Genomic DNA, 72,089 nt, shown 5'->3' on the forward strand with positions numbered 1-72,089 from the left:
CGTGCTATGGGTGTGCCTCTTAAGTTCATGACTGGCCCTAATGTGGTGAGGATAACTAATAGAATCGGGGAATGCCTCAAAACCATTCCGGTTTGAAGGAACGATATTCTCCTTCATCTTTTCTTACGTTTTTAAGATTAAACTTAACTTGGAAGCTCCTGTTGGTACTGGCTTAGCTCTGCCTAACGAGGATGGTAAAAATGTTTGGTGCTATCTCAAATATGAAAGTCTGATGTTTGTCTGTTACAAGTGTGGATTTATAGGCCATGAGGAAATGCAATGCTCTGGGAAGAAGAGGATGGTTACTTTGGATGATGGAAGGAGTATTCCTTTGTATGGGCCACGGCTTCGGATTAGGTCAAGGATAGAGAACGGATTCTCTGTTTTGGAAGCAGAGGATATTTATGATAGGATTCAGATGGAATAGAACAAGATACCTCGACTCATCCGTAGAGCTTATATTGGAAAGAAACTTCATGCCGAAATGATTGCTGAGGAGGAGGCCCGACAAAAGATGGCGGCCGGTTCGGAAAACTCGACTAATGAGGCCAATCAGATGGATAACGGTCGTTCTTTCGTACCTGGTGCGGCTACCACTAATTCGATAGGTACGGATAGAGGTGAGCATCTAAACCGGTAAACCGCGGTGACCGACCACACCGCACCACATTACACCACAAACCGCGGCGTCAAAAGTGGAATGGTTCGGTATGGTTTGTATCTTAGCTAAACCGCGCGGTGCAGTGCACCGCGGTTTGGCAATGTGAAATTTTTGTTTGTACCACACTGCACCGTATACTTACAAATATGTTAAAAAAAATTAAACTTTACATATATACCATTTTTTGGTAACCCAATTTGAAACTAGGAGCCCACTTAAATTAGGGTATACCTTATTCTCTAACACATCATACATGACAACAACTCCTCCCTCTCCCATCTCATTTGCGCCTCCTCCCTATCACCATCTCTATCTCACACATTTTTTAACACACTCACACCGTGGAAAACCACCCAAATCACACCGCAAAAAATGGTTTGGTTTGGTCGGTTTGGTGCAACGAAATCACACCGCATGGTGTGTTCTAGCTACAACACCACACTTGTGGCGTGGTGTATTAAAAAGTGTTCAAACCGCCCAAACCACACCGTGCACACCCCTAGGTACGGACGTGAGAATCATGCATGGAGGGAACAATATATTCTCTATTGACAGAAATTCAAATTTGAAGGTGACACCTGTCTCAGAGGAGAGAGTCAAACACGTGGCTGCCATTTTTAAGACTAATTTGGGCCAGGAGAAGGGTGTGGGCCGGGGTACCAAAAAGAGCTTTAAAAAGGGTCCTAATTTCGGCCATCACAGTTATAGGACCATTTGTCCTAATGGCATGCCTACCAAAGCTATCTTTGGATTTGGAACAAACGTTCAAGAGCCTAGAATTTGCAATAAAAGAAAGAAATGAGAGAGCATTGAGCCCAACTTAGGTAATCAAGGAGAAAGTTCTATCGATATCTAACAAAAAGCAGGTGTCGTGGGTATTTTTTGAGGAGGCTAGTGATGTCGGGGGGTCATCCAATTTGCATGAGGATCCTTCGCACAATCCATCAAGCCATGGAAATAGACTCTGTAAGGATTCAAAGAGCACCCAGGTGTGTGCCAATTCGCAAGGTAACCCTGCTGTTGTTTATGTGTCTTCTGATTCTGATATTCCTTGTGGAAAAGACAATGGAGTCCCACAAGTTGAAGAATCCAAATAGGATTTTGGAGTGGCCGAGGAGGTGGGTATATCATGCCCCCCGAATCCTCATGAAAATCTTATCATAGGAATCATCGGGGATTGGGTCATCCTCGTGCAATCAAGGCCCTACGGGCATTGTTTCTCTCTAAGAATCTGGATGTGTTATTCTTGATGGAAACAAAAGTCAATGGCTCTTGTATGAATCATCTTTGAAGAAGATTTGGTTTTCTTGATGCCTTTGTGGTCGATGTAGTTGGTACAGCTGGAGGTTTGTGCCTTTGTTAGAAAGATGGTACACACATAGACTTTATTTATTCATCCCTTGACTCTATTGTAGTGAAATTTCATGAGGTGCTTCATGGCCCAAGTTGGGTTCCTTTCTTTGTCTATGCCCCTCCTGTTAAAAGTGACAGGGCTTGTTTTTGGGACACTCTCACTTTGAATGTCGGGGTTAGTTCGGACCCTCGGATCCTCTTTGGGGACCTTAATTTAATTCTCAACCAAAATGAGAAGTTTGGTTGTAATTTAGTGACCCCAAGAGATGGTAAGATGCTAGAAGATTTCCTCATGGCTACAGATTGATATGGGCAGTGTTGGCACTTTATTCACCTGGTCTAACGATAGGGCGTTTAAGGCTTTGGTTAGGGCAAGGTTGGATATAGAGTTATTGGCTCGCCTGGTTGGATATTGTCCTTCCTGAAAGTAGGGGTTAAATCCATTCCTATCAAGGACTCAGACCATGCTCCTATTCTTTTGGATCTTGTTTTATATAGAGATCACTTTGCTACCCCTTTCAGATTCCTTGGTACTTGTACTAGAGATCCAGATTGTCGCAGGGTGGTGCAGGAAGCTTAGAGAATAATATTTAGAGGATTCAAGAGCTTTCGGGTTGGTTCCAAAATGTCACATACTACTAGGTAGCTTAAGAGGTGGAATAGAGAGGTGTTTGGCTTTTTGCAGAGATAAACTTGTCATTCTCAATAAGTTTTTGACTAAAGTCCAGAATAGACCCCTGTCTATGGCTAATCTCCAATTGGAGGTTGATATTGTGTTTGAAATCGAAGAAGTTAATGCTCGCTAGTCAAATATATGGAGGAAAAAATCTAGATAGTTGTGGTTGAAGAATGGAGATAGAAATACAAGGTTTTTCCAAGCCTCAACAATTATCTGTCGACGTCAAAATTTCATTGGCTCGGTTACTGATGATGGAGAACATTGGATTTATGGGAAAGGGAACATTGGCAATTAATTTCTCCATAAATTCAACGATCTTTATAGATCTTCCAATCCCCCATTGGACTCGGATCTATCCTAACTCATTACTCCCACTATTACCGTTGCGATGAACGCAGAGCTTATTGGGATTCCATATTACAGTGAAATCTGACAGGTGGTTTGGTCTTTAGCGCCACTCAAAGCCCTGGGTCGGACGACATGCCAGGGCGCTTCTTTAGAGTTCATTGGGATATAGTTGGAGATGATTTAATCCAATCTATTCAACAATTCTTCCAAATTGGGAAGTTTGTTCGAGATTTGAATAGAACTTTTATTGCTCTTATACCAAAGAAATCGTCTGCCTACAGCATTGATGACCATAGGCCCATAAGTCTCTATAATTTTGCCTATAAAGTTATCTCCAAACTTGTGGCTAATAGATTGAAGAAGGCCATTCCCCCTCTTATATCGCCTTATCAATTGGCCTTTGTTCATAGTCGTTGGATTGCTAAAAATGGTATAATCGCTCATGAAATCATGTATTCCTTTAAGAAAAAGAGAGGCCATCAAGGTTTCTTAGGGTTGAAGATGGATATGTCTAAGGCTTATGACAGATTGGAGTGGATCTTCATATATTGCACTCTCAAAGTGTTGGGTTTGATACAAAATTTAGAGGTTTGATCCAACATTGTATCACCACAGTGTCGTATTCGGTCCACTTAAATGGGGGTCCTCTAAAGAGTATTTATCCATCAAGGGTTTGAGGCAGGGAGACCTGTTGTCATCATATATGTTAATCCTGTGCAGGGAGGTCCTATCTAGACTGGTTTTAAGGGAACAACTCAAATGGATTTATTTTTGGTTTTAAGGTTAGTCACAGTGGTCCTTCAATTTCGCACTTAATGTATGCTGATGATACTCTTTTCTTTTTTTGGGCTAGCAAGGAGGAAGTGGATGTTATCCTTTGCTGCCTTCATTCTTACTGCTGGTGGTCTGGGTATGTTCTTAACTCTCTCAAGTCCTCAATTATTTTCTCACCTAACAGCGACTCAACCATTCGTCATGAAGTGATAAATCTTCTCCAATTCAAAGTTATGAATAGATCTTAGTAGAACAAGGTTAGTTTTTGTGGAAGCGGTTGTTAGCGGCTTACTCGCTCTCAATGGCTTTGTCTGCTGCAGGGAAGATGGCTCCTAATTGCTTCAAGTTTCTGCTAAGTTCCAGGTGTCTTCCCCCCTTGAAGCTGAAACTAGAGCTCACTTCTTTGCTATTTGTTTCTGTGTTGATCATGGGTGGCGAAATGTCTCCTTTTTCTCAGACTGCAAGACCCTAGTTGATGTTGTGCATTCCAGAAATATTGTTGATTGGACTTTGTACCCTGTTTTCCTTGATTTTTTTTTTGCTATCATAGACTCTTTTGATGGTTTTGCTTTGTTTTGGATTCCTAGAAAAAAGACAATGAATCTGCTCAAAGGTGTGCTGTGTGTAATGTCCCAAATTTGCTATTAAGGTCGAGTGTCTTGATTAGTGTGCCAGGAGAGCATAAGTCAATTTATATATGTGGAATTAATCGAATAAATGTGTGACTACGTGACATACATGATTTATATGATAATATGGATATAAATGCATGTGTTGTGTGTATTAAATATGCATGTGGGCCCGTTCTTGTTAATTAGGGAATATTTGTAATTTTGACCCGTTGAGGTCATAAATGTGATTATATGTGTTAAATGATTGGGACCACATTACTATGTGGATATATTTGTAGTATTCGGTCTGACGCGATCCTAGCGAGCGGATTAGTGGAATAGTCACAACGGGGTTAAATACCAGGCTCGAGGTGAGCCTAGGGGTATTTTGGGGAAACATAATGAGTACTCAGGATTAATCAGCTAACGGATAATTATTTGGTGAGTACTTTGGTATGTCGGGATTACTTGGGAATGTATAGTATTATTTGAGGATTAGCGGGAAAGGTGGTAAATGGCGGGTATGCCCTCGGGGGCATTAAGGACCAAGGTTTTGTCTAGGGGCAGTCAAATCTTTTATGGTCAAAGGATAGACTTACCCATGGGATAAGTTAGTCACTATAGGTCTATAGAAGGAAAATTAGAGGGAAACAAGACAACTCTTTCTCTATCACGTCCCCCTCTTCCTTAGTGTGCCTTGAAGACCTTTGAAGTTTAAAGCAAAAACTTGGATTTGGTGAGCTTGGAAGCAGTATAGAGCTGGGGTTTGAATCAAAGGCCAGCCTAGAGTCGCAATTTTCAGTGTGGGGTAAGTAAATTCCTCTGTTCTTATTGAATTTTAAGCTTTGTTTTTGGATATTGAGTTGTTCAAACTCAAGGTTTGAATTTTGGGCTATCATGGAGTTTTGGCTTAGTTATTGGTGTGGTTGTGTTGTCTTAGGTATAGTATTGAGGCACAAAGGTTCAATTCTGGCTATAATGTATGTTTAAACTAAACTTTAGTGATTTTTGCTCAGGGAAAATGCAGGAAAAGTTCTAGAATTTCTGAGTTCGCGAGGTCGCCCCGCGGCGCTGCTCTTGGAGCGCTGCGGCCCGGATGAACTCAGAGGCATAGGGTGTAATGACCCAAATTTCCTAATAAGGTTTAGGACCTTGATTAGGAGGCGGGGAGGGTCATAATTGATTTATTATGCCATTAAATGATTATATGCATGTTTATGTGAATTATATTATTATATGATGATAAATGCATGCATATGGGTCCATTTTTTTCATTATAAGGGCATTTTGGTCATTTGGCCCGTTGAGGGCACATTTGCATATTTTCATGCATGTTGGTGAATTATGAGTAAGACCACATTATATGTGGATTTGTTCGAGCTTTGCGACATGAGACGATCTCATAATGCAATTTATCGGTTTATTCATAACAGGGTTAATTTCGAGGCTCGGGGTGAGTCTCGGGGTAATTTGAGGATTAGAACATTACTGGGAATAAAAGGGTAATGGGATATGATTTATTAGCATTTGAGAATATTGGGAATAACGGGAATTGGATGGTGTTAATTATGATTAATGAGATAGGTGGGAAATGCCAATTTTACCCTTGGTGGCCTTATGAGGATTTTAAATGACCTAGGGGCATTTTGGTCTTTTGACCTAAATGATATATATTACTTGTGAAGGCTGTAGAAAATAGAAACCAAAACAGAGCATTATTTTCTTCTCCTCCCGTTCATCTTCTTCTCTCCTTCTTTCTTTGAATTTTGAAGCTCTATTTGAGGAACCAAGCTAGGGAACCAAGCCTTGAGGGTTTTGGGTTATGTGCCACCATTGAAGAGGGTGTGATTCTAAGATTGAGGTGAGGCTTTAGCCATTAAAACTCTTGTTCTTGCTCTGTTTTTCCTTTTGATGTTCAGTTGGGATTTTGATTGGGATAATGAGAATTGATGGGGATTTTGGCAAAGTTTGATTAGGTTATGATGCCTAGGACATGTAGAGTAGATATTTGGGTTCATTTGGAAGTTTGGATGAGGTTTGGAGGCATGTTTGGAAGATTGGAAATGGAAAACTCGAAGGAGGAAGAACCGGGGCTGGTTCAGCCTAGTTCTAGCGCCCAAGGGAGGGCGTTACAGCGCTAGCCAGGGCAAACCAGTTCTGGTTGTAGCGTTGGGGCGCTAGGGGGGCAGCGCTGTTGCGCTGCCCTATTTTTCCTGATGCATATTTTGGGAACTTTTGAGGGTTTTTGGCTTAGGGTTTCAATTCCTAAGGTTCAGGATCGAATCTACTAACCCTTTGAGTACGATTCAAGGTCCTGGGAGTGAGGTTTAGGTTAAGAACCTTTTATTGTTAATTTCATTAATTGGAATCCATATTTGGTTATGACTAGGTGACCGCTAAGGGATTAAATGATCGATCGTTCTCAAGGGTCGTTCATTTGTTATTTCTCGATCGAACTAGAGGTAAGAAAACTGCACCCAATATGTGATGCATGAGAAACATGTGATTAGGGCATGACATGAATATTGAATGTGAGATTGATCAGAGCTTGATTCTCTGTGTTTTTGCATGATCATAATTATACTAGTGATTGTTAAGTAAGCATGCTGAATGCACTACATTTGGATATTTGACATATGATATATGCATGGTTGCATTGCTTACTTGTGTATGGCATTGAACCATGAGTCAGAAATCGGCATGAGTCGTATGGTATTGGCTTAAGAGTCAAGAACGACATTGATGTGTTCAACACAAACATAAAATATTAGATCTAATCGACATAAGCATTGAATGACTCATCAGGAGCATTACTTCTTGACTGACCTCAAGTTTGATGAAAACTAAAAGCTCTTGTATAGCCTAATGGCTAATCACTTAGAGTCAGGGCCAGAAGGCCCAGGTGACTGCATCGTCACATGACTATGGGTGCTGAGCTCACGTTAGTGAGTCACTCATCTTATTAGGGCTATACGCCTCAACATGGTTATCAGAACCTCAAAGTGTTCATTCACTCATCTGATTAGGGTTATACGCCCCAGCATGGTTATCAGAACCTCAAAGTGTTAAATCACTCATTTGATTAGGGCTATACGCCCCAACATGATTATCAGAATCTCAAAGTGATATTCACTCATCTGATTAGGATTGACTTAATGGTCATCCATTCAGGAGGGCGGGATCCCCCATCATTATCTGAACTTACTTGCATGCATGAATAGGGCTATTATTGCTAGGCATGCCTGTTATGATTTTGTAACATGTTATTACGGTTCATGAGCATATTGAGTTTTCTTGCTGAGCTTCAGCTCACGGGTGCTATGTGGTGCAGGTAAAGGCAAAAGAAAGTTGGATCATCCTTGAGTTGGAGAGCTTAGGTGACGATGTGTACATGTGCGGCTGTTCGACCGCCACGGCTGAGGGTTGAAGAGGAACTAGGGTTAAACCCTATTTTGCTGTTTAGGTCGACTGGTTGTGAATCTTTTGTTGTAATTAACCTTTAAATTTATATTTTTGGGATCCCAATGTATACAGTAAACGTTTTAGTGAAACGTAACCGCTAATCACACTTAGTTACACGATTATGGCCAAATGACTCGATTAGCGAGTTTAGCACTGTTTAAAATGCACACCGTAACGGTCCTTGGAGTTTAGGGCGTTACATAAGGGGTTCGCTGAACCGCCTTAGCACCGTGGTGCTAGGTAGTTTGCATCACGGCGCGTGTCCAGGGTTGAGAGGGCTCGAGCCCTCTGACTTGTAGAGGGTCGTGGTGCTTGCTAGGGGCGTCGCGGCTTAAATAGAGGACATTGGCCAATTAAGGGTTTTAAGCTCGGGAACTCAAACCTAATGGCTCGGGAAGGATTCTACTACCCGGTTTAGTAGAATTCGAGGTACCAGAGGTTAAAATTACATCTTGAAACTTTTGAATAGTCTATGTGATTGATGAATACCATTATTGCTTGTGGCTAGGTTATATCGCTAAGGCTCAAGGATAGGGATCGTTCTCGGGATTTCCATACGCTAGGTGCTCGGGACCCGAGGTAAGAATACTACACCCGATTTGGGAATGGGGCTTAGACCCCTGTTAACGAATATACTATGATTGTGAATATATTTGTATCTGAGAATATCTGGATAGCATTCTTGTCTACGCTACCTCTGATTTCTTGTAATGCAATGTATATTTGTGATTATATATGTTTTATGGCCGACCTAAGGGCTCCGGGGGTCGATAGCAAGCGTACGGAATGCAGCCCGACCTAAGCGTGCCAAGGTCAGCTGTAATACCAGAGGACTTGACCTAAGAGCGCCGGACATGAACATTATTCAATAAACAGAAGTATTGTTTTCCCTTGACTAATTATATTGGTTGATGAGATTGGATTATGTGTGTGATTGAGCTAAATATTACTGTTAAACTTATTGCTTATATCTTGTTGTTGATTAAATTTATTGATCTAAGTTTACTGTTTATATATTGTTGCTTATTTTTTTCCTGTCGATTTAAGTTTTCTTGTTGAGCCTTGGCTCACGGGTGCTATGTGGTGCAGGTAAGGGAAAAGGATAGTTGGACCAACCATGAGTTGGGGAGCTTTAGGGGCGGTGTGTACATATACAACCTACTTGATCGCCACGACTGGAGTAGCCTAGGAGGAACTAGGGTTGAACCCTGTTTTGCCGCTTAGGACGGCTAATTTGTATTCCATTTGTCTTTTATCAATCTGTAACCAAATTTCGAGATCCCGTGTATAAACTTAATATTTTTAATGAAAAATAATCACTTTGTTGACCAAACATTGTAACACCTAACCTTGACTTAGTCTTTAATTACACATTTAAGTCCAAATGACTTGGTTAGCGAGTTGAGCACTATTTTAAACACACAGTGTAACGGTCTTGGCTAACCAGGGCGTTACAACTTGGTATCAGAGCGATCTAGGTTTAAGGGTTCCTGGAGACTGGCTGGGTGTGTATACTCGCCGCTAAAGATATGCTCGATTCACGGTTCGATATCTAATAACATGACTATGTGTGTTAATTGTTTAAATTGAACCTATGTGCCTTATCTGCATAATAGAATAGAGAGCATGAGGTATATATATGTATTTTGTGGGAACGAGACTTGATAAATGATGCATTAACCGTATAGATTTGTGTTTTGATATGCATATTGTGTGTCTAGCTACTATGTTGTTTGGTTTGCTCGTGGAATAGTTCTAGATAGGAATATCAGGACTGATAGGTTTAAGTTGTTGACTGGGGACAGATTTAGAAATTTTGTATTCAAGGCAGTCAACTGGACCTGGAATTGTTAGTATGGGGGTTGTAGATGATAGTTTGAGGACGAAACCCTTCATCTGCCCCTTGAATTGGCAGCAAATGTTTGCTGGCATGCAAGCGAGACTTTAAAATCAAGAGGAAGATATTAGGTGGTTGAGACAGCGGGTTTCGTCCATGAACGCTACTCCGTATGTTGTGACGGCAATGGCACTAGTTACGGTTCAACTTGAGGGTGGAAATAGATGGGAATTATTGTATGAAAGATTCCAGAAGCATTATCCTCCAGTTTTTTAGGGAGGATAGGCAATAATAGAGTGGCCTGTCTCACATGCACGTTGCGAGAGAATGCCCAAACATGGTGGGAAGTGGTGTCCTGGACCCAGAATGTTGTCATGATGGGTTGGGGGAAATTCAAACAGTTGTTCGATGAAAGAGACTACTGTGACGCAGTTTGAACTGTGAAGACCAATGAGTTTATGAACTTGGTTCAGGATAATAAGACAGTGACAGAGTATGTCAATGAATTTGATGGGTTAGCCAAATCCGCTTTTGATTTAGTACCAACGGATGTGGCCCGGAAGGAACGATTCATTCGAGGATTGAACTCTGGGATGGCCCAGAGCGTTAAGATTGCTCCAGTACTTGAGATTGTTACCAACGCTCGGGAGTAGGGAGGGTCGTTGTTATAAAGGACGTAAGAGTGAGAGAGTGTCGTAGGGCAGGAAGCTCAGACAATGGTATCCCCATTTGCAGTAATCAAAATAGAAAGACCCCTGACAGTTATACTACCCCTAGTCATGATATGAGGGGTTATACTTTATAGGATGGCTGCCAGGGCGGCAATGAGGCTTGCAGAAGTTATCCAGTATGCGTTAGGTGCAGGAGACACCATCTGGCAGAATGCCGAGTGAAGGCATGCTTTCTATATGGAACAGTTAGGTACCTTAAGAATGATTTCCCAAGATTAAAGGAGGGAGAACCAAAGAGTATGGAAGGCTTGACTCCGGTTCGAGTATCCACCTTGATACAGTCAGAGCCCGAGGCTAGTCCCTCGGAAGCGAACAGTTGGCTTTCTAGTTCTTGTTCCTTTATATAAATTGATCTGGTTAAGTTTGGTGCTACGTACCTCTTAGAAGAGACATAGATATGTGGCACATGCTATGTGGTTTTCATGCCATGGGACTTGAGATTTTAGTGTCTGCCTGGTGAAATTGGTAATTTCCAGGAGATGGGTTAGAGTATTTCTGGTAGAAAATTAGCAACAATAGTTGATTGAGTTGGTTATAAGAGGATTTTGATGTGATCTTGAGTGTGGATTTGTCTGTCAAACAAGGGACAACCATGGATTGTAAGAAATGATGGTGACTTCTGAGTTTAATGGGAAAGGACCCGGTTGCTGTTACAGGATGCCTAGCTATTAAGGAAGGTACATTAGGGGTATATCAATTAGACCATATGAAAACTGGATCCTCCGGTAAGGTTTCAAATGGGTTCATGAGGATTCGTTGGGATTGTCTTCGTGCCTAGGAAATTGAGTGTGTTGCGGGTTTAAGGAAGGGATAGAACCGGTATCAGGGACATCATGATGAACGACACTATCTGAGCAAGAAAATTAAAGGTTCGGTCGAAGAAGTTGTTTGACTTGAGGGTTGATCAGACGGAGCATCTCATCATGGGACACATCATTACTATTGCCAAGAAAGAAGGATTCATTGCCCGGTTGTGAGGGTAGGACAATGCTCTCAAGAATTGACCCTCGATCTGGTTATTACCATCTAAGGATCAAGGAAGAGACATTTCATGAATTACATCTTGCACCAAGTAGGATGTGATGGGTTATTAGTGAAGGCTCTTAAACTGACCAATGCTTCAACGGCCCAGGTAAGTTTGACAAGCAGAGAGTACAAGAATGGTATGGACAAGTCGTATTCAGATTGATTAACGATGTCTCGGACTACTCCCAGTTAGAAGCAGAATGTGAATAATAACTTCATTGATAGTACCAAGGCTAAGGAAGTAGGGTTACAGGTAAGGTTCTGAAGGGATAAGTTCTTATTTCTCTAGAGGATATTCAAGGTCACGTTATGGGAAGTGATGTGATCATGTATGAGGTAATTAATATAGAAACCGTAAGGAAATTTATAAAGGAATGCCTTAGGGATGAGAAGCATAGTGAGACCAGTAGGACACATCGATTACTATTTGAAGCATCTTCGAAGACAGCCATACCTTGACTGAAGTAACGTAAGAACCTAAAGTTTGTCTGAATGGATAGTTGCATACCAGATCTTCAGAAGTTAGAATAAAGGTTGATTAGCACGCCACGATATTAGAATATGTATGTGATGGACAGGTACAGGAGGACGATATGATGGATATTGTCCTTGCTTAAAACACAAAATTATGGTGCAGTGTGTCAAAGTCTAGGGTGCGTCATGTGTAGACTGAAAAGGCGATTACGCGTGCTTCACGGTGGATGAAGGGATAAAGACATAGATGTGCTACACGGTGTTGAGTTGACGGTAATGCTAGATAGATATGGTTAGGGTGAGGTGACAACACTTATGGAAAAGAAGTGCATACACTAGCATGGGAGTTAAAGCGTTTTGTCACCCATAAGGGGTTGCCCATGAGACAAGGGTGCTAGTGGGAACTAGTGAGGACCCACATTGAAATCCTTATTACTCAGAGAAGACTAATGTGGGGGCTGACACCTTGAGTGGGAAAAGTCTGTGCCAATTGTATGATTATCCATGGACTATAGTAAGTCATATGAGGTGACGACTGGGATTGGAATAGAATTTGTGATTGATTGGCAGTTATACTTCTACGAACAATGAAATGCAGAGAGAAGATCTTGTAGAAATGGTTAAGAATCCTACTATTTTCGTAGGGAAAGGTTAAGATATGAGAATCGGATGAGTGATCCGATGAATGTTGGCGTTAAGGTAGAAATTATGGAAGAGTCTTATACTACCCCCTTATGATTGTTATAGAAAAGATGATGGTAACCAAAAATTAAGCACCCTAAAATGGTCTTTAAATTACATATTTATAGCCAAAATGAATTATTAAAATAATCAATTTAAAATAATTAAGTTAATAATAATATGGCAAGTAGGAGTAGATTATAGGGTGTCATGATGAATTTTGTAGTGAAATGTGTAGAAAAATTGGGTAAAAATTGGCATTTGAGAGACAAGGGGACAAGGAGAAAATATGGGCTCAAGAGGAAAATGGCAGGTGGCTTGGTGGGATGGCAGGCGGCTGGGCCATGGGGCTGCTGGCAGGCCCGTGTGAGGAGAAGGGAGCTGGGGGCTGGGTCGAATGGGAATTGAGGTAGAGTTGGGCTAGGCAGATTCGGGCTAGAGGCTGGGCAGGCGAGGCTGGAGGTGGCTGGGAGGCACGGGCCTGAGCTCGTGGGCTTCAGCTCCTTGAGCTGAAGCTTTTTCAAAAATATCATTTTTTCTCTTTTCCTTGAAAATGTCACTTTTTTTTTCTCTTATTTTTCAATAGCCAAAAAATACAACATATTCCCTATAAAATAAACATAAATTAAATTAAAACTAAATATTTTCAATAATAAAATTTACAACATAAATTCCATGAAAATATTAATTAAAACTTAATTTATTTAAATATTTAAGCTCAAAAGTGCATCTTTTTACTTCTAACTTAACAATATTAATTTCAAATAATTAAACTACAACATATTATAATAATATATCTATAAAAACATATAAAAATCTAAAAAATTACAATAAGACTAGTAAATTCAAAATTACTTAAAAACTCAAAGACTAAGCAACAATTAGCATAAAAAATATGGTAAAATAACTATATTTTGTAGAGTTATCACACTCCCAAACTTAAAGTTTTGCTAGTCCTCAAGAAAAAGAAAATTTAAACACAATTTTTTTTTATTGGTGATATCTTAAGTATTTCCTCAAAATTGCACAATGATAATAGCTCTAAAATACTTATAAAGATAAATTAAGCGTATGTATTTAATCAAATAGCCAATCTTGCTTTTTAAATTATATTTTTAAGAACAATTATTTTTCATATAAACTTATAAAAAATTAGAAATGTCCTATTATGAAATATATATATATATAATTTAAGTGAAATTGACCCAATAATGAGAAACAAAACTTAAGAAATATTCAATTTTTTAAGAGAAATACTATCACACTCAATCAAGGTTCTCATCATTGGAATTAAAAGATATCACCAAAGCTTTTTTTTAAAAAAACAAAACAATACGAATTACAATAAAAATGTATATATATATTTCAAACAAACTTAACACAATTTTACCCTCACATTCAACATAATGAATAGTAAACAACCATTAAACTCACTACCCTCAAACTTAATTCAAGCATTGTCCTCAATGTGTCAAAATATAAATATAAATTAAAATTGACAAGAGGTTAGAGTTTAGAATGGTCGTACCTCGTCGTGGTGCAACGTCAAGAGAGCAAGAAACAATTAACAAAAAATATAACACACAAAAGTAAGCATGAAAACAAGCACACAAAACAAAAAAAAACACAAGTTACCAACAGTAATTACAAGCAATCAAATAACTTGGTAAATAGGATCCTCAATGAGGATTTCATTCACTTCATCGATTTTTAATTCTAAAAATGATTTTAATTTTTGTCCATTAACTTTAAAAATATGACCATTGTTAGGATTTTCAATTTCGATAGCCCCATGTGGAAAAACAACTCGAACAATATAGGGACCGATCCACCTAGAACGTAATTTTCCTGGAAATAAATAAAACCGAGAGTTGTATAAAAGGACTTTTTGACCTGGAGAAAAATCTTTTCTCAAAAGATTTTTATAATGGTAAAATTTCTTACATTCCTTATACTTTTTTGAATAGTTATATGCATCATTCCTAATTTCGTCTAGTTCATTTAGTTGAAGTTTTCTTTTCTCACCTGCCTTGTCTAAAGAAAAATTTAACTGCTTAATAGCCCAAAGGCTTTATGTTCTAACTCAATAGGTAAGTAGCATGCCTTCCCATACACAAGTCTGTAGGGTGACATGCCAATGGGCGTTTTGTACACAGTACGATACGCCCATAATGCATCAGTGAGTCTTAAGGACCAATCTTTCCTAGTTGGATTCACAGTTTTTTCTAAAATGTGCTTAATTTCCCTATTAGACATTTTGACTTGACCACTAGTTTGTAGGTGATATGGTGTTGAGACTTTATGTGTAATGTCATATTGTTTCATCAAATGTTCAAATGGCTTGTTACAAAAGTGTGTACCGTTATCACTAATGATAGCAAGTGGCGAACCAAAATGGGAAAATATATTTTCTTTCAAAAACCGAAGCACAACTTTGTGGTCATTAGTGTGCCATGCAATAACTTCAATCCATTTAGACACATAATCAACTCCAACAAGAATATAAATATTACCAAAAGAGTTAGGAAATGGTCTCATAAAATCAATGCCCCAAAGATCAAATATGTCAATTATAAGAATAGGATTCAAAGGCATCGTGTTTTGTCTAGTTAAACTTCCTAACTTTTGGAAACATTCACAAGCTTTACAATACACATATGTATCACGAAAGATAGTAGGCCAATAAAAACCACATTGTAAAACTTTAGCAGCTGTTTTCTTACCACTAAAATGTCCCCACATGTGTGATTGTGACAAAAAGATATAATTTTAGATTGGTCACAATTTGGAATGCATCTTCTAATTATTTGATCAGGGCAGTATTTAAACAAGTAAGGATCATCCCAAATAAAAAATTTCACCTTAGAATAAAATTTAGATTTATCATGCTTAGACCAATGAGATGTTATTTCTTTAGTGACCAAATAATTCACATTATCAACATACTAAGGCAAAGAAGAAACCTGCATCAATTGTTCATCAGGAAAAGTTTCAATGATAAGAGTGGAATCATGTATAGTTTCAACAACTAGTCTAGATAAATGATCAGCAACAATATTTTCAGATCCCTTTTTATCACGTATTTCTAAGTCGAATTCTTGTAAAAGAAGGATCCAATAGATCAAATGAGACTTAGCATCTTTTTTCGACAAGAGATATTTTAATGCAGCATGATCAGAATAGACAATAATTTTAGACCCTAACAAATAAGATCTAAATTTCTCCAATGCAAAAACAACAACAAGCAATTCTTTCTCTGTTGTGGAATAATTTAATTGAGCATTATTTAAAGTTTTGCTAGCATAGAAAATTGCATGCGGTATTTTTTCAAGTCTTTGTCCTAAGATAACACCTATAGCATAATCAGAAGAATCACACATTATTTTGAAAGGTATTTTCCAATCAGGGGGTCGAATAATGGATGTAGTAGTCAACAAAATTTTCAATTTCTCAAAGGCAATATGGAAATCATTATTAAAGACAAAAACATTTTCTTTTCCAAGTAAATGGCATAAAGGCTGAGAAATTTTGCTAAAGTCTTTTACAAATCTTCTATAAAAACTGGCATAGCCTACGAATGATCTAATTTCTTTTGCAGTTTTAGGTGGGGGAAGTTTTCAAATAAGATCAACTTTTGCTTTATCAACTTCTATTCCCTCATATGAGATCACATGAGCTAAAACAATTCCTTTTTTAACCATAAAATGACATTTTTCTCAGTTAATCAAAGGAGGAACCAAACACAGAAAAATCATCCATAAACACTTCAAGGAATCTTTCAACCAAGTCAGAAAAAATTGAAATTATACACCTTTGAAAAGTCACAGGTGCATTGCATAATCCAAAAGGCATGCGACGATAGGAAAAAGTCCCAAAAGGGCATGTAATTGTAGTATTTTCTTGATCTTCTAGAGCAATAGGGATTTGGTTATATCCCGAATACCCATCAAGAAAGCAATAATATGCATGGCCAGCTAAACTTTTAAGCATTTGATCAATAAAGGGTAATGGAAAGTGGTCTTTTCTGGTAACATTATTTAACTTTATATAGTCTATGCACACTCTCCACCATGTTTGTACTCGAGTAGGGATTAATTAATTTTTCGCATTTTCAACAACTGTGATCCCAGACTTCTTAGGCACAACTTGAACTGGACTAACCCATTGACTATCAGAAATGAGATAAATGATACCTACGTCTAATAGTTTAATGACATCTTCTCTAACTACTTTTTTCATATTTGGATTTAGCCTTCTTTGACATTCCCAAGAGGTTTTAGCATTCTCTTCTAAATGGATTCTATGCATACATATGGATGGGCTAATTCCTTTAATCTCTCCAATGGTCCAGCCTATGGCTTCTTTATGTTTTCTAAGGACATCTAAAACTTTATCTTCTTGTTCTTTATCTAAGGCGGATGCTATGATAACAGGTAGGGTTTCAAACTCTCCTAGAAAAGCATATTTTAAAATTTCTGGCAAAGGTTTTAGGTCTAACTTTGGAGACTCGAAAATTGATTAAATATTCTCTAGGGGTGAAAAAGGTTTAAGTTATGGTATCATTTAAGGGCGTAGACTCTAACAAAGAATTCACATCTTTCATGGAATCATCAACATGTAAGCTCGTACCAAAATATTTTTCACAATTCCATCATCTTCAAAAATATTCTCAATCATGTTAACTTCATGCACTTCCTCACACTTAACAGATTTAGAGATATTAAATATGTTTACCCAAAAAAGATTCATCTGATGATGTGGCAAGACCAGTACGCACGTGGGATGCGCGTGACCATTTAAGCAGTTATGTTTCTGGTCGACCATCAACTAGAGGGGAATTCACTTGGAAGAAGGCATATTTCATGGGAGACCAAGCTAGTCGCATTATATCAGATACTTTCTATTGATATGTGATCTCGAATTTATGTAATAATTGTAATTTCCATTATTATTTGAGATACGCTTGTATTAAATATAATCAAGGCCCACCGGCCCATAAGGAGATCCTTGAGCCTATAAATAAGACTCAAAGGGTTCATGAGAGGAGCTTTTGGGATCTGGAGAGAGAGAATTATTGTTTTTACACAATACCTTGTATCTTTTGTTGAGCTTGTGAAACTCAATTAACTCTAGTTTTCTGATCGTAGGTTTTCATTACATTAGTAAGAACACTAAGTGGACGTAGGTCATTACCATAACCTGGGGCCGAATCACTATAAATCTTTGTGTCATTTATCTTTTTGTCTTGAATTCATCTCATTTATGTCGTTTTACTTGACTCCATGTCGTTGATCAAATCTAGGGTCAACATTTTGGTGCTTTCATTGAGAGCTGAACTCAAGAACTCCAAGAAGAAAAATGGCAAAAACAACTAGGAAAACTGGACAAACTTCTGGTACTGCGCCAACCCAACCTCCTACCTAAGAGATGGCTGAGGATGAGCCACAAGTGGAATTGGAAGAGGAGGAGATGGATACTGAAACTTTGAGAACAACTCTGATTGTCCTGCAAGAAGAATTAGCCAATTTGAGGGCTAATCAAGAGAATGTGGCTGAAACAATGGTGTTGCAGCAAAGGGAAATTGATAGGTAGTGCCAAGAGCTAAATGAGTGGCAGGCTGACATGGACCGCGGGCAGAGGGATTTCACCACTGCCTTGGAGGCAGCCATTCAGTTGGCCTGAGGATAGCCAGCGCCTGCCTCCTAACTGGATCATCCACCTAGTGCTCACCCGCAATAAAATCCACAATCATATTATCCCCATCATTACCACAATCTGCTACAACCGACAAACCCTCAAAGGCCAGAATAACCCATGCTGCTCAACAGGAGAGTTTGTTTCGGGTTGCTGAGCAGCAGCCACCATCTTGTGCTGGTCAAGATAATTCCTAGCAGCAAAGGCAGAATAGGGTCGAGCAGCGTCCTAGACACCAGACGGCTGAGGAACAAAACCCCCCGAGCAGGGACAGCGTCTTTCTGCGAATAGAATGCAGATAGAATCAGGCTCTACGGTCAGGGGTCCCCCACGACATAATAGTGACCGGGGACCTACCGACCAACGCAGGCGTCCACCAACCTATCGGGACATTCCAGCAGGGAGAGGGAAATAGTGTGAACAGCAGGTCGCACCATCATCAGTTACAATTTAGAGATGGCCATGACTATAATGAGGCAGATTCTGGTAGGAGGAATGCTGGTCGGCAGCGAGAAGAGAGGAGTGAAGAGCAGAACCCTCCGCCAAGGGAGAACCGAGCAGTAAGCCAAAATGTTGGGGACAATCTAAATAGCCCAACGTCTTTTATCGACTGGGCGCGAGCGAGTAAAGGCGAAGAGAGGAAAATCTGAGGGATGTTTTCAATGATAGAAGGGAAAGATACAACGAGTATTTCCCCCAGCACGGGTCGCTCCAATAGTACCAAATGCTATGAATGCTCAGCTAGATCCTTTAAATCAGGTTGTCTAGCAATTGGTTGGGAACCGGTCATCCCATATAGAGTTTGACCAGAGAAAGGGCACTCGATTTGTGCAAAGAATCGCTATGGCAGAAACTTCATGCAAATTTCAAATGATGATCTTGCCCAACTTCAATGGATTAGAAGATCCTATATCTCACGTTAACAAATTCGAGACACAGATGGACATCCAAAAGGTGTCAGATGACGCTCGGTGCAGAATTTTTCTGGCAACCTTATACGATACTACTCAGCAGTGGTTTTTCAAATTCCCCTGGCCAGTATCGTCTCTTGGGAAATGTTCGTAAATGAGTTTTATGGACAGTTCTATGCTGGTCGGGTGCATCCAACCGAGGCCAATCAACTGGTTGAAATACGCCAGAAGGAAGGAGAAACCCTGAAAGGGTATGTTCAACGATTCATGCGAGCAACTGCTGGGGCCAAGACAATTGGGGATGAAGGGAAGATGATGGCTCTTACTGATGGGGTACGATGCCACTCATCTCTTTGGAATAGTTTGCGGAAGATTGGAGTCAAGAGTACTCAGGAATTTTTGGATCGAGCAAACACGTACATCAAGCTCGAGGAGGCCATTGCTAACGAAGGAAAGTCTCCCACAGACGAACAGGGCCTGAAAGAAGTTCCCACCAAAGCTGCCAATGGGTCTGGGAAACCAAATGGCAACGAAAAAAATAATGGGAAGAATGGGGGACAAAGGGCGAACCACGAGCCGACGACATCAGATAACAAATGCCCGAAACAAAACAGATACAAGCCGAGGTTCACCAATTATACGGCCCTAGTCGATAGCAGAGCAAAAGTGTACCAGGCCACTCACACAACTATTCCCTTCAGGCGACCAGCCCCAATCAGGAAGGACATATCCAAGAGATACTACCATCTTTTGTCATTTTCATAATGACTATGGCCATGACACCAACGAGTGCAACCAGCTCAAGGATGAGATTGAGTTTCTTATTAGACAAGGACACCTGAGGAGGTATGTCCGAGTAGCTGGAGGTTCTCATTGAGAGGCTCAAGGAGGCAACGAGCAGGCACCTGTACGCCAACGCTCGCCACCTTTACAGCCAGCTCCAGTTGCTGGTACATTGCTGACCATCTGCGGAGGACCACACATGGTAGGTGATAGTGGGAAGACGAGGGAAAGATATGCCTGAACCTTACGTCACGACAAGGACATTGAAATGTTGAACGTGGGGGAGAGAACTCCCAAAAAATCTCGAACAGAGGAAGAATCGATAACTTTCTCCGAGCTTGATGCTCAGCATTTTCGATTCCCCCATTCAAATTCTCTGGTCGTGGATATCCAGATTTCCAATATGATGGTCAAGCGGGTGTTAGTAGATACAGGAAGCTCAGTCAACATTCTGTATAAATTTTCACTGGAAATGATGAAATTGTCAGTGCAAGATTTGGAACCATGCAACCAAACCATTTAACCGGGTCGATCAGGCTTCCAGTCACAGCAGGGGCTGCACCTGCAAACAGGACATTACTTGCTAGTTTCATAGTAGTTGATTGTCCTTCTGCATATAATGCTGTGATCTGAAGGCCTATTGTAGTCGACCTATGAGTCGTGACCTCTGTCTTGCACTTGGCCATGAAGTTTCCAACTGACGCAGGAGTGAGATGCATGTTGGGAAACTAGTGAGAAGCGCAGGAATGTTATAATTCCTCGATCACCAAGGCAAAAAGAGGCGGATCGGGGGAAAAAGCTGAGAAAAGGTTGTTGATGCCAAATGAAGTACAAGCCCAATCAGGTGAACAGGTCACCAAATAGGTTGTTGCCCAAAGTAAGGATAGAGACTTAGATCCTCGCTTTGGGGATTTTGAAGAAAATGTTGGACACATGGAGGACCAGGAGGAGGTCCAACTAGAAGAAGCAACTAAAAGAAGCAGATCCGACCAGGGTTGTGAAAGTTGGTAAAAACTTAGAGACAACAACAAAAAAACAAATTGGTGGAATTTTTGAAGGAGAACCAGGAGGTGTTTGACTGGTCGCATAAAGATATGGTTGGGATAGACCCAGCGGTGATCAACCATGTCTTAAATATAGATAAAAAAAAATTACCTGTACAACAAAAAAGAAGGTTTCTCGACAAATATAGATCGAAGGCCCTAAAAGATGAAGTCGAGAAGTTGAAGGAAAACAGATTCATTAGGGTAGTGTTTTATCCATTTTGGGTCTCTAATCACGTATTGGTTCCCAAGCTGAATGGCAAGTGGAGGACGTGCGTGGATTTCATAGACCTTAATAAAGCCTGCCCAAAGGATTGCTACATCAGGGCATGAAATTTTATCATTCATGGACACATACTCTGGGTATAATCAAATCATTATGCGTCCACCTAATGAGGATCACACTAGCTTTTGAACAGATACATGACTTTACTATTACAAAGTAATGCCCTTCGGTTTGAAAAACGCTGGTGCGACTTACCAGCGACTGGCCAACCATATGTTCAAAGAGCTGATCGAAATTAGCATGGAAGTATATGTCAATGACATGCTGGTTAAGTCAAAGAAAGCTGAAGAACACATCGAGGACCTTTGAAAATGATTCAACATCTTGAACAAATATCAGATGAAGCTAAACCCTCTTAAGTGCTCTTTTGGTGTTGGATCAAGGAAATTTTTGGGATTCATAGTAAACTCGCGAGGAATCAAAGCTAATCCCAAATAGATTTAGACCCTGATTGAGATGCAGTCTCCTGCCAAGATTAAAGACGTTCAAAGCCTAACTGGGAGGATCGCCGCCCTAAGTAGATTCATATCCAAGTCAACGAACAAGTGTGTCCCATTTTTCAATCTACTCAGGCGAAACAAGAAGTTTGAATGGACAGAAGAGTGCGAGCAGGCTTTTTAGGCGTTGAAGTCCCACATGTCACAACCACCAATCTTGTCTAAACCAGTTGAAAAAGAAACTTTGTTCATCTATTTGGTAATCACAGAATATGCTGCTAGTGTTGTTTTAATCAAACAAGAAGACAGCGTTCAGAAAGCAGTATATTATGTGAGCAAGAGGTTAGTGGGAGCAAAATTGCAGTATCCACCCATTGAAAAGTTAGCTTATTGTTTGATTCTGTCCTCAAGGAAGCTACGACCTTACTTTCAAGCTCACCCAGTCGTGGTGCTCACCGACCAGCCATTACGGCAAGTCTTACAGAAACCAGAAACCGCTGATTGATTATTAAAATGGGCAGTCGAACTAGGATAGTTCGACATTTCTTATTCTCCACGAAAAGCTGTGAAAGGGCATGCTCTAGCAAACTTTGTTACAGAATTCACTGGGATCCTAATTAGCAAACCGATAGAAGAAGTGGAAAGTCAAAATCAAAATCCTTCGTGGAAGTTGTTATTAGATGGCTCTTCCAATGAGCATAATGCAGGAGCAGGTTTGATCTTAATCACACCTAAAGGACATCGGTTCCATTGTGCAATCAGATTCAAAAAATGAAGCCGAGTAAGACTTTCTAAGGACATGGATATAAAGTCACTGGAAATATATAGCGATTCTCACGTAATAGTTAATCAGATTACGGGGAAATATCAGGCTAGGGGTCTCAAGATGGCTGCTTATTTGAACAAAGAAAATGACTTATTGGCACAGTTTGGAAAGTAAACTCTCCAACAAGTGCCCCACGATTAGAATTCTAATGCTGATGCCTTGGCCAAGTTAGCAAGCGCTAAAGATGCTGACACCTTGAACATAGTGCCAGTTGAACACTTGTCGGCATCAAGCATTCAAGCAAAAGAGTCTTCACTGGTAATTCAAGCGACAAACACGTGGATGACGCCCATCATCAAATATCTCGAGCAGGGATTTCTACCAGCAGATAAAACACAAGGCGAGGATGCTTCAGAGACAGTCAGTTCGATTTATTATGGTCGACAAAATTTTGTATAGAAGAAGATAATCGATGCCTTTGTTAAGATGTGTTTCTAAGGAGAAAGCCAAGGAACTGATTTAAGAGGTCCACGAAGGCTTCTGTGAAGATCATGCTGGGGGGCAAAGTTTGTCAAAAAATATCTTAAGGCAAGGGTATTTCTGGCCTACCATGAATGAGGCTTCTATGGATTTCGTTTGAAAATGTGACAAGTGTCAAAGATTCTCCAAGATACCGCGAGCAGTCCCAAATGAGCTCAAACAGATGCAAAGCCCGTGGCCATTCGCAGTATGGGGGATTGATTTGATCGGGTGTTTACCTATAGGAAAATAGAATGTCAAATATGCAGTAGTTGTTGTTTACTATTTTACAAAGTGGGTCGAAGTTGAGCCACTAGTAACAATAACGAGCAAGAAAGTTTTGGACTTTGTTGTCAAAATCATCATGTGTCGATATGGGCTGCCAAGGAAAATTGTCTCGGATAATGGCACACAATTTGACAGTGACCTTTTCACTGATTTTTGCAAGAGGCATGGGATTATAAAAAGTTTTTCATCAGTAGCTCATCCGCAAGCAAATGGGCAAGTTGAGGCTGTCAATAAGACTCTAAAGGACACATTGAAGAAAAGGCTCAAAGAAGCCAAAGGCGCATGGCCAGAGCAATTACCAGAAGTACTTTAGTCGTATAGAACATCTCATCAAACAGCAACAGGCCATACTCCATTTTCCTTGGCTTATGGGTATGAAGTCATGTTGCCTATTGAGCTCAACCCACTATCACATCTAATGATCAATTATTGATGGAGTCCTTGGACTTGGTCGATGAAAGGCACGAGTAAGCTCAACTTCGAGTAGCAGCTTACCAGCAAAAGGTCGCTCGATATTTTCACTCTAAAGTACGTGAAAGAAAGTTTAACGTGGGAGATTTATTCCTTAGAAGAGTTTTTCTCAACACTCGCGACTAAGCTGCCGAAGTGCTCGGACCAAACTGGGAAGGTCTGTATCAGATTGAAGAAATTCTTCAACCAGGCACATATAAACTTGCTCGCTTAAACGGAGATCTCATTCCTCGCTATTGGAATGGAGAACATTTGCGCAAGTATTATCAATAAACAGTTCTTTTTAAAGAATTGACTTGTATTAATTTCACTTTTTACAAGTTTATAAACAAGGGCTAGTCAATTATATGACTGGTCACTTACAAGTGTAAGATCAATTTTTTATCAATCGTACAGACACAATTTTTTCCATTTATTACGAGAAATAAAAGGAACTGTGCGCAGCCAGTTATTCTTGCCAAATTATTGTATTTATTACAAGTATTTGCTCATTACATGTGTTGTTTTGCGATATTACCGTTTTTTATTATGATTACGCTAGCAGTAATGTTCGAATGATTACGCTACCATTTTTTATTTGCTCATTACGTTAGTTTAAATTTTGTAAAGTCAAAACAAAGTGCTATGCTAAATTCGGTCATACGAATGGATGTTATAATAGTATCAAATATTATAATATCAAAGTTGAAATATTTCACACCATGAGCAGTTACTGCTCATATGTACATTAATGAATTAAAAGAAAGGCTGCCTTGAGCAGCAAAATTGTCTCAACATTAGGAATCGTAGTTTGCATGTTACAGTTAGAAATATATATATATAAGAAAAAAGAGTATTTAAATCACTGAGCAATAGGAGGATTTGGCTGGGATTGCTGGTCGACAGTGGTCCCTGCATCCTCTTCAACAGCTTCAGTGTCAGTCGCCAAAGATATTTCAGGGGATTCCTAAGCTTTCTGTTCCTCCGCCAGATGAGCGGCACACTTTGCCAATTCAGCCTGCTTTACCTGCTTGGGAAGATAGTCGAAGTTTGCCTCTGGATTGTTTTTCCAGAACAAGTAGAAGCAGTTAAAAGTCGCTCTTTTGAACTTCTCCAGATTGCGAGAGTTGGTTTCCTCGAGTAGTTTAACTCGCTCCTCCAGCTCGGTGGTTTCCTTCCGGCTGATCACAAGGTCATCTTGAAGCTTGGCTACTTCTTTGAAGTTAATCTCTGAAGCCTCCTTAAACTTCTCCTTGATGGCAGTAACTTTGGCCACTGACTCTTGGCACTTCCTTAACTCCTCGCTCAGGCTAGCAACTCTAGCCTCGGTCGCCTTAATCTCCTCAGCATGTCTAGCCTCAGCCGCCTTAATCTTCTCGGCAAGTCTAGCCTCGGCCGCCTTAATCTCCTCGGCATGTCTGGCCTTGGTCTCCTCGACACGGTGCCAGCTATGGCCTATGATCAGGATGCCCTGTGAACAAAAAAAAGAAAAGTAAACCAGTCAGGGGAAATTAGAGAAAATGTTGCACTATTAAACAAAAAAAAAAAGAAACACACTTACACTGAGGACTTCAGACAGTCCGCAGCTGATGATCTGGCTGTTCTGTAGTAGAGGGAGATGTGAAAAAGAAAACTGGCTACGACGATGCTTTGATATCCTTTATAGCTTCTCATGAGTAGCGTTGTAGGCGCTACTCAGCAGGTCGTTGGCCGAGGGTCTCCTCGCCTGCTCAGGGGGAAGGCTATTGCGAGGAGGAGGAGGAGGTGTCATAGTCCTGGAAGGAGTGGGCGCTAGAGGGTCCTCTGTTCAAGCTATTTTCTTGGAGGGATTACTGCTGCTCTCCCAAGGGTGCCTCTTGCTTGCTCTCTTTTTGCTCGCAGGAGCTTCGACGTTTGTGTATATGTCAAAGGCTTCCTCAGAAGGCATGACTGCAAGAAAAAAATGATCAGACAATATAATTTAAAGGAGTAAGGGAATAATGAAAGGGGAAATTCTAAGTAATATACCCGAGCTATTATTATTGGTCGATATATTATTTATAGAACTACTGCTACACTCACTCTCTGCCTCGAAGAAGTCTGAATTAAAATTACTGGTCGTAAATTTAAAGTTGCCATCCCTGTCAAATAAATGACAGGGGATAGGCAAGCTATCTAAGAGTGAGAAATCTATACCGTTCTCGTCAGAAGACTCAAGTACAGGGCCGGTGTACTTCAGAAGTTTTTCCTTGCCCCTCCCATGTTGGGCAGCAGCAGCCCGAGGGTTGCTGGAGGGTTCCCGGATGGTCACTCCCATTGCCCTCCGTCTCAGGAGTTGTGACACATCTTGTTGTTGCTCAGGGATTTTCTCTCCAATGGCACTCCCCACGGTGGACTCCCTCACTTTCTAGTAAGGTGCCAAAAGGCCGACCAGCCTTAGATTGTCCTCAGTAACCAGCTCCTTGACACTCTTCTCAATATTCATCATGCTGACAAGAGTTACGGCCCTTATCTCCATCTCTAGAGTGGGGTCTTGTCGTACCATGGACCTAGACACAACATCAATGTTCTAAGGACGATGAAGGAAAAACTGATAGAAAAGAAACGACCAGCGATTGAGAAATTTACCTCATCGTGTGAAGGTCAGGTTGTCGGCGACCAGGTCTATCATAAGGAAGTACTCTTGGAAGTACTTTCCTACGTTGGATTTATAGGTGACGTCACTCAGGAATATGCGAGCAAATTCCTGGTGACAGAAGTGGAAAAACCCCGTGTTGTTCTGGTTGGGGTTGGACTTGAGATTAAACAGATAGTTGATCTCGTGCGGTGTAGGCACAGGCCATATTTTATGGTTGTAAAGGATATAAAGTGGTGACAGCACTCTATATTTGTTGGGTGTAATTTGGAAGGGGGTGACCTCGAAGTAATTGGCCACCCTTTGAAAAAATTCGTACAGGGGCAAGATTGCCCCTGCCTCAATGTGAAACCTCGACCAGGTGATGAAGGCGCCTCCGGGCACGTTTTCCCTTTGGTCAGGTGTAGGCTTAACTAAGGTAACCCCAGGAAGACCGTACTTCTTGAGGTTTCTTGTCACCGTCCTAGCCAATATGACACTAGGAAGCGCGACATACCAGTCAACTTCTGGTCGAAGGCCGTCGCGAGGCCGAACTTTGCGTTAAATTTCTAGTGGTGCAAAATTTACAGGTTAAGGATCATTTGAAGGACCCTGAGTGTCGGTTGCTGGTTGGTTAGAAGGAGAATGGTTGGTTTTCTTTTTCCTACGAGCTATGTGTTTAACACGACCCATGTGTGGCTGACGGTCTGGGGAGGTGGTCTTGAGGTTTTGTTGTGAAGACGGAAAGTCAGACAAAGGCAATGACGATTGCTCTTGATCTTCCAACAGCAACGCAAGAAGATCATCGTCTATTGGCCTCTCACCTCCCCAAGGATCATGCATAAATATCTGAGAAGAGTAAAGGGGAAATGGGAATCTATGACCAATAGATAGAAGAAGAAGAAATGTAAGGATAATGTTGCTCATGTACAAAAGTTAAGATTTTATACAACCCGCAGCATCCTAACATAAACACTAAAATATGCGAGTAGTTTGGAAAAACGAATCAAAAAGTGGAAGTGAAAAGTTTTTTCAAGAAAACTTTTCGACTCCAAAAACAGGCGGGAAAAAACAAGTTTTTCCGAAAATGGTAAAATTGAATTTTTACTTCAATTTCGGGCCTTAAAATAGTATTCCTATTTCTCACATTAATTTCTAAGCCTCACCTAATGTTTTCTACTACCTAAAAGTTCATGTTCTATCATGTTTTTGCATACGAACCCGATCACCCAATTTTTTTTCTCAAAAACTAGATTACTTACAAAATTTATTCTAAATTGTACAATAAAGAAGATGATTTCACAACTTACTTGGATTGTGGTTGTTAGAGAAATCATGAAGGTTGTTGCTCGGAGTTGATCGAACGCGTCTTGGATCACCGAAGCATTCTGGGTTTTTCTTGGGAAGTTCTTATGAGTTCTTGAGGAGAGATAAGGATACGGTAAAAAGTGAAAAGTGAGAAAGGAGATATATTGATACTGATCGTGGTGCAAATAAAGAGGTAATAATGGGGGTAAGATTTCGATGCATGGGAAATCGCATTAGCCGTCAAAATATTTTTGGGAAACTATAAAGGTCATGATTGCTTACATTTTCGACAAGGCGCTAACAAATGTGATAGGTCAGATGAATTGTTGGTCGAGTAAGTTTATTAAATGTTGATCGCATTAAAATAAACTTGGGGGGGGGGGCAAATGTTTACCCAAAAAAGATTCATCTGATGATGTGGCAAGACCAGTACGCACGTGGGATGTGCGTGACCATTTAAGCAGTTACGTTTCTATTCGACCATCGACCAGAGGGGAATTCACTCGATAGAAGGCATATTTCATGGGCGACCAAGCTGGTCGCAGTATATCAGATACTTTTGATTGATATGTGATCTCGCATTTATGTAATAATTGTAATTTCCATTATTATTTGAGATACGCTTGTATTAAATGTAATCAAGGCCCACCGGCCCATAAGGAGATCCTTGAGCCTATAAATAAGACTCAAAAGGTTCATGAGAGAGACTTTTGGGAGGCTTTTGGGATCTGGAGAGAGAGAATTATTGTTTTTACGCAATACCTTGTATCTTTTATTAAGCTTGTGAAACTCAGTAAACCCTAGTTTGCTGATCACAAGTTTTCATTACATTAATAAGAACACTAAGTGGACGTAGGTCATTACCATCACCTGGGGCCGAACCACTATAAATCTTTGTGTCATTTATCTTTTTGTCTTGAATTCATCTCATTTCTGTCATTTTACTTGACTCTGTTTCGTTGACTGAATCCAGGGCCAACAAAATACATTCAATTCAACAATCATATTTCCAAAAGATAATTTTAAAACGTCATTACGCCAATTAATGATTGCATTAGATGTAGCTAAAAATTGTCTACCTAAAATGATAGGAATTTGAGCATGCACATTTTCCACAGGTTGAGCATCAAGAACAATGAACTCAACATGAAAGTGAAATTTATCAAATTTTATCAAAACATCTTCTATAATGCCTCTAGGAATGTTCACAGAACGATCGGCTATTTGAAGAGTTATAGAAGTAGATTTTAGTTCACCAAGACCAAGTTGCTTATAAACAAAATAAGGCAATAAATTCACACTAGCACCCAAATCAAGCAAAGCCTTGTTAATAAAGTGATCACCAATAATACATGAAATTGTGGGACACCTAAGATCTTTATATTTAACAAGACTCTTCTATTAAATAGTGGAACTAGCTTGTTCAGTTAAAAACACATTTTTAGGAACATTAATGTTTCTTTTTAAAGTACAAAAATCCTTCAAAAATTTAGAGTAGGCAGGAATTTCTTTAATGGAATCTAAGAAAGAGATATTGATACTAATTTGTTTAAAAACTTCTAAGATGTCATCATATTGGCCGCCTTTTTTAATTGGAAGTAATCTTAGAGGGAATGGGGCTTTTGGAATGAAATGATGGATTGGAGTATCCTTATTTGAAGAGTCATTGGGATTAGATCTAGAAGGTTGACTCTTTTCTTTTTCTTTTTCAACCTCAGGTATGTAATCGGGTTTGACAATGTTCTTTCCGGACCTAAGAGTTGAAATTGATTTGACTTCTCCATTTTTATTAGACTTTCCCATCTCATATTGACCTTTTTGATTTGGGATAGGTTGACTAGGGAATGTTCCTTTTTCTCTATCAGCTAAAGCAGTAGCGAATTGTCCTACTTATGTCTCGAGTTTGGTAATTGATGGAGACTGATTTTGTAGGATTTGTTGCGTGGATTGCCTAAATTGTTGTAAAGTATTTTCTAAGGAAGGTTTCCTTTGTTGATGATATGGTTGATTTTGTGGGGCATGAGTTTGGTTTTGCGTGTTGTATTGGTGCCCTTGATTCATTGGTGGTTGGTTTTGTCTCCAAGAAAAGTTTGGATGGTTTCATCAATTTGGATTATAAGTGGATGAAAATGGGCTATCATTTGGTTTCTCATAAGCATGAAGAGCATTGACCTCCTCAAAAAAGGCTTCTTGGTAGGAAGGACACGATTGGGCATTATGGCAAGGACTAGAACATATAGAACAAACATCTTTTCTTGGTTCTATTGGAGAATTTATAGTTTGGATTATGGCTAAAACTTCTACTTTTCTCACTTATTTGTCTAAGGATGTTCTTAAGTCTAATTCATCTTTTACTTCATACATTCCTCCTCTTTTTGGTTAATTAGTTGACCTAGACCTAGGATCAAAATAAACCATTGTTGTGAACTAGCAGATAAATCTTCAAGGGCGTCCCAAGCCTCTTGTCCTTGAAATTTTAAAAAAATTATGGTATTCATAGATTGAATCATTTGACGATTGGAGGGAGTCAAACCATCATAAAAATATTTTACAAGTCTCTATTTTTCAAAACCATGATGATGACATTTTAATAATAAATCTTTAAATCTTTTCCAACATTCATAAAACTCTTCATTATCGTTTTGAAAAAATTCGGAGATTTCTCTCCTTAGACTATCAGTTTTAGACATAGGAAAAATTTCACCAAGAATTTATTATAAAGTTGATCCCATGTAGTTATAGACCCCGTGGGAAGGAAATTTAACCAAGCTTTTGATTTTCCTTTTAATGAAAAAGGGAATAATCTTAGTTTGACCGACTCATTAGAAAATTTTTGAAATTTAAATGTTGAGCAAATTTCTAAGAAATATTTGACATGCATGTAAAGATCCTCTTTATCTAACCCATAAAATGACGGCAATAATTGAATAATTGATGGTTTAAGCTCAAAATGGGTAGCAGAAGTGGTTGAAAAAACAATACATGAAGGAGCATTAGATGAAATAGGTGCAAAATATTCAAGCAAGGTTTTTTCAGGCACAACATTTTCATCAACATGATCTCTATTAATATTAGCAATTGGTTCCATGGTGCTCAAATTTTTACTAACACTTTCAATTTCAAACAAAGATAAACGTCTTTTTACTAATCGATTTTTAGAGTTAAATTCACAATGATGCATACAATTTTCACAAACAAGGCAACAAAGATAATTTCAATCAGACAATTTTCATATGTGGAAGATCAGTTAAAACCACAACCACATAGCATACTTAGAATTTTTAGAGATTTCACAACAATATAATTTTTATGGTTTACTTATCCCTAGGCCTATTTGATTCCACTTACTCACACACTACTAACAACTCCCCGAGGTTAATTAGTAGAGGCGGATTGAGAATTTTGTTCAAATTTCTTTTAAACAAAGATTACTTGTGTTTTTCGGATGATTTGCTTGTCTTTTGTAAGGGTTCTCTCCAAGCTGTTAGAAGTGTCAAGGTAGTTCTTGAAGACTTTGCTTCTGTTTCAGGTCTGTCCATTAATACAAGGAAATCTCAAATATATTTTGGTGGTGTCCCGAGCATAGAAAGAACCAGAATTTCTCTGGATATAAATCTTTCAGAGGGAACCTTTCCTCTTAAGTATCTTGGGGTTCCCAGGAGACCTACTAAGTGGAAACATGCTGATTGTGAGGTGATTATTCAGAAATATAGGTTAAAGATTCAGAATTGGGCGAGTAGAATTCTCTCCTTCGCTGGTAGGATTCAGCTCATCAATTCAGTCTTACTTGGGCTTCGAAATTATTGGACGACCATTTTTGTCTTGCCTCAGAGCATTGTTAAGGAAATTGAGAAGTTATGTAGTGGATTTCTGTGGGGATCTTCAGGGCAGAGAAGTAAGATGAACATCCCTTCTTGGCACAAGGTTTGTCTCCCTAAAGCCTATGGAGGGCTGGGATTTAGAGATGGTACTAACTGGAACCGTTCTGTTTTAGCTAAATATATTTGGGCATTATCAGCTAAACCAGATTTGCTTTGGGTCAAATGGATAAATTCCATTTATTTGAAAGGTGCTAACATTTGGAGCTATGAATTGAAAGGCGACTGCAGCTGGTATTGGAGAAAGCTATGTCGAATCAAGGCTCACTTTGGTCCTGCAGCCATAATTTCTGCTGGTGTTCAAGGAAAATTTCAGTCTAGCAGATTGTATAATAGTCTGTTGGTCCAGCAAAGGGTGGAGTATCATAGGACTGTTTGGAGTAAGCTAATTCTTCCTAACCATAGATTTATGTTATGGCAGGTGTTTAACTCCCATCTTCTAACCAGGGACAACCTCAGCAAGATGCATATTCAGATTGCTTCAGGCCTGTGTCCGGTTTGTGAGAGCTGTAATGAGAGTCACTCTCATCTGTTTTTTAATTGCTATCTTTCTTCTCAATTGGTTAGAAGCATCTTCAATTGGCTGGGGTTTGTGGCTTGGCCTTTGGAGTTTAATAGCTAGTTGGTTTGGCTAGCTAGAGTCTGAATTGGAGCTAAGGCTGATATAGTTAATATGATTTTTGCAGCAGTCATCTACAGTTTATGGAAGAATAGAAATAGATGTATATATGACTGTTATTCCTCATCTATTAGGAGTCTAGTTCAGGAAGTAAAATTTACAACTAAGTATAGGCTTTACAAAGTGTACAGGAATCAAATTTCGGCTCAAGATCAAATGTTCATTAGACATATTCATTGTAATTAGTTGTTGCTGGTTGGTTTGTGTTTCAGCCGGTGCCTCTGCCTGAGGTTTATCTGGGCTGTTTGTTTGTATTGGTTCTTTGTTCAATGAAGTTTTTCTTTTCTTCTTAATAAAAAAAAAAAAGATTACTTATGGTGAAAGGACAAGATTATGTTTTTTTTTCAAGTATTTTTTCACAATTACACAATAATATGATAAGATACGAAGAAAAATAAGGTAAAATTAAATAAAGCTATCAAAAATTAGGCAAGAGTAGAGAGGCATAGCATGCTATCAACCATAACAAAAATATGGTGAAAATTAGGAGGCACAAGTGCCATCAACTAAAACATATGGTAAAAATTAGGAGGCAAAATTGCCATCAACTAGTAAAAAAAAATTGAACAAGAGTTAGGAGGCATAACGTGCCATCAACCATAACAAAAATATAGTAAAAGACTAGGAGGTACAAGTTTCATCAACTATAAAAATTAAAAAGATACATAGATAGGAGACACAAGTGTCATTAACTAGAAAAAGCAATAAATATAAATATATAAGTAAGTTATTTTTTTTAATGGGTGGTAGAACCGTCCCAAATTTTCTTCTTATCTTTTTTTTTTAGTTTTAAATATACATTTTTGTATATATATTTTTCTAAGTGCAAAAATTAAATAAATAGTAGAAGAATTCACTAACCTTGAAATAAATTTCGTTTCTTTTCTTGCAACTACCCGACAACGGCGCCAAAAACTTGATAGACCCAAAATGGGTACATTTTAAATATGAAAATTGCAAGCGCATGAATCGTATATATAGTATAGAGTTCGTGTAAGCAAGGATGTCGAACCCAAATGAGTTGTCTAAAATAAAAAAGATAACTATTATAAACCAACATTAATAAACTCTACCTAGCTCCAAAGATTGATGATGGGGTATTGTGAAAAGAAAATAAAATAAAGGCAATATTAAAGAAATTAAAGACAATATATATAAATAAATTGATAATTGTTAAACAAGATGGTAGAAGAAAGATTATTAAGATAATAGAATCCACAAAATATAAGTTCAATAATAATTATAAGTACATTGATTCCCAAATTTTATTAATAATAGAAATTAATCAAACTATCACCTATTCAATTTGGATATTCTTTTTAAGCACAAGTTATTATATTAATATAGGATTTATCTTCACTTTTAGCAATATAATATCAAAGTATTTAGTATGAATCAATCTAATGAAACAACAACAAAATCAAGGAATATTATTTATAAGGCAAAACATAATATGTTTGTTCTAAGCATTTGATGTGCACAATTTAATGGCACACATTAATAAAAGAATATTATGATTTGCACTAATGAGGGACAAAGTGTAAGTATATATTAATAATAAAAAATACATGATATTTATGATGAAAGAAGATATTTTAAGAAGAAAAATCCATAAACTTTATGGTAGAAATGGGAAATCAACACCTATTCAATGTAGGCTAATAAAGTAATAAAGAAATGAGTAATGATAGATACACTCCCAAATTACACACTATTTGTACTTCCATAATACTTCATAATACTCCCAAATTACATACTATTTGTAATTTGTACTCCCAAATTACACACTATCGTAATACCTGATACTTCCATAATAAGGCCATGTTGAGGAAGAGGAAGAATACTATTCGTCATTCAAGTTCCATGATAGGGGTAATTTTAAGTGAGGAGGTGGATATTGTGGCTGAGATTGAAGGCTATTTTAGTGATTTGTTTACATCTGCAGGTCCTTCTGCAGAGTTTATACAAGAGGCTCTGGATGGTATTGATACACGGTTTGAGCCATGGGAGAATGGGGCTTTACTTCGGCCTTTTACTGAGTCTGATATTGATCCAGCAGTCTGTGATATTGGTGCTACCAAAGCTCCTGGACCAGTTGGGTTTCATGCTATTTTTTATTAGAAGTTCTGGGAAATTGTGGGTCCTCGTGTGACGACGGTATGTTTGGATGTCCTCAATAATGGTGCTTTGGCAAGGGGTTTAATGAAACACGTATTTTCCTTAGTCCTAAGGTGCCAAATCCGAGCCCAATCAAGGACTATAGACTCATATGGCTTTGCAACATTCTATATAAAATTGTTCCCAATGCATTAGCTTTGCGACTGCGTACAACTCTTGGTCCTCTTATTTCCTCTTTTCAAAGTGCATTTGTTCCGGGATGGTCAATACATGATAATGTTATTGTGGCTTTTGAATTGCTTCACTCATTGTATAAGAAGAATAATGGGCGTAAAGGGTTTATGGCACTTAAGTTGGATATGAGTAAAGCTTATGTAATACCTAGTCCTGTGAGGAAAATTTGGTAATTTAATACTCTTGAGGGGTTTTTTTATAATTTTTTGAAATTACGTATTATGTGATTATATGAATATGTTTATGTGATATTATATCAGTGTAAGATATTTTACGTTGGAAAATACCGAAAGTGCTCGAGATATGTGTTAAAGTGACGAATCATGGTTTCCTTCAAATGTTAGGGGTCTTATTGTCAAGAATTGTTGAAAGAGGGGTTATAATGGAATAAATATAACTTATGGGGAACAAGTTAATTATGGATTATGAAAACTAATAGTTTAGTGGAGAATTACTAAAAATGTTTAATGAACTTGTTATATGTCTTAGATCAAGGGTAGGATGGTAATTTGGGCATAATGAGTCATTATAAATACAAAGTGAGCGATTAGGGTTAGGGTCAAACTTACAATTTGAATTTGGTGGGTGTTCTGCACATGTTCAAAGGAGAGAACTCTCTCTCTTTCACTCTAGAATAGGGTTCAATATCTAAGAAATAATGAGGATGAGGATCTCTTCATATACGTATAGATCACTAGGAACATTGTGTGGGGGCTCATTTAGGATGCTATGGGAGAATATTTTCAAGACTTAGGTTGCTGCTCATGATTTTGGTAAGAACTTCTTACACTTTTAAAGATTCTTTGATTCTTGAAGCTTTGGGTTATTTTATGGTGGTTTTCATTAGAAAGCATGATAGGTAGGGATGATTGGTTTATATGTATGTTAGAGACTAAAGTATCAATCTATAATGGTTAGGAACATGTTAGGGATGAATTAATGGTGATATATGGTGTGATTTTTTTATATATGTTCATAGCATGGGGAAGAATAAGTTCTATTGCATGAGATTTGCTAGGGTTATGGAGTTAGGGGCTTCTCATGAATTTTTAGTATTGTATTATCTCTAAGAATTGTATGATGATATAGAGGGATTCAATACAAGAAAAACCCCAAAATAATCATTAAAATTGGATTTATATTGAGGTAGATATGGCCTTTTGAAGTTTATTCGGGGTGTGGTTTTCGAACCAGCGCCCCGGCACAAAAAGAGCGCGCCTAGGCACCCAGAAACTGGGAAAATTAAGATGGCGCAGTACTAAATTCTAGGGCCGCGACGCTTGACTGGGACAAGATCAATTTTTGTTTTTTTTAGGTTGTTTTGAAGTCCTTTCATATGGGGTTCATTGGGGACTTCCTCCCTAGCTTCTTGGGGACATTTTTAGGACTTTCCTAAGGAAAATATAAGGTTGACTGATTCTTAGAAAGAGTAAGGTTTGGTTCATGATCTTTGGTTTAAGTTATGAGTCTCTAAATGATATATGTTGTATGTTTTAGATTTAGGACTCGGCAAGGCACTTGAAGGGAGGTGATTACATTGTTGCTGGACCTATGGTAAGAAGAATGGACACTTGCACACAAGGTGTACACTCGACGTACTTAAGTGTGGTAAAATTTGTATGTTATGTTATAAGCTATGATATGGATTATATTGTGAATTATGTTCTGAACTATGATATAAATTATGTTATGAGTTACATTAGTAATTATGTTATGGTTTGTGTTATAAGCTATGTTATGGGTTATGCATGTTGCGTGTGGTTGTGTTATGTGTGAATATACTGCATGTCTGTGTGGCATGCTTATGTTATGAAAATGCATGTTACGTTACGATAAATTGCATGCTTACGTTATGATAAAATGCATGCTTACGTTTATGCGCGATTGTACACTTGACCAGGTCAACACTGGTTTACGGCCAGAACGACACTGGTAATACGTGTTATAATTGAATATGTTAGTGTAGGATAGGTTATGTTATGCAATATTTATTGTTAGGTTTTTTTCGGATAGGTTATATTATGCTATGATTATTACGATATGATAATGTTGGTTATGGAACTTTGTATGTTAAGGTATTGGCTATGAGTAGTTTATGATTAAGGTTGTGATGATATGAATTAGTTTATGTCTATGTTTTATATCTCATAGTGTTGGGCTTTGGGGATTTTGTCCTATATATCCCTTCTTGTTGGCGTTAGCTCATGGGTACTCTTTGTTGCATGTAAATGCATAAACGTACTTGATGAAGTAATGAGTTGGAGCAGACTCTGTCAGATGTGTGCATGTCGTGAACAATTGACCTGAGGGTCAAAGTTGTTGTTACTTATGGATGGTTTTAAAAGTCTTCAAGTCATGGTTATACGTTGAGTTTTAATAACTTGTATTTTTACCTACAATATGCATGTAAAAGATGGTTTATTTTAAAATAATGAGATCTCGAGTTGCATGTTTTGTAAAAGATATTTAATTCATGTTATTTCAAATGAGTTTCAGGAAATGTTATGTTTTTCTGAAATAAATTTTTTAATATATTAATTTACTTAAATATTTTATGTAGTAAATTAATTAGTTTATGTCGGGTCGGGTCGTTACAGCTTATGACCGTGTTGAATGGGATTTTCTTCGATGTATTATGGAGAAGTTTGAATTTGATGCTTGTTGGATTAGTCTTATCATGGAGTGTATTACTACGCCAGCATATACATTTATGATTAATGGGGTGCCTTGAGGACATGTGCTCCCTTCACGGAGCCTGCGACAGGGCTGCCCATTATCCCTTTATTTATTTTTATTCTGTGTTGAAGCTCTTTCATCGATTATTTGAGCAGTGGAGTTTCTAAATTATTTGATGGCATTCAGGTGTACTCGATCAAGGACGAGAGTTTCTCAATTATTCTTTGCTGATGATAATATTGTTTTTACAAAGGCTAGTAAAGATGAAACTATGGTGGTGCGTCGTATTCTGGAAAAGTATGAAAGGGCGTCTGGGCAACATATTAACATGGCTAAATCCTCGGTCACTTTTAGTCCAAATGTTTGAAAGGCAGAAAGGGTGGCGGTGCTAGATGTTCTTGGTTTGGAGTCTGCCTTGACTCATGATAAATATTTGGGGCTTCCTAATGTGGTTGGACAAAATAAATAGCATACTTTTGAGGGTATTTGTGGTCAGGTTCAGAAGAGAGTGCAAGGGCGGGGACATAGTTTTTTCTCAGCTGATGGTAGGGAAATTCTTATTAAAGTAGTATTGCAGTCAGTGCCTACTTATCTGATGACTATTTTTTTTAGCTTCTTGTGGCTCTTTGTGATAGCACTACTACAAAAAAGATTTTTTAGGACTAGCATTGCGAGTTCTCTATTTGAGAGCCTTAAAATTTGAGGGTTTTTAGGACTCGCAACGCAAATCCTAAAAAATCTGGTTGCGAGTCCTAAAAAATCTGGTTGATGTAATAGACTGGGGGTGAAGAGCTCAAGTTCGTCCCCTGAATCATACTCATCTTTTTCTTTTTCTGATAAGAGCTTTCTCATTAGTTCCTCCATCTGAGCCAGACGCTCAAGGGTTTTGTCCTGACTTCCTTGGTTGTTCTGGGGCTGTTCAACAGCTCCGGATCCATTGTACGCGTTTGGCTGGTTATTGTCCCTCCTATCTTGAGATAGGTTATATGGGACGTTCCCACTGTCGCGTACTTCGGACAGGTCTTCTCTTTGGCAAGCACGGCTGTCGTTTCCCACTAGGTCCCCCCTTTGAGAGTTTAGACGATCTCGGAGGTCGCCCCTCGGGGCGGCCTGAGGACTTTGCGCCGAGCTCAAGCGTTGGCGCAGGTCTCCGCTGGAGAGCACACTTCGATGGCTTCCGGTCCAATAGCTCCCATTTGAGAAGCTTGGAGCCCGCCTCTAGGGATGAGGATCCGGGACTTCTCTGGGCGCCCGGCTACGATGGGAAGGTCCGACGAAAGGAGGATTTCTCCTACTGCTCCCATTATCCGGAATGTCTCGGATTGGCCGGGGAGGAGACGGGTATCTTATTGGTGAAGGAGGATGCCTGACCGGGGACGCGATCCTAGTCCCGTCAAGGCGGATCAAGTTAGGTCACGGCCGCTCCGCTCTACCATCCTCCGCATCCTGTGCTCGGTGGTCTGAGCGGGGTGCAAGACGGCTAGCCAGGGTGGGCTTTTGTTGCGAGCCCTCCCCGGATCTCCTTCATGAGCTTCCTCGAGCCCTCCTGGGTGCGCTCGAGAGCAGAAGTGAGCTGGGAGTTGAGGTCCGGATCGATCGGCTGTACTGCTGCTCGGCCATAGGCATTTCCTCAAAAGTAGTTTCCCGGTGGTGCGATGTGGGAGTATAATTTTATGTTGGGGGTCTGACCGACCGAATGGGCCTGGACTAATTACCCCAGCGGGACTTATGAGTCTCGCCTTGCCTCTTTCTGACGTTAGCGTCGGTTGTAAGAGGGGGTAGTCGGGCCAAAACCTCTTGAATCTGCTGGCTAGCTTTCGCCAGCTGACTCCTCAACTGAGCATTTTCCATTTCTACCGCCGTGTAGAAATCTGGGTTCGGATTGGGCGGTCGGGGAGCCGAACTTCCAGTGTCATCTTGGCCTATTGGCTGCTTGCCCGGCCATTGCTGAACTTCAGGTTTCTGATCATCGGACACGGCGGCATGATGGGCCTCCTGCCCATCACGTTGGTCCGCCTCGTTACCATGTCTTGAGCGAGTGACTACCATGGTTGGGTATTTGTGATAGCACTAATCTAACAGCCTCTCAATGAAAGCACCAAACTAATGACGCGGTTCTTTGGCAACAGATAATTAATAGAATGAGGAGTGGGATTAGTGCTAAATAATGAACCGTAATAGATGAATGATCTCTTAGTGATATGATAACACTAATACTTTTTTAGGTGGTTCAAAGGTTAAAATCCTTCTAGTCCACCATCCAATATTATTGATATCTCTCCGATATTCTTTACAGGGTATTTCCTTACAAATTCGAATCCAACCCCTTGCAACTCTCAGGGTCTCCATATTTATAGGGAGAGGGCACCTGGGGGTTGGCAAGGGAGGTCATCCTGTGACCTTCTTACCCATCATGTCACTTCTGTGACATTCATGATTAATTCCTAAAACTTGACAATGAAGTGTGGTCTAATCAATAGGTAAGGGGGATAATGGGCCGCATGGCCCAACCCAGTCGTGGGTGCCTGAACACGCACGTTTATGCTACGTGTCCGATAATTCAGGGATGGGTCAGACACGTGATGTCTGATATATGCACATTTACATTGCGTGGTTGACTTTATAAGAGGTCAGAGGTGCCAACTCAAGCTCGTATCTTGAGCTTGATGTAGTCTCAGCTCATGGTGTCCATACTTCTGACCCGACTCCTTAGTAATCACATTAAGCCTTTCGTTATCTCAAGCTAAAGAGGTAGGACCTTGTAACAGCAGCTCCGGGTACATGGCATCCACGTGGCTGATATAATTATTCCCTTTCTCAGCTCGCTAATAGCCCGTGGATATTTAGGGCGTACACAGACCATTAATCACAGAAACTCTACCATGTTTTCAGTAACAAAACCTAACAAAGAACTAGCCCAAAACCTCATATAGTCTCAAAAGTGATCCTTCACCCAACACACATGCAACACTCTAATATTTCAATAGAAAACCAGCTGCAAATCAACACAACTCAACCATATTAAAAGCTTACCTTAAGCAGAAGTGAATCCCTAAACCAATTCTCCAAGCTCCAAGCCTCTAGCTCCCAAAAATCCCAGCTGAAATCCTTAGTTTGATTAAGTTTCCACCACAATTTTCCCTTGCCAAGACTTAGAGAACATAAAGAGAGAGAAGAGTATCTTTGGGTCGGTTTCTACAAGTTTCTGAGTGTTTCCTTTCTTTTGTTATATTTAACTTAGGTTTTTAAGGTTACCTCAAGGCTCGAGGTGCCAAAAACATCCCTGAGCGCAAAATGGTCAATTTCCTTAATATTCCCTCCTAAGCATTCTAACCTCAAATATATCTCCAAATATTTATTTCCACAACCCGATAATCCCATAAAACATCTAATAACCAGAATATCCCTTGACTCGCCCCGAGTCGGATTCTCAACACCGTTGTGACTTTCTGGCTAACGACTCCCTAGAACTGTCCCGGATCGTGCTACAGAGATATATCACAAGCATATCACATTTATTTATACCCTCAACAGACTAAAATTACAGACATGCCCATAATATCCAAACGGGACCCACATGCATATTTAATTCAACTAAACATGCATCTCTAATCACATATTCACATAAATTCACATATTATAGCAATGCTTCACTTATTTCCCTCGAGGCATGCTAATCAAGGCCCTAAGCCTTATTAGCAAATTTGAGTCGTTACAGGTATCCACCACATTGGCTAGAAATCCTATGCAAGCTCCTTGCAATAGATCTCTAGCCATCGATGTTAAAATCATAGGCACTCGGGGTCCATTCATAGTGCCAACGAACACGAAGAGTTCCTCACCCTCAGGTTCAAAGGTTACCATCTTTTTCTTACAATGAATGGTCTCCCCATATCTAGTCAACCAATTCATTCCCAAAATCATATCAAAGTCAGTCATAACCAACTCTATTACGTCAACCGACAACTCCCTGCCATCCACCATCATTGGCAATGATCTGACCCATCTCCTGGAAACCACCAACTCCCCGGTGGGTAGTAACGTCCCAAACCCCACAACATAATAATCACAAATCCTACACATTCTATCAACAATCCTACTAGAAACATAAGCTTGTGTAGCACCAGAATCAATCAGCACAATATAAGAAATGCCAGCACTAGAAAGCTGACCTATGAACATTGAGGGTCTAGCCTCAGCCTCAGCCTCAGCCTGTGTCAATTCAAATACTCGAGATGGAGTCGAGTTGTCTGCCTTCTTATGTTCCTCTTTCTTCATTCTTGGGCAGTCCTTCTTGAGATGCCCCACAATCCCACATAAAAAGCAGGCCTTCGCCCGACACTCTCCCAAATTCATGATCACAAACATAAATATTTAATGAAAATAAAGATGTTTTAGAGACGAAAGAAAAACTAGATTGAAAAATGTAGATGATAATATCTTTTCTCCTCCTTGGTTGTTGTAGCCTCTAAAATTCGTAATCCAAAGTTATTATAAAAGTTAACCCTAATCCCTTAAATAGTCCTTTCAAAAATACATTTAAATTCAAAAATTAAGGACAAATCGATAGACGACCGCGGTCAGTGCTGCTTGGCGGCAACGGCCACTGGAACATGTATTTTCTAGAAAATTGGGCTCCGATCGCAACCTGGGACATTGTTGGCCATGGCCGCCAGGCTCTGTTGGTGTGGCCGCGGCTTGGGATGTGGCTAGCTGCGGCCATAGCATTTTTTCCGTTTTTCATTTTTCTTCAGCTACAGCCACTGACTGTATTTTAACCATAACTTCCTAGATATAGCTCAGAATTAGACGATTAAAAAAGCTATGGAAATCTAAGAAAAAAATATAAAACTTGTATTTCAATGAATATTTCAAAAAGAGTACTAAAAAATTATCAAAATCAAGTGTGAAGTGCTTGACTTGTAATTCTAAGCTTACCCATTGCTTGTAAAACATCCCAAATTCATTCTTTTTCATCCAAATGTCTTGAAAATCCTAAAAATACAAAATACACTAATTAAACATAAAAATAAATAATCAAGTGCATAATCATAAAAGAATAATGAACTAAAAATATACAAATTCGATACTTATCACTCACCGGGTGTCCTAAAAAGGCTAGGAGATGTTTTTAGGGCTCGCATCTAGGTGAGTGTCCTAAAAAAATGTCCTAAAAGCTAGTTTTTGCAGTAGTGCAAGTATGGCCCTGTTTGGCATGGCTTTGGAAGAGCTTTTGAAGTCTTAAAGTTACTTTTAGGTGTGTTTGGATGAAATATAGAAAGAGCTTTCTGAATTTAAAAGAGCTTTTAAGAGAAGCAGTGACTCACCAGCTTTTTCAGGAAGGACTTCTAAAAAACACGGGAAGCTATTTTCTTATTTTAATGAATCTTTCATAATACCTATATTACCCTTATTTTTTATAAAAGAAAAAAATAAATTACATCTGTACGCCCTGATTTTCCCACGGGCAGATTAGCGGGCTGAGCTGCGACCTAATCATGATTATCTCATGGACATCCCCAAGACCGGAGCTTCCGTCATAAGGTCGTACCTCCTTAGCTCGAGGTAACCCAAGGGTTCGCCAAGATTGCCTAAGACCTGAGTCCGGACTCAAGAGGCCGAAGGTCGAGTTAAGTATCCAGCTCGTAGTACGAGCTGGATATGGAGCTATGCCCCTTTTGTAAAGTCAACACACGCAAGGTAAACGTGCATATATCAGAGTGCACGTGTCTGATATGCCCCTGACTTCTCGGACACGCAGCAGGAACGTGCGTATTCAGACACCCACGACTAGGTTGGGCCGTGCGGCCCATTATCTCCTTACCTAGTGATTTGACCACACTTATGTGTCAGGTTTAGGAATTAATCATGAATGTCACAGAGTTGATATGATAGGTAAGAAGGTCACGGGATGACCTTCTTACCAACTCCCAGGTGCCTTCTCCTATAAATATGGAGACCCTGGGAGTTGATAGGGGTTGGATTATCTCTTGTAAGAAATATCCTGTAATCATATACCCAGAATAGAGCAATAATATTGACTAGTGGAGTAGAAGGATTTTAACCTTTGAACCACTTAAAAACCGTGTCTTGAGTCACCGTTCCATTTCCTAAGATCATATATCTGTTTCGGTTCATTATTAGCACTAATCCCTTTCTCTTCTTCTCTTAATTACCTGTTGGCGAAGAACCGCGTCAACAGTTTGGTGCTTTCATTGAGAGCAAGTCCAATTCAGTGCTGTTGCAAACATCCGACTATGGTGACAACTCGGTCCAGGCACGGTAACGAGGCAGAGAAACATGATGGTCAGGAGGCTCATCATACTTCCACCCCTGGTGAACAAGTTCCTAAAGTCCAGTAGCGGCCAGGAAAATAGCTGACGGGCCAAGATGATACTGGAAGTTCGGCACCTCGGCCGCCTAACCCGAACCCATGTTATTACACTACGGTGGAAATGGAAAATGCTTAGCTGAGGAGCCAGCTAGCAATAGCTAGTCAGCAGATCAAGGATGTGCTAGCCCGACTACCCCCTCTCACAACCGACGTTAATGTCGGAGAGAGGCAAGGCGAGGCTTCTAAGTCTCGCCGAGGTAATCGGTCCAGGCATAGCCGTTCAGACAAACTTCCGACGCCCAACTCCACTCCTTCATCACACCATCGAGAGGCAGACTTCAGAGGAATGCCTAGAACCGAACAACAGCAATACAGCCGTTCGGTCAGAACGTCGACTCCTAGCTCCCAACCATCCTCGAGAGCGCCCAGGAGAGCTCGAGGAAATTTCCGAAGGAGATCCGGGGAGGGCTCACAGCATCAGCCCGTCCCCAACAACCATCCTGCGCCTCATCCAGATCGCTAGGCGCAGGACCAGCGGGTTGGCAGGGCCGAAAGGCCCCCACCGAATCTAATCCGACCTGACGGAACCAGGATCGTCTCTCCAGTAAGGCATCCTCCTTCTCCAATCATCTATCCGTCTCCTCCTCGGCCTGTACGAGATATCCCAGCCTATGGGAGTAGTAGGAGAAACCCGCCATCAGCTGGACCTTCCCGGCGTAGCAGGGCGCCAAGGGAAAGCCCAGATCATCCCCACCAAAGGCGGACTCCAAACCTATCTAGCAGGAGCCACTGAACCGACAGTCGTCGGAGTGATGTCTCTGGGGGAGACCTGCGCCAGCGTTTGAGTTCGGTGGAAAGCCCTCGAGTCACTCAAGGAGGCGACCTTTGAGATTGCCTCAACTCTCATTGAGGGGAGTAGGCAAGAGGAGACAACCACGCTCGCTCAGGGGGGGCCCTGTCCGAAGTACGTAACGGAGGGAATGCCCCAAATAACCTATCTCAAGATAGGAGGGGCAATAACCCACCAAATATGTACAATGGATCCGGAGCTGTTGATCAGCCCCGGAATAACCAAGGACACCAGGACCAAACCCTTGAACGCCTAACTCAGATGGAGGAGTTGATGAGGAAGCTCCTGACGGAAAAAGAAAAAGATGAGTACGATTCAGGGGACGAGATGGAACTCTTCGCCCCCAGTATAGCAGCAACGGCGTACCCACCTGGCTTCCGTATGCCGCACCTATCAAAGTTTAATGGAGACGGAGACTCGTCGGATCATCTAGGAATGTTCAACACCTTGATGATGGCTCACAACATCGGCCCCGAGCTGAGATGTTTAATCTTCCCTTCCACACTGACTGGGCCTACCAGGCAGTGGTTCAAACAAGGTAAAAAGCAATCAATCAGCTCCTGGAAGACTTTCTCGGTAGATTTCAAAAGGGCATTCAGAGCCTACCAGGACGCCCGTGTTCAGGCTGACTCCCTGGCTAACGTGAGGCAGTAGCCTGGTGAGACTCTGAAGGCCTACCTGAGCCAATTTGCAAACGTCGTTGCTCGAGCCAGAGACGCAGATGATAGCTCCAAACTCATGGCCATGAGAACTGGAATCCTCGTTGGAGGGGATCTCTGGAAGGATATACAAAGGAAGGGAGTCAGTTCGGTTAACGAATTCCTTAACAGGGCCCAAGAATGGATTAACTTGGAGGAGGCTAAAGAATCAGCTGCGGGAACCAGCCAGTCCCCCGAACAGACCACTGGAGTGGGGACGGAGGTCATGGCAGCGACCTAGAACGTCACACAGAACAACCAGCTCGGAGGAGGCAAAAGAAAGGGGAATGGTGAAGGCAGCCAACACGGTCAAAAGAAGAATAAGTCCATAGACAAGTTTAAGCCCGTCTTCGCGACTTATACTGAGCTCACCCAATCTAGGGAGAATATCTTCCTAGCCAACTCTACTCGAGTCCCCTGGAAGAGGCCGGAGCCATTAAAGCACCACAAGGGGAAGAGATACGCTTCCAAGTTTTGCCATTTTCATAACGATGTTGGCCACAATACTGACGATTGTAGACATTTAAAGGATGAGATCAAGACTCTCATTCGAGCCGGCCCCTTGGCTCAATACGCACGGAACAGGGTTCCAGCAAGCCGACCTGCTCCGGAAATCCCGGCCAGTCAGCCCGGATCTCGGGTAGACCAGGATTTACCTCCTCCTGTGGTAAGAGGAGAGATATCCACCATCTCTGGAGGTACGCACATGGCCGGCACGAGCAGAGACGCCCAGAAGAGATACGTGAACGAACTAAAGGCTCATAACGGAGTGGAGTACGTCTCGGAACAGCGTCAGTCAAAGCAGCAGCGGTTGGAGAGGCAACCAATCATTTTTACGGAGGAAGATGCGGGCCATGTCCAGTTCCCTCACAATGATCCCCTAGTCGTAGCAGTCCAGCTCGCCAACCGGAGAGTGAGGAGGGTTCTGATAGACAACGGGAGTTCGGTGAATCTCCTATTCTGATCCACCTTAGAGAAGATGGGTTTGATTGTTGCCGAGCAGAAGGCAACCTCCATGATGTTGTATGGTTTTTCGGGAGAAGGATCAGCAGCGATAGGGATGATCGAGCTGGTGATCACCCTAGGTGAAGGATCTCGGACAGTCTCCAAGCTCCTCGAGTTCGTGGTCATTGACTGCTCCGCTGCCTACAACGCCATTTTGGGACGACCTACGCTCATAGCTTTCGAGGCCGTCACGTCCATTCGCCACCTCGCGATGAAATTCCCTACTTCGACGGGAATTTGCACTATCCATGGCGATCAGCTCACTGCCAGGGAATGCTACAGCATTTCATGAAGGGAAAATCTAAACCCGGGCAGCTGGCAATGGCCATTCAAGGTGAAGAGGAATCTCAAGAACCCTTAGCAGATCCTGAGATTGAAAAACCTCAAAGCGCCGAGGGGGTAAATGTTGTCTTAAGTGAGGATATTGACCCCTGAATAGGAGAGGACAGATCCAAGCTCCAGGTGATTGAGGAGATTGAGGAGGTGAACATTGATCTGCAGAATCCATCACGGACGGTCAAGCTCGGGAAAAACCTCTGTAGCAAGAGGAAGACGGAGCTGACCAAGTTTCTGCGAGATAACCTGGACGTGTTTGCCTGGTCCCATGAGGACATGGTGGGAATCAGCCCAAGTGTCATCATGCATACACTTCATCTGGATAAGAGCGTTCCCGCCAAGTCCCAGAGGCAAAGACGTTTAGGAACAACTCGAGCTGAAGCCCTAGAAGAAGAGGTAGCCCGACTCAAGAAATGTGGCTTTATCCGTGAAGCCAAGTTTCCAATATGGGTTGCAAACCCCGTGCTAGTCCCGAAGCCTACCGGGAAATGGCGGACCTGTATCGACTTCTCCGACCTAAATAAAGCCTGCCCCAAGGATTGCTTTCCATTACCCAGGATTGACCGGTTGGTAGATGCCACGGCAGGGCACGAGCTCATGTCTTTATGGACGCATACTCAGGCTACAATCAGATCGCGATGAATCCGGCGGATCAGGAGCACACCAGCTTCATGACCCCAACTAACGTCTATTGTTATAAGGTCATGCCGTTCGGTTTGAAGAACGCCGGAGCTACCTACCAAAGGCTAGTAAATAGAATGTTTGCGGACCAGATCGGAAAAAACATGGAAGTGTACGTTGATGACATGCTAGTCAAGTCAAAGACTGCCGATAACCATGTTTTTGACCTAGAAGAATGTTTTAAGACATTGCGGGAATATGGCATGAGGCTCAATCCATAGAAATGCACTTTTGGAGTCGCGTCAGGAAAATTCCTGGGGTTCATAGTCAATACCCAAGGAATCGAGGCCAACCCCGACAAAATCAGATCACTGCTCGAGCTTCCTTCGCCCAGGTCGCGAAAAGATGTCCAAGGCCTGACAAGAAGAGTGGCAGCCCTCAACCGGTTTATTTCCAAGTCCACCGATAAGTGTTTGCCCTTCTACAACCTGCTCCGAGGAAACAAGAAGTTTGAATGGTCAGTAGAATGTGAAATTCCTCGACCTAAAGGCACATCTGGCTGAGCCGCCCGTGCTATCCAAACCCAAGGCAGGAGAGCCTCTTTTTCTCTATCTGGTTGTTACTGAGGACGCAGCTAGTGCCGTATTGGTACGAGTTCAGAAGCCAGTCTACTACATTAGCAAGAGACTTCTCGGGGCTGAATCCCGATACCCGTTGATGGAGAAATTAGCGTTCTGCCTTATCACGACCTCGCGAAAGCTCAGACCGTACTTCCAGTCCCACTCAATACACGTCATGACCGATCAGCCTTTAAGGCAGGTTTTTCAAAAACCCGAAGCGTCGGGACGTTTGTTAAAGTGGGCCATCGAACTCAGTCAGTTCGAGATTCTGTACACTCCGCGAACTGCTATAAAAGGTCAGGCCCTGGCCGATTTCATGGCAGAGTGCACGGGATTCCAGGAGAATCCTGCAGAAAACTCACCCCAAGTCAGCTCGCCCCTGGCTTCGTGGAGGGTCTTTGAAGATGGTTCATCCAACGAGAACGGCTCTGGAGCTGGAATCATTTTGATATCCCCCGAGGGACATAGATTCCACTCGGCATTGAGATTCGGATTCAAAGCCTCCAATAACGAGGCCGAATATGAAGCTTTGCTGGCGGGACTGAGGATAGCCCAGGAGTTGAAGGCGAACTCCGTCTAGTGCTTCAGTGACTCCCAGCTCGTGGTAAACCAGTTTCTGGGCGAGTATCAAGCACGGGGACCCAAGATGGCCGCCTACCTGGTGAAGGTCGAATCTGAACTGTTCGCGTTTGAGCGAGGCTCGATCGAACAGATACCTCGGGAGCAGAACGCTAACGCGGACGCTCTTGCCAAGCTCGCTACCTCTGGAGAAACAGAGACCTTGGGACTAGTACCAGTCGAATTCTTGGAGAAATTAAGCGTAGAAGATGTCAGGACGGATGTCGAGATGATCGATGCCAGGCCGACCTGGATGACCCCTATCCTTGAATATCTCGCCGAAGGCAAGCTGCCTGAAGGACGTAACGATGCACGGCGAGTCCTGTACCAAGCTCCTAGGTATACGATAGTCGATGGGGTGTTGTACCGACATGGGCACTCCCTACCTCTCCTCCGGTGTGTTCTTCCAGGCGAAGCAACGACCATCCTGCAGGAAGTGCACGAAGGATTTTGTGGAGACCACACTGGGGGGCAAAGCTTGGCCTTAAAAGTCCTAAGGCAAGGATATTAATGGCCAACTCTGTCCAAAGACTCGGTCTCATATGTGAAGAAGTGCGACAAGTGCCAGCGATTCGCTGCAGTTGCCCGAGCTCCTCCAGTCGAGCTGAAGATGATCTCGTCCCCATGGCCGTTTGTCGTTTGGGGGATAGACTTGGTTGGCGCTCTCCCCACTGGAAAGGGCGGGGTCCGCTACGCTGTGGTGGCCATTGACTACTTTACAAAGTGGGCTGAGGCAGAACCCTTGGAGACGATAACTTCCAAGAAAGTGCTTGACTTCGTGGTTAAAAGCATTATTTGTCGATTCGACCTGCCCAAGAAGATCGTTTCCGATAACGGCACTCAATTCGACAACGACCTGTTCACCAAGTTTTGCGAAAGACACGGTATTGTGAAAAGTTTCTCCTCCGTGGCCTATCCTCAGGTGAATGGCCAGGTCGAAGCCGTCAACAAGACCCTAAAGGCGAGCCTCAAGAAGAGATTAGACGAAGCAAAGGGGGTCTGGCCAGAATAGCTCCCCAAGGTCCTATGGGCATACCGGACCTCGCATCGGACTCCTACGGGTCATACTCCCATTTCCCTAACCTTTGGGAGTGAGGCAGTCCTCCCCGTTGAAATTAAGGTGCTTTCGCATAGAGTCCAGTCTTACGACCAAGATCGAAACCACGAGCTCCTGTGCCATTCCCTCGATCTAGTTGACGAAAGGCGAGAGGATTCGCAACTCCAGCTCGCCCATTATCAGCAGAAAATCACTCGCTACTTCAACTCCAAAGTCAAAAAACGCGCCTTTAGCGTTGGCGACTTGGTCCTAAGGAGAGTTTTCCTGGCCGGGAAAGATCCCAAAGATGGAGTTTTAGGACCAAACTGGGAAGGACCATACCAGGTCATCGAAATCATCAAGGAAGGAACTTATAAGTTAGCTCGACTTGATGGAGGGGCGGTCCCGCGGACTTGGAATGCCATCCACCTAAAGAAATATTATCAATGATTCACTTTTAAGGCTTGGAAGGCCACTTTTTATGTATGAATGAGAATCAGCTTTTTGTACATGTTTGCAAGTATAATCTAAAGTAACCACGAAAGACCCTTTCCCAGTTACTTGGGGGGCATATGGTGCCTGGATATAACCAGGTCTCCTTAATGACTTAGAAGTTAATTCATATCGATTGACCGTTGTTTTTCTTAAAAAACACGACATATTGATAAGGATTAAACACTAACTAAGTCCTATCCTGGATATAACCGGGTCATAAAACTTAGAAGTTGATTTAAATCTATTGATCGTTGTTCTTCTTAAAGAGCTCGAGATATGGATAAAAGTTAACACGAACTAAGTTTTCAAATTAAGTTCCTGGTCATAACCGGGTCATAAAACTTAGAAGTTGATTTAAATCTATTGATCGTTGTTCTTCTTAAAGAGCTCGAGATATGGATAAAAGTTAACATGAACTAAGTTTTCAAATTAAGTTCCTGGTCATAACCGGGTCATAAAACTTAGAATTTGATTTAAATCTATTGGTCGTTGTTCTTCTTAAGGAGCTCGAGATATGGATAAAAGTTAACAGGTCATAACCGGGTCATAAAACTTAGAAGTTGATTTAAATCTATTGATCGTTGTTCTTCTTAAAGAGCTCGAGATATGGATAAAAGTTAACACGAACTAAGTTTTCAAATTAAGTTCCTGGTCCTAACCGGGTCATAAAACTTAGAAGTTGATTTAAATCTATTGATCGTTGTTCTTCTTAAAGAGCTCGAGATATGGATAAAAGTTAACACGAACTAAGTTTTCAAATTAAGTTCCTGGTCCTAACCGGGTCATAAAACTTAGAAGTTGATTTAAATCTATTGATCGTTGTTCTTCTTAAAGAGCTCGAGATATGGATAAAAGTTAACACGAACTAAGTTTTCAAATTAAGTTCCTGGTCCTAACCGGGCCATAAAACTTAGGAGTTGATTTAAATCTATCGATCATTGTTCTTCCTAAAGAGCTCGAGATATGGTTAAAAGTTAGCACGAACTAAGTTTTTCAAGAAATTGTAACCAAAGCGCGTAAAGAAAAAAAAGAGGATCAATTGAAAGCGTTAAATCAAATTGTCTCGAGGTGAAAGCACCTCATGCAAAGGTTACATAAAAAGTATTTAAAAATATTGAAGGGCACAAGAAAATAAATGCCCTAAGCTTCGCCAGGTGGCCCCTTGGAGGTCGCCGTCTCGCCTTGCTCAGCTGTGTCAGAACCATCCCCGGTCTCCGAGGGCGCCTCTTTATCAAGGTGAGCTTGGAACTTCACCAGCAAGCACTCCCAGAGGCTCGCTGACATGAAGGAGTAGTCAACATCCGGATTGTAGGCCCAGCAATGGTAGAAAAGGTCTTCCAGGGACTTTTCTGAAGTGGTCTGCTCGGCCTTTAGGGCGGCCTGGGCGGCCTGAGTCTCAACCTTCGCGGCATCTAGGTCTGTCCGCGAGGTGGTGAGGGAGGTCTCGATCTCTTGGACCTTCGAGCGGGTTTTTTCCAACTCGACCTGCGAGGCCGCCAAGGCATCCTTAGCTGCCTGCAGGGTAGTCTGGTGCTCGCTCCTCATGTCCTCGAGCTGAGTTTTGGTCCTAGCGATGCTCCGGTGAAGGGCAACGGCGCTCTGCGAAGGTGAAAAGACAATTGCCTTAGAAAAAAAAGAGAGAGAAAGCAAAGGGGCAAAGTGCAGTAGTAAAAGCCATGAAAGGGTAAAGTCAGCTTACCGTTAGGGTCATGCCCAGTGAAGACTCCAGCACGCCCACCGGGCTCATTGTCTCAATGGCCCGAAGCTCCTTCTCGTTGAACTCGTAGATGTGGCTGACGGCGTAGTTCGCCGACTCATACACCGTTCCCCGGAAGGCCTCTGGGATCTTCTCCAGATCCTGGGGATTGACTGGGATGCGTACCTCGGAGGGTACGATCGCTGAAGTCCCGAGCTCCGTTCCTGCGTCCCGAGTGGTGGCCGGAGCTCGCGGAGGGGGTGGAGGCATGTTGCTCCCCCCAGCAGCAGGAGGATTAGTTCCTGCGACCTGGGCGGCGGGGGGCTGCTCCTTCTCCTTTGCAGAAGATTTGGTGGGTGTTCCGGCTGCTTTTTTCAGTGTCCGAAGCTTCTTCATCTTTGGCCCCGAGGCCCCGACGAAAGCACCTCGCAGGCTCTCCTCGGGCTGAGACATCTCTTCTGTCAAAACAAAAACATGGTTAGTACGAGTTAGCACCCATACAGATACAAAAACAAAGGGGTAAAGATAAAAAGTATATGAATACTAAGGGAATCCTACCCCTCGAGCTAGAAGAAGAATCTAAGTCGATTACTTCCCGAGCTGGCGCAAGTTCTGCGTCCGAGTCTGACTCAGGGCTAGACTCCTCTACGTATTGCCTAAGCCCCAGAGCTACGACACCCTTCCGGAGTGATGGCCATGTACGAAGGTTGGTCCCATACTCCTTGAATAAGATCAACCTAAAGGCTAGGGTGTTATCTACTACTACGGTACCCTTAGGTCGGCTATCTTGGTAGTCCAACACAAGCCGGTCAACACAATGGAGCAGGGTGGTATTCAGGTCCAGATCATTTTGGTGACGATGGACGAGCTGCCTAGGATTGAACCTAGCCAGCCTAGGGTCTGCTGTGGCCCTATCTAGACTCCTAAACATGTAAGAGTTACCTTGGCCAGAAGGACCCGCGGCTACTCCGGATTGGATCCTCTCCTCGCCCGTCCTCTGGGTGACCTCCAAGGCCCGCTTCCTATTCCTCACGAGGGGAACTTCGTCACCCTCGTCCTCCTCGTCTTCATCTCCCATGACCTCCTCCATGATGATGGGTCTGGTGCCACGAACTGGGGGAAGCCCCCGGGGCCTCCTGAGGTTTAAAGTCTGATTTGGGAAAATCAGCTTACAGGCTATCATCGTCTCGTCTGTTACGAGCACGCGGTAATCTTTCTCGCTGGGGGGAAAGCCCGCCAGCGTCTCGTATTGGGCCCCGAGGGTCACAGATTTCTTTGTCCTCGCGAAGATGGCTGCAGAATTAGTCTAAGTCAGAAAGGGGTGCGGGAGGAGCTAAAACGACACTTAATTTATGAGCTAAGGATGAAAAACACTTACGAGGACGATTGAAGTAGTGGAGCTCGCAATTCCTGAACCCCGTCGACATGAAGAATTGATCCTTGAAGTCGTTGGGGTGGCTGGGCAGCTCGATGACCGCAGCTGTATTGGGGAATCGGGTTAAGTAGTAAAACCCGTCGCCTCGCCCCCGCTGATCCGGGCTGGCCTTGAGGCAGAAAAAGTATAAAATGTCCGCTGGAGTGGGGACCTCCCACTCATGCTTCAAAAATAGATATTTCAACCCCGCCAGCAACCGATAAGAGTTGGGGGGGGAGCTGAAATGGTGCCAACCTCACATAATTGAGGAAGTTCGTGAAATACTAGTCCAGCGGGAGGAATGCCCCCGCCTTGAAATGCTCGCCGCTCCAGGCCGCGAATACCTCGTCGAGTGGCGCGCAGCTCCGCTCGCCTTCCGCAGGAGGTCGGGCCACCACGGATGTTCTCCCCAGGGCAATGTTGTGGGAAAGAAATATTTTGTTGATCTTCGCCTGGTCGATGACCTTTGAGACGATCCTCTCCGCCTCAAAGAAGGCATCGGGGGCGACCTCAACCTCCTGCTCCACCGCCGGCCCAAAGTTGGGGATTGGGGAGTCCGGCATCACCACCTTTCCTTTGTCCTGCTGTGAGGCCGAGCTGCTGACGGTCTTCTTGGGAGCATTCCTTTTCGGTGCCATCTGGTCGCCTAACGAACAAAAGAAAATATTTCAGAAAAGGCGACCCAAGCTTGAGGAAAAATCAAATGTTATTTGCACGAGCTGAGGTAAGCCCAGCCCGTGGAGAGTGGGACCACGCGGTTCAATGAACATGCGCCTGTGCTCCCAACAAATCCCCGATTACTCGGAATTCGTGTGTCAGGAGGGTCAGGATAGAATTTGCCTTGGGGGGAAAGTTTCAGTAGGCAAAAATTGCAAAACCACCTGTGAAGCGTGTCCCCTAAGCTACCTGGTTTCGCACCCAAAATTCCTAAACTCCTACCCATAAATTTTCCCCAAAAAATGCATCCTATAAACCATACTCTTAAGTGATTTCCTACAGAAAAAATACCCTAACCTAAAAAGGCTTTCACCCTCCGTATCCACAAAACCCAGTAAAACCCTTGCATGCAGCTACAGTGAAATATATTTTCAAAATACACATGGCCAGGAGACTTACAGTGTTTGGCTGGGAGGTGGATGAAGATATCGCCTAGGTGAAAGCTTCGTCAGAGTATTGGCTTTCAAAGCTTTGAAGAAATCCTTACGTCTAAGCTTCTTGAGCGCTGAAGAGAAGAGAAGAGGGTTTATATTCTGAGATGAGGAGAGAAGTTCTGAGAAATTTCAAATGAAAGGGTGGCCCATGCGTAGGGTGGCCACCCCTTTTTATATACGAGAAGGGTCACGTGTAGAAGGCCGTTGGATGGCCCTGATGAGGGATCCGAGGCCCTCCACTCGAAATACGGAACGACGGCTGGGCATAGGCTAGGCCATTAAATGCGGTTCTCGTAAGACGTACCGTCACCAACCACGATGTTCCACGTATCAGGCGCCTGCGTAAGAGGTGGAATGTGAAGAGTTCATGGGGAAGCCCAAAAGCCCCTACTGTGATCTTATACGACGTGGTATACCACGAGCAGGGGCTTGGGGGGCAGGTGTACGCCCTGATTTTCCCACGGGCTGATTAGCGGGCTGAGCTGCGACCTAATCATGATTATCTCGTGGACACCCCCAAGACCGGAGCTTCCGTCATAAGGTCGTACCTCCTTAGCTTGAGGTAACCCAAGGGTTCGCCAAGATTGCCTAAGACCTGAGTCCGGACTCAGGAGGCCGAAGGTCGAGTTAAGTATCCAGCTCGTAGTACGAGCTGGATATGGAGCTATGCCCCTTTTGTAAAGTCAACACACGCAAGGTAAACGTGCATATATCAGAGTGTACGTGTCTGATATGCCCCTGACTTCTCGGACACGCAGTAGGAACATGCGTATTCAGACACCCACGACTGGGTTGGGGCGTGCGGCCCATTATCTCCTTACCTATTGATTTGACCACACTTATGTGTCAGGTTTAGGAATTAATCATGAATGTCACAGAGTTGATATGATAGGTAAGAAGGTCACGGGATGACCTTCTTACCAACTCCCAGGTGCCTTCTCCTATAAATATGGAGACCCTGGGAGTTGATAGGGGTTGGATTATCTCTTGTAAGAAATATCCTGTAATCATATACCTAGAATAGAGCAATAATATTGACTAGTGGAGTAGAAGGATTTTAACCTTTGAACCACTTGAAAATCGTGTCTTGAGTCACCATTCCATTTCCTAAGATCATATATCTGTTTCGGTTCATTATTAGCACTAATCCCTTTCTCTTCTTCTCTTAATTACCTGTTGGCGAAGAACCGCGTCAACAACATCTATATCCTAAATTGTGCAAATAACAGTTATAGAATACGATTCTTTTTTTTCTTAAAAAATATTCTTCTAATTTTTCTAAAAATAATTACGTATGATTTTTTTTAGTTTTTATTTTTATTGTTATTGTTATTGTTTTATATATAGAAGCTCTTTCTCTAACTTCATTTATATTTTTATATTTGAATATTCAATTTAAAATTTAGATTTTTTGTTAATTACGTTTAGATTTTTATGATTTATTTATTAATTAATTAATATTAATTCATATATGTATGCAATTAGATTTTTTTTCTTCAAAAGAACGATTGATTTTCAAATGAGTTCAGACAAAACATATACTATTATTATTTTTATTATTATTAATATTATTATTATTATTATAAGCATATATTTACGGTTAAATTTGATATTTATTTTATAATAGCTTTTATGCAGTATATACCAAACACTCTGAAAAGCTCTTCCACAAAGAAAAAAACTCTTTCAAAATATAAATTCAAACATGAATTAGAAAGCTCAAACTTTTACTTCTCTTCTTCTTATGTCTAAAAGTAAAAGTAAAAGTTATGGCAAACATGCCCTATATGTAGTAGTGAAAAAGTAAAGTTACATTAGAATTTAAAAAAAGTTATAAACAATAAAAGAGAAACACAAAAAATTGAACTAGTTCGACAATTAATTTTCCTATTAAAGATGTGATGCTTGTCGTATGCTATATCAAATGTACTTAAAATTTTATTTTCAGTATTACCAATAATTTAGTATAACGGTAAATACAGGTCGAACCCTCGAGAACTATTCATCAATTTATTATTCAAAATAGAGATAAGAATTAATTTTAATTATTTTTTTCTTTTGTATCAAAGTACGTGGACATGAAATTGTGGATTATATCCCCGGGATCCCTACGATTTGCGTTAAAGATCTTCCCATGATTTTAGATCGAAAGGTCTTAAACATAGCCAAGGAAGATACTTCTAGGGTTTCCAAGGCACAATTCTTGTTGCTCACCTCAGTCTACAAGCTTGAATCCCAAGTCTTTGACGCTTTAAAGGACAAGTTTCCCTTTCCTGTGTACCCTATCGGACCCAGCATACCTAACTTACAGCTTCAAACTTGTTTTGATAGAGCTGACTATTTCAAATGGCTAGATTCTCATCCTCAAGGCTCTGTCTTATACATCTCACTGGGGAGTTTTCTTTCAGTTTCAACTCCCCAATTGAATGAAATCGTGGCTGGAATACGTGGCAGTGGCACGAGGTACTTGTGGGTGGCACGTGACAGTGTCTCAAAGATCAAAGATGGTGCTTGTGGTGATGATATTGGGGTTGTGGTGCTATGGTGTGACCAATTAAGGGTGTTGTGCCATGCTTCTATTGGTGGGTTTTGGACTCATTGTGGGTGGAATTCTATTTTTGAAGTTGTTTTCTCTGGAGTGCCTATGCTGACTTGTCCTATATTTTGGGACCAAATCCCAAATAGCAAGCAAATTGTCGAGGATTGGAAAATTGGGTATAGCGTAATAAAGAAAGTTGGGACGATGACTATTGATCAGGGTTTGGTGACAAGAGATAAAATAGCAGAGCTTGTTAAGAAGCTTATGGATAAAGAGAGTAGTGATGGAAAAGTGATGAGTAAAAGAGTGAAGAAACTTCAAGTGGTATGTCATAAAGCAATAGCCAAAGGTGGATCATCTAACTCAAACCTTGATGCTTTTATCAAGGAAATTTCCCATGGACATGGTCCTAAGTAAGCTAAATTAATCAAGTTGTCTTAATCTTAATTAATAAGTGGAGAGACTTAATCTAGATATGGACTATCTAATTATTCTTCATCAAGCAACTGTTATGAAAATAAAAATATATATCAATGTTTATGATAAGGGACAATTATTCTTCATCAAGCAGCTTATATGGAAATAAAAATATATGTTAATGTTTATGAGGAGGGATAATTGCGCTCTATTTTCCACTCTGTTAATCTACAGTCTTCTCTATTTTAAATATGTTTATTTTATTAAAAAGAATATTCGGCTAATACACTTATTATAATGTAAATGTTGACGCGGTTTTTTGTCAACTGTGAATTAAGAAATTCAATGATGGAATTAGGTTTGATTTAAACCATATAAAGAAAACACAAAGAATTTTACGTAGTTCATTGGTTAAAATCCACCTAGTTCATGAGACTATATTATTCCTTGTTTATATGCAGAGTTTTGGCATACAAAGCTTCAATCCATTTTTATGTCCATTTTTTCTCTAGTTAAAGGGGTTCAATGAACAAATTTGGGTAGCCATTTAACATTGTGTAAAGTACGAGCTTGGGTAACTTCCCAAATGTACAAATAAATACATTAAATACATTAATTGCCTACACTTTATTAGACAAGGATTAAAATATATTAATTATGCATATAAAGTCCCTGAGTCTTCAGGAATTCAAAACTGTGTATTCCAGCTGTCGACAGTGAGCTAAATGCACACTACCCGAGCTAGAGATTTCTAGGTTTGACCAATCTGAACATTGAGATGCTCGAGCTATGCTTATGCGACCTAAAGATCAGGCTAGACGATTTCTTTGATGTCTTGTCGACCTGTGCTTGACTCGAGCTACCTGTTTGGGGACTTGTACCGTGTTCTCAGAACTATGAATAACTTCATTAAATGCTTGACAACTGTACCGCGAATAGAACACATCATCTCATATTTCTCAAGTACAACGATAAAAATTATAAAATTATTATTTTATCAAAAGATATCATTTTTATTGAATTTCATAAAATAGGGAATAAATTGTGACTAGCACTCTTAGACTCTTAGCTTATTGCAAACTTTCTTTCATGGTTTGATAATGGAAACAATTTAAGAGTCAGATTTTTTTATTTGATTATAGACCCTTTAGATTTTAAAATTGGACAAGTTGATTAAATGTGGTATATATTTTGAGTGCAATAATCTTTAAAAAAAAAATTATCATGAAATATGTAACGACTGAAACTAAATAAAAAAAATATTTAGTTATATTCTCTGAAACTAAATGTTTTTCCTTTTTCTTCTCCTTCCCCGACTCTTCTTCTTTTTCTTTTCTTTCCTTGTTTTTCTCTCGGCATGCCACGGCAAGGGCACCAGACCCAACCACTGCCGGCCACCATTTTCGACACATGCCGGTACTACAGCTTCCCCGACCGCCGACGACAGCAACCCCAAAGTTTGGTGACCATCGAAGCAAGGATGTGCCCGTACGGCCACTCCAAAGTTTTGCCGTCAAAACTTTGAGGTGACTTTTTGGCAAACTCCAACCACCGTTCAGCGAGTGGGTGGCACCGTTGGAATCAGGGTCGTGAGAGGAACGTCGCCCACTAAGTCATTCTGGTCAACTCGCCATTTTTCTCTGTTGAGATTTTGGGTATCTCCGCCCCTTTGGAAGCATTTTCTGGTGACATCAGAGGTCATTTAGGCAAAGGAGTTGTACTTCCTTGATGTACTCATCGAGGGGATCATTTTGATATATGTCATGCATATATTCGTTGACATTTCTGGACACCGCTCATTGCCGCCACCAACCGCTGATGTGCACTGCTTGGGTGAGGTTCCGGAACTTGAAATTTTAAATATGGTCATATTATATGTCGTTGGACACGATTTTGAATAAGGAATGAAATGATGATAATCTTTTGCTCATTTGGTGCATGTAGGAAAAATATGATATTAAAATTGGACTAAATCACTCTAGGATCATCGTTAAGCTTAGGAGCATCGCTTTGGGCTCGGATTGAAAATTCTGAGGTAGGGACTCAACTTTACTATTGGACTTATTTTACTTGTATTGAATTGAATTAAACATATTCCAATTTTGATATTTATAAAATGTTTAAAAAATCGAAAACTTAATCTGCATGTGTTTCTAATCTGTTCTGAGGGCACTGAGTGTCAAGTATGCAGGTTATGATTTTTTGGGTTTTAAACAAATGCAGCTGTTATGTTGCCCAATTTTCTAAAATATAAAGGGAATATGTTTCTTTCTTTTCATGTTTACCTGCATTTAGTTATACTGATGAGAGCCACAGTGATCATGATTTGTGCATGTTGTTGTTTCACGACCTAGTCTCTGTGTCATCATAGGCAGATCAGGTGTTCACTCACATGTAGGTGTAAATACCTAGGATCTGTATACAAGAAGTGTTATGAGCCTCCCCCTTGGGGTGGTTATAAGGTCCGGCTACCCGGTTTAGGATGTCGATTTTTCTATGGTGGGTAACGGGAACTAGGGATCTAGTGGAAGGTGTGATGTGCACTTGTAGCTATGCTCTTATGATTATTTGTGGTTTCTCTCTATTTTGGTTTATACATAATGTTATATGTTTTGTTTTCAAAAGCTAACCATGCAGGGGTTTTATCAAACTTTTGGGTCCTATGTTATTAGTTGCTTTCCTACTAGGCTTTATAAGCTCACCCCTATATCTCTCTCATTCCAGGAACCTAGTGATACGAATGTGGATAAGGTGAATTATTGATGGAGCCAATATGTTTTGCCTAGTTCTATTTAATGTCATAGTCCTATCTTTTGAACATTTAAAAATGTATTTGAATTGGAACCTAACGATCGGTATATATAAATTAGCTATGTAATAGTTAGGAGTGAGGAATGGTGGATGCTAAGTATTATTTTGGGTGTTTATGACTTATTACATTTAACTGTTTGGTGATTACATAACTGTGGGAATATTATTGTTCTATGTATAATGATAAATGATCATGCTTTTATCACTAATATTTTTATATATAATTATAGGAGTTATTCCCATATTTAAACTTATAATTATAGTACTATTTAATATAAACTAAATGCTCTTTTATAAAGACTATTTTCCAACAAGGGTCAAAGTTTGACCTTTGACCACCCAAGTTATGGATATTACAAATCTGCCACGGCCTAGGGCTCAGGTCGTGACTGACAATACATGTGCTTCAATGGTAAATCTTCCAAACTACTTATTTGAATATATTTTGTAGATCAAAAATCAAATAAATAAAAAAAGGCATATATGGGATTCTTGATACCTTTCTACTCTCACATTTCATTGCATCTTATTTTTATTTGATTTATTTTACCATCAAATTCTTAAAACAAAAATCACGAATCTATTTCCATTATTTTTCACTAAATTTTTGTGTGTATTTTCACTACAATAAAGTCTACTTTTCCCAACGCCTTGCGCAACCGAAATGTCAGTAAAAGGTTCTTTGTTTGCACCATCAGATTGTCGCTCGTAATAAACATTTTCACCGGCGGCTTATTAAGCATCGACAAAAGGATACCTGTTTTTTTTTAATTTATTTATTTACAATCTTTGCCGGCAAAAGATACCGGTTTTTTTTAAAAAAAAAATTATTTACTAATTTGTAGTTCATTTTTTTATTTAAATAATTTATAATAATTTAGTTAAATTAAAATATTTTCAATTATAACCCAATTCAAAACTACATATTATTAATTGAAAAATGTAATGTGGTAATTAATTTAACCAATATTTTAATACACATATATAGTTTAAGTTTGTTCGAAAGTGTAAGAAAATCTAGAAATATAACAATATAAATAAACCCTAGTGAGGCGGTATATTGTCGTGATCATTTACTGAAGGATGTTGGGAGGGTTTTTCAGGTTGAGCATGCATTTGTGGCATTTGAAATCCAGGGACAAGTCGATGCATTTGTTAAAACATGTTCATAAACATCTCATTCTGTTGCACAAACATCTTGATGTGTTGTTTGAGTGTCTAAACTTCTTCACAAAGTTGAACACCTTCTTCATTGTTGACTGCAGCTCAAACCACATAAACTCGTAGCTCGCTTTCCACCAACTGGCTTCAATCTAGGCAAAGAGCCATATCATCTTTGGTGACGAGATCACTAGCCTAGTACTTTTGTCATAATGTTTAAGTCTGTAAGAACAAAAGTGCATGCAACATCAACTCCACAAGAAGCATCAAACTCGACAGTCACTGTTGGCAGGGATTGATGAATCTAATTCATCTTAGCTAATAAAAATTAAATTTCATTTTTATAGATAAATTATAACTTATAAATATAAAAACTGATTGTGATAATGAAAACTTACATATGTCGCTACAGTATAGCCATTTCTCCATACTCCTTTTTTGCAATGGATTTTTTCAAAAGTGTGTATGACACTTGGCAGCTTGCCAGTCTGTTGATCGACCTATATTAAATATTTAGTTTTGAATGTGGTTATCATATTTACTTTTTACATATTTTTTATAAATTACAATCGATATTATCATGAACGTGAGACACAATTGAGTTGGATCCTCATACTCCAAGAAGTTGCATTTTCGAATGATTCTCTGCATTTTGAGTTGAAATTGCCTTTAAATAAAATCAAAATTGAATGAGAGTATTAATGTGAATTCTTCTAACTTTATGTAAATAATTAATTGAGTTTGTACCTTATGTTCCTCGCTACTCCAGTAGTCATCTTGCTCATACTGCTACTAGTACCTGTTGCACAGCTTAGAGTAGACATCCTGCTTCAATAATATATATATATGTAATTTGAAATTTTTTACACATAATTAATTAAAATGACATATACATACATATTAAAGCTCCATCAAATATGAAATGTCACACGTGGGAAATAGTTTAGCACGAGACCTTTCATCGACGAGTGCTAGGTAAAGGCACCGACATAGTGTATTTTTACAGGCGCAATTTTTTTTTTGGGGGAGGGGAGGGGGCAGTGAGATAACACCACCTCAAAATTTAGAATCTACACAAAAATTGAATTAACATAGACTAAATAAAGATTGAGAAAGATTATGCAAACCCATGTTGGTGAATGATCTTCTTCAACTTTGATGAACCTTCAAAACTCTGGTAGAACCACCACTTTAAGCAAATCCTTTTAACAAAGCAAAACCACAAATCCAAGGCTTATACACATTTTTTAACGCTGTCCTAATACTCTATTTCCTAGCCATCATTGAAGCTTGAGGCCTTTTCTAGGAGGAAATGAGGATTGAGATTGAATAAGCCTTAAACTCACAAAGTCAAGTACTTTCTTTATGAGTTCATGAAGAAAACATGAGATTCTTGGAGCTAGAGAGGGGGAGAGGTTAGTGAGAGATTAGAGAGAGTGATCAAGTCTTCCAAAACTCTATTTTGACCCTTATATAGAATAGGCATTGTCATTAGGTATAACCAATATGATTAGACTTGTAAAACACATCATTTGGAACTAATTTACGTAAGTCATACAGACTCCATAGGCAACGCGTTGCTTGCATGAAGGCGATGTATCGCCTAACGAGATTTTTGAAACCCTAAGCATCAGGCGATGCTATGCCACTTGGGTGGTGACTCATCTCCACCCTCTCAGTTCTTGGACCCTTCCAAAGGTCCTAAAAATACTACAAATGCTACAAAACTTTTTGGGGACCCATAGATACTTTGGGCCCGAAAACAAATTTTAAGGTGCCTACAATTGAAACTCAAATTGCACATCTTCACTATGTGAAATTCACTAAGTGTTTATACCTAGCTTGTTTTTTAACAATTATCTTTTGTATTTAATCAATCATAACAATCACTGACTTGGTTAAATACAAGCATCATTCTCTAGCTTAAACAGTTTTTGGTGCATAAAATAAAGTACATTTCGGTTTGAACTTTACCTTAGTGAAAATACCATAAAGTTCTATCAAAATAATTAGTTGCTTAAAAGCTTGAACCAAGTATTCCATATGATAAAAGTGGTGATACCTCAGACACCCCCACCACATCTTTTGTTTTCCCACTTTCACGCTTAGCACTATTATAGCCATGTGCTCATCTCTTCATGAACTTTCTGGGAAGAAAATCCAACTCCCATGAGAGGCGGAACCACCTCTAAGTCCACATAGGTAAAGTTCTTTACATCAGCTTTGCTACCTTTATAGATGTTTGTTACACTCAATTGAACTTCATTAAAATCCCTAGGCTTAACCCTAACTCGGTAGCAACCATCACTAACCATCTCGAATGGAACTCACCATAAGTTTTAGTGTTGAAACTATTCACTTATCAATAACTTGTTCTTACCCATTGAATTACTTCCCTTGATTTGTACAAGTTGAGAATTGGGTTGTTGTCATTGGTGAATCTATTATTCTATGAGTTTCAATCCCATTGTTTTTTAAGTGGAACTTACTAACCTTCTCACGAGAGGTTTTGTAAATGGATCTGCTAAGTTCTCACTTGCCTTAACATATGAGATCGATATGATTCCACCTTGAATCAATTGTCTCACATATTCATGTCTTAGACTAATATGTCTAGACTTTCCATTATACACACTATTATATGCTTTAGCAAGTACGGATTGGCTATCACAATGTACTGAAATTATTGATATCATATCTGTGGTAAAAGAAATATCCATCATGAGATTCCTAAGCCACATGGCCTCTTTTCCAGTTGCCGCTAAAGATATAAACTTCACTTTTGTGGTTGAGTGTGATATACAAGTTTGCTTCTTGGAGCACCATGACATTGCACCTCCTCCAAGAGTAAACATCCAACCAGTGGTGGAGAGATTATTTCCTACTCCCGATATCCAATTAGCATCGGAATATCCTTCAAGTATCTTTGGAAAGTTTTTATATTGAAGACTATACTCTTTGGTACCTTTAAGATAACCAAGAACTCTCTCAATAACTTTCCAATGTTTGATATTTAGATTGCTAGTAAACCTACTAAGTTTACTAACCACATATGCAATATCCGCTCTTGTGCAATTAGTGGCGTACATTAGGCTTCCTATTGCACTTGCATATTCCAATTGAGCCACTGATCTTCCTTCCTTCTTTTCAAAATTCATGTTTGAATCAAATGGTGTATGTGCCTCTTTGATTTTGAGATGAATAAATTTGTCGAGAACTTTCTCAATGTAGTAGGTTTGACTCAACACAAAACTCCCACTATTCCTTCTAACTTTGATACCTAGAATGGTATCCACCTCTCTAAGGTCTTTCATTTTAAAGTTAGAAGACAGAAACCCCTTCGTTTCTATTATTCCTTTCACGTCATTACTCAAAATCAACATATCATCTACATATATACACACACTCATATGACATAGTCATTGAAAGTCTTAGAGTATAAGCACTTGTCTGCATTGTTATGTCTAAATCCATTAGAAACAATGACTTTATCAAACTTCTCATACTATTTTTTTGGAGCTTGTTTCAAACCATATAATTATTTGACAAGTCTACACACTTTTTGTTCATTTCCTTGAAGAACAAAACCCTCTAGTTGTTCCATATAAACCTCCTCCTTGAGATCTTCATTGAGGAATGTCATTTTGACATCCATTTGGTGAACATAAAGGTCATCTATAAATGATAAGGCAAAAAAAAAAGCTTATAGAAGTAGTTCTTGCTACCGGTGCCTATGTATCAAAGTAATCTATTCCCTCTCTTTGTTTGAATCATTTGGCTACCAACCTTGCCTTGAAGGTTTGTATGATGTCATCGGTATGATATTTATTTCTAAATACTCATTTGCACCCAATTGGTTTAGACCCCTTTAGAAGATCAACCAACTCACAAGTGTGGGTAGACATAATTGACTCCATTTTATATTTGACTCCTTCCAAAAATTCGAGTCTCTTGAGGATATTGCTTCTTTCGAAGTTTTCAAATCATCTTCTATTTGAAGTACTATTGGATGGATCCAAGTAACTTCCTCATTATCACATTCAACAAGGTATAATGTCTCTATTTGAGAACACTTCTCAGTTTATCCCAAATCTTTGAGCTTTTGGTTCCTTCTAGGCAATTGAGGTTACTTACCAACTATTCTAGGAGTCTCATCTTGAGGCTCTCTACTTTGAGTTGGTTCTAATTTATTGTCATCGCATGACATGTTCTTAAAGAACTCTACCTCTAATTATTCAATTATTACATTAGACTCCAAGTTTAATAATCTATAAGCTTTGCTATTTTGGTCATAACCTACAAATGCACATCTTATAGCCCTTGGACCCAACTTGGTCCTTTTAGGATCAGTGCTCTTGCAATAAGCAAGACACCCCCATACTTTAAATTAACCAATGTTTGGTTTCTTTCATTTCCATAACTCATATGGAGAGATGTTGTTTTTCTTCATGGGAATACAATTCAAAATATGACAAGCGGATAGCAAGGCTTCACCCCACAAACTAAAATTGAATTTAGAGTGTAATAGCATAGCATTAATCATCTCAATAAATGTTATATTTTTCCTTTCTGCTATACCATTTTGTTGTGGAGTATAAGGGATTGTACATTCATGAATTATTACATGCTCTCAGCAAAACAAGTTAAATTCATTTGAAAATTATTCACCACCCATATCACTTCTAAGCATTTTAATTTTCCTTTCAAGTTCATTTTCAACTTCCGCTATATAAACTTTAAACACATCAAATGTTTCATCTTTATTTTTAAGCAAATATAGATATGTGAACCTAGAGTAGTCATCAATGAAAGTAATAAAATATCTACTTCCTCCTCTAGTCAACATTCCATTGAGTTCACATAAGTCACTATGTATCAAATCTAACAACTTAGAGTTTCTTTCAACACTTGGAAAATATTTTTTACCATATTAGATTTAACACAGAATTCACATTTATCATACTCAACATTATCACAATCAATTAATCCACATTTGATAGCCATTTTAATTGTGCTAAATCCTATATGTACAAGTCTAACATGCCACAAATTAATAGAATTTAAGTCAAGCATATAACAACAAGAAGAAACTTTATTGTTCACATTGTCAATTGAAGTACAAAGTTTGAACATGTCATCACAAGCATATCCCTTTCCCACAAATACATTATCCTTAGACAAAATAAGTTTGTCGGAATCTTTGACAACCTTGATTCTAGGTTTGCCAAGAAAATTTCCACTCACAAGGATTCTACTCATTTTTGGTACATAAAAAACATTGGTGAGTAGAACCTTCTTGCCGAATGTGAAGAACAAATCCATGGTTCCCTTGCCTTTAACCTTGGAACTTTTCTCATTGCCTATTTGTATCTCATGTCCTTCCTTTGAAGATTCAAAGGTCTTGAAAAGAGTTATATCGTAGGTAACATGAATGGTGGTACAAGTATCATACCACCACCCATCCACCTTTCCATGAATGGAATTTACTTCACTTAGTGTTGCCACTTGATCATCTTGAGTTGAATTGACTTTTGCCTCATTGTTTTGGTTCCTCTTGAGCCTACAATCTTTAGCAAAGTGGCCATTCTTGCCACACACAAAGCAAGGTCCCTTGGAACTTTTGATCTGTCCCCCATTCTTTTTGGGCCCTAAGGGTTTTTTATCCTTGCCCTTGTTCTTACCAATTCATTTGCTCTTGTTGGGAGGGTTAGCCACCACATTTTCTTTTGAAGTCTCTCCATTAGACTCCTTCTTATTCTTATCTCTAGAATGAGATTCCTCCTCAATTCTCAAGTGTTTGAGAATTTTCTCCAATGAAATGTCCTCATTCCAATGGAGAATTCTCTTTCTATAGCCTCTCCAAGAAGGAGGTAACTTGTCTATAATGACACCAACGAGGAATCATTCTGGCAATACAATATTGAGTGTATCCAACTTATTCACAACAATTTGCAGTTCATGATTTTGAAAGAGGATGGGTTTATTATCATGAAACTTAAATTCCATATATTGAGTAATAATGAATTTCTTTGTACCTTCTTCTTTCGCTTTGTACTTCTTTTCAAAGGCCTCCCAAATCTCCTTGGTGTTGGTGTAGAGATCATAGAGTCTATCCGAAAGAGAATTGAGGATGTGACCCCTACATATCAATTCATCTTCTTCGCGCTTCATCCATTCTTTTACAACTTCTTGAGTGTCATCTTCTTTGGGCTCTCCCAAAGCTTTTAGGTCCTTACCCAAAATGTGGAAAACCTTCAAAGTAATGAGCAAGAATCTAATCTTGTCTTACCAACGAACAAAGTTAGTCCCATCAAACCTATCTAATCTTACAAAGTCTTGAGTCATGAATTTCAATGTCGAAAAAGAGTTAGATTCTTCCATAATATGCTATCTCAGATTATAGAGTGTTAGAATGTTGGGGGAGAGTGATATAACACCACCTCAAAATTTAGAATCTACAAAAAAAATATATTGACAAAGACTAAATAAAGATTGAGAAAGATTATGCAAACCCAAGTTGGTGAATGATCTTCTTCAACGTTGATGAACCTTCAAAACCCTTGTAGAACCACCACTTTGAGCGAACCCTTAGAACAAAGAAAAACCACAAATCCAAGGATTATACATGTTTATTAACGTTGTTCTAATATTCTATTTCCTAGCCTCCATTGATGCTTGAGGAATTTTCTAGGAGAAAATGAGGATTGAGATTGAACAAGCCTTAACCTCACAAAGTCAAGCACTTTCTTTATGGGTTCTTGGAGAAAACTTGAGATTCTTGGAGATGGAGAGAGGGAGAGGTTAAAGAGAGATTGGAGAGAGTGATGCAGTCTTCCAATACTCTATTTTGATGCTTATATAGAGTAGGCATCATCATTAGCTCCAACCAATAGGATTAGACTTGTAAAACACGTCATTTGGAATTAATTTTTGTAAGTCGTACAGACTCCGAAGGCGATGCATCGCCAGCATGCAGGTGATGGATCGCCTGACAGGCAATACGTCGATTACATGCAGGCGATGCATCGCCTGCTAGGATTTATGAAACCCTAAGCATCAAGCGATGCTATGCCACTTGGGTGGCAACGCATCGCTACCCTCTCTGTTTTTGGAACCCTCCAAAGGTCCTAAATGTTATATTATTTTATAATATAATGTAATATTATATTATATTATAATATAATGTTTTAGATTAAATAAATGTGACAAAGAGTGTCACATATTGTAACATATAATAGAGAGTTACAATATTTAGATATATGAGATATATCCAAATAATGTAACATATTTGGTGTTACAAATTTGTAACTTCCAAATATTACCCTTTATTGTGTAAATTTGGTGTTACACAATATTGAGATGAATTTCATAAAGCCATTTGAGAAATGGTTGTTCGAGATATGATTTTAACCCCAATAATATGTTTTGGGGGTTACAAAATCATTTGGGAGGGTTTGGAATCGTTTGGAAAAACAGCACAAAATTTTGTGCTGAAAATGGTCAGTGGCCGCGGCCAGTGGGACAGAGGGTGGTGGAATTTGAAATTCAAAGGGTGTCTCTAAACTCTATAAATAGGAGCCTATAACTCACTTGAAAGACACAACATTTCTATCCATTAGAGCACTTGGCTAGAAACACCTTGAGGCTTGATAATTCCAGAAAGCATTTCCAATATCTGAGAGAGATCCCTTAGTACTTGAGTTAGGGGGAAATAAAATTTTGGACAAAGGTTTTAAACCTTGTTCAAGTTGGTGATCCCCAACCCTCTTCACTTAGGTTGTGTAAGTGAGAGTTTACTTGTGTTTCTCTTCTTCATTTTATTCTACTGTTTTTCTTCTTATTCTCTTGTTCTATTTACTTGTATATTTTGTTTAAGAGTTGTAATCTTTTCTTTTGGTCCAAACACTTTATTTTACTTGTAATCTTTTGCTTAGAGTTGTATTCTCACTATTCTCTTCTTCTTCATCATATTCTTCTTCTTCTTTTGTTCATTTGTATTTTTAGTTATAGAGTTGTAACACTTTATTTAATCAAACCTTGTCTATTGTAATATTTGCGTAGAGTTGTAATTATTTTTACCCATTTCCATTGAGGCAATCTATTTTTTCCTAACATTCAAAAGCTTACCCTTGTTTGTTTCAATGGAAGGTGAGACCATAAAAATCATGAATCAAGACCTAGTGAGGTTGGATAGGTTTGATTGGTCCAATTTCACTAGGTAGCAAGACAATGTGAGATTCCTTTTGACCACTCTCAAAATCTCCTACATCCTAGAATCCACTCTAGAACCTCTCCAAACACCATCCGACAAGGACACTCCCGAGGAGGTGGAGAAAAGAAGGAAGAGGGAGGAGTACAATCTCCTTTGTAGGGGTCATATCCTCAACGCCCTATCTGATAGGCTCTATGACCTCTACACTGAGACCAAATCGGCCAAGGAGATATGAGATGCACTTGAGAAAAAAGTTTAAGGCGGCAGAGGAAGGTACCAAAAAGTTTTTGATATCTCAATACTTCGATTTCAAATTTTTTGGTGATAAACCTATTCTTCCTCAAATTCATGAATTGTAAATAATTGTTAACAAACTGAAAGTTTTAAAGATTGAGCTTCCCGAGGCCTTTCAAGTTGGAGCTATAGTGGCTAAATTACCACCAACTTGGAAGAGCTATAGGAAAAGAATCCTTCATAAAAATGAGGATTATTCTTTGGAGGAAATCCAAAAGCATATTCGAATCAAAGAGGAACCGATATGTAGAGATAAACTTGTGGAGGGGTATAATGGAGAGACTTCCAAAGCAAATGCGGTGTCACGCCCAAAACATCCCAAAAACAAAGGGAAAAAGGGTAACGAGAAACATTTGGGTCCAAAAACCAACCCAAACAAGTTTAAGGGCGAGAAAGGTCCTTGGTTTGTGTGTGGGGAAAAGGGTCACTATGCCAGAGAGTGTAGGCATAGAAAATACCAACAAGGACCTAAGGTGAACGCAACTCAAGAGGAAAACATAGTTGCTACCCATAGTGAGGTGAATGCGGTCCAAGGCAAGGTGAAAGGGTGGTGGTATGATACATGTGCCACCGTCCATGTCACCTATGACAAATCATTATTCAAGACCTTTGAAGAGTCAAAGGGCAACCATGAGATTTAAATGGGCAATAAGGGAAAATCCAAGGTACTTGGCAAAGGTACCATTGAAGTCTTTTTCACCTCTGGCAAGAAAGTTACATTAGTGAATGTACTTTATGTTCCCGAAATGAGTAGAAACTTGGTAAGTGATGATTTGCTTGGCAAGCCCAGCATTAAAGCCGTTTTTGAGTCCGGTAAACTTATACTTACCAAATCAAATGTATTTTTGGGAAAGGGTACTCTTGTGAGGGTATGATAAAATTGTGCACCAATGAGGTAACTTTCAATGTTATCAATAAAAATTCTAATTCCGCCTATATTGTTGAGTATGATTCTTTATTTTTGTGGCATCTTAGACTATCGCATATAGGTTTGTCAACCATGAAAATAGTAGTAAAATGTGGTATGATTGCCTGCAATATTAAAAACTATGGTAAATGTGAAACGTGTGTTAAGGAAAAAATGATTAAGAAACCATTTCCTAGTGTAGAAAGATCATCTAATTTACTAGATTTAATCCATAGTGATCTTTGTGAATTAAATGGTGTTTTAACTAGAGGTGGTAAAAGGTATTTTCTTACTTTTATAGATGATTTTAGTAGATATACCTATGTGTTTCTTTTAAAGCATAAAGATGAAACTTTTGATGCTTTTAAATTGCATAAATTAGAAGTTGAAAATCAACTAAATAAAAAGATTAAGGTGCTAAGAAGTGATAGAGGAGGATAGTACTTCTCTAATGAATTCAATACATTTTGTGAAGAAAATTGTATAATTCATGAGTGCACTGCACCTTATACACCACACCACAATGGTGTTGCCAAAAGGAAAAATAGGACTTATCTAGAGATGATAAATTCTATGTTGGTGTTTTCTAAGTTGAACTTCAACTTATGGGGTGGAGCGCTTTTAACCGCTTGTCACATTCTTAATCAAATACCGATGAAGAAAAATGAGATATCTCCATATGAGTTATGGAAAGGAAGAAAACCCAACATAGGGTACTTCAAAGTGTGGGGGTGTCTTGCATATTGCAAGAAAACCGAACCTAATAGAACAAAGTTAGGTTCAAGAGCCATAAAGTGTGCTTTTGTTGGTTATGCCAACAATAGTAAAGCTTATAGGCTATTAGACTTAGAGTCTAATATTGTGATTGAATCTAGAGAAGTTGAATTCTTTGAGAATATGTTATGTGACAACAATTCTCAAGCTTCAACATCTCTAAAGGAGAATTTGTTATATGAGAACAATTCTCAAGCTTCTACATCTAAAGTTGATTATCAAGAAGAGTATTCTCAAAAGGATGTAAAGCAACCCTTTGAACCTAGAAGAAGTCAAAGGCTTAAAAATCATAAAAGTCTAGTAGTGGATGAGATAGATTCTCAACGAATTTCATTCTACATGGTAGAAGGAAATAGAGAGGAAGTCATTAGGAAAATTCCAATTGTACTTCTCGTTGAGGATGATCCTAAGACTTATAGAGAAGCTATGCAATCGAGAGATAGTGCATTTTGGAAAGAAGCCATCAATGATGAGATGGATTCCATTCTTTCCAATAACACTTGGGAATTGGTAGACCTCCCACCGAGGTCTAAACCAATTGGGTGTAAGTGGGTATTTAGGAGAAAATACCACACTGACGGCACTATCCAAACCTTTAAAGCTAGATTAGTAGCTAAAGGGTTTAGGCAAAAAGGAGGGTATCGATTATTTCGATACCTATGCGCCTGGTGCAAGAACAACTTCTATAAGAATTTTTTTCGCTTTAGCTTCTATACACAACTTGTATGTTCATCAAATGGATGTCAAAACGACATTCCTTAATGGTGACCTCAATGAGGAGGTCTATATGGAACAACCCG

The 72,089-nt window shown here is 40.0% G+C and overlaps 1 protein-coding gene and 1 non-coding gene across 2 annotated transcripts; both read left to right on the forward strand.

Annotated features, from left to right (window-relative positions):
* Window positions 1-30,283: 30,283 nt before the first annotated feature.
* Window positions 30,284-30,390, forward strand: LOC133793201 (small nucleolar RNA R71). The gene has a single exon (XR_009874657.1). It is a non-coding gene; the product is annotated as a small nucleolar RNA R71 (small nucleolar RNA).
* Window positions 30,391-34,093: 3,703 nt separating this feature from the next.
* Window positions 34,094-57,130, forward strand: LOC133791734 (UDP-glycosyltransferase 87A1-like). The gene is made up of 3 exons (XM_062229651.1): window positions 34,094-34,343; window positions 34,586-34,753; window positions 56,244-57,130. Exons 1-3 carry the CDS (start codon window positions 34,094-34,096, stop codon window positions 57,128-57,130), a joined length of 1,305 nt encoding a protein of 434 aa, XP_062085635.1.
* The last annotated feature ends 14,959 nt before the right edge of the window (window positions 57,131-72,089 follow it).

The sequence above is a fragment of the Humulus lupulus genome, chromosome 7 (genome assembly GCF_963169125.1).
Source record: "Humulus lupulus chromosome 7, drHumLupu1.1, whole genome shotgun sequence".
NCBI classification, from domain to species: Eukaryota; Viridiplantae; Streptophyta; class Magnoliopsida; order Rosales; family Cannabaceae; genus Humulus; species Humulus lupulus.

Coding starts and splice junctions, on each gene's coding strand:
- LOC133791734 (XM_062229651.1), top strand. CDS start 34,094: ATGTTGAGGAAGAGGAAGAATACTATTCGTCATTCAAGTTCCATGATA. Junction 34,344..34,585: donor TCCAGCAGTCTGTGATATTG/GTGCTACCAAAG, acceptor CCAATGCATTAG/CTTTGCGACTGCGTACAACT. Junction 34,754..56,243: donor GGCACTTAAGTTGGATATGA/GTAAAGCTTATG, acceptor TTTGTATCAAAG/TACGTGGACATGAAATTGTG.